The 72,089-nt window shown below is 34.3% G+C and overlaps 4 protein-coding genes across 15 annotated transcripts; 2 read left to right on the top strand and 2 right to left on the bottom strand.

Moving 5' to 3' along the window:
- The first annotated feature begins 16,037 nt into the window (after window positions 1-16,037).
- On the top strand, window positions 16,038-19,556 carry LOC105791026 (probable galactinol--sucrose galactosyltransferase 6). Of its 3 annotated transcripts, none has more exons than XM_012618884.2 (5): window positions 16,038-16,354; window positions 16,464-17,830; window positions 17,936-18,145; window positions 18,263-18,397; window positions 18,685-19,556. In XM_012618884.2, the coding sequence occupies exons 1-5, from the start codon at window positions 16,145-16,147 to the stop codon at window positions 19,370-19,372; spliced, it is 2,610 nt and encodes an 869-aa protein (XP_012474338.1). In that variant the 5' UTR covers window positions 16,038-16,144; the 3' UTR covers window positions 19,373-19,556. The 3 variants fall into 3 exon arrangements, with proteins under 3 accessions (XP_012474338.1, XP_012474339.1, XP_052490471.1); XM_012618885.2 differs by having other exon boundaries at window positions 16,206-16,354; window positions 16,457-17,830; XM_052634511.1 differs by having other exon boundaries at window positions 16,211-16,354; window positions 16,424-17,830.
- An 889-nt stretch (window positions 19,557-20,445) lies between these two features.
- On the bottom strand, window positions 20,446-24,299 carry LOC105791027 (zinc finger BED domain-containing protein DAYSLEEPER). 8 transcript variants are annotated; one of them, XM_012618888.2, is made up of 3 exons: window positions 24,057-24,254; window positions 22,714-23,066; window positions 20,446-22,618 (listed from the first exon to the last, which is right to left on the bottom strand). In XM_012618888.2, exons 2-3 carry the CDS (start codon window positions 22,726-22,728, stop codon window positions 20,591-20,593), a joined length of 2,043 nt encoding a protein of 680 aa, XP_012474342.1. In that variant the 5' UTR covers window positions 22,729-23,066; window positions 24,057-24,254; the 3' UTR covers window positions 20,446-20,590. The 8 variants fall into 8 exon arrangements, with proteins under 8 accessions (XP_012474342.1, XP_012474341.1, XP_012474346.1 ...); XM_012618887.2 differs by having other exon boundaries at window positions 22,714-23,063; XM_012618892.2 differs by lacking the exon at window positions 22,714-23,066 and having other exon boundaries at window positions 20,446-22,614; window positions 24,057-24,299.
- An 848-nt stretch (window positions 24,300-25,147) lies between these two features.
- On the top strand, window positions 25,148-29,350 carry LOC105791024 (pentatricopeptide repeat-containing protein At4g30825, chloroplastic). 3 transcript variants are annotated; one of them, XM_012618883.2, is made up of 3 exons: window positions 25,148-28,163; window positions 28,729-28,819; window positions 28,892-29,350. In XM_012618883.2, the coding sequence occupies exon 1, from the start codon at window positions 25,346-25,348 to the stop codon at window positions 28,100-28,102; it is 2,757 nt and encodes a 918-aa protein (XP_012474337.1). In that variant the 5' UTR covers window positions 25,148-25,345; the 3' UTR covers window positions 28,103-28,163; window positions 28,729-28,819; window positions 28,892-29,350. The 3 variants fall into 3 exon arrangements, with proteins under 3 accessions (XP_012474337.1, XP_012474336.1, XP_012474332.1); XM_012618882.2 differs by having other exon boundaries at window positions 25,148-28,179; XM_012618878.2 differs by having other exon boundaries at window positions 25,148-28,179; window positions 28,729-29,350.
- A 10,797-nt stretch (window positions 29,351-40,147) lies between these two features.
- Window positions 40,148-40,744, bottom strand: LOC105793194 (uncharacterized). The gene has a single exon (XM_012622120.1). The coding sequence runs from the start codon at window positions 40,742-40,744 to the stop codon at window positions 40,148-40,150; it is 597 nt and encodes a 198-aa protein (XP_012477574.1).
- Between the last annotated feature and the right edge of the window lie 31,345 nt (window positions 40,745-72,089).

Raw genomic sequence — 72,089 nt, 5'->3', positions numbered from 1 at the left:
AAGACTCTATTTGAAAACTACTTTTATGGTAAACCCTATCTTAGGGATGCACAGTGAAACACAAATACAATGCTTACTCATGGGTTACATAGACAAAATTAATTTTTAAAAGTTTACTTGGAGGATGAGATTATAATTGTTTATCATGGTGTTGTTACGTTAATTTAAATATACAATTGATGGAGATAATAAAATGTACATAATAAAAATTGAATGGTAAATTATAGGTTTTACTAATTTAATTAATATCCCACCATATTTTTATTTTTATTGACTTTTTAAAATTTAAGATTTTATCAATTTAATTGGTACAAATTTAAATCGAATATTTTTATTGATTTTTTTGTTAAAATTAAAAAAAAAATCTATTGTTAAAATATTTGGTAAGTTCCCCCAGAAAAGTAGATCCATAAGTTTTGAGCAATTGACCTCGTGCAATGGAAAATGGGAAAAAAGTAATATAAATTTTAATAAAAAGTGTGAGGTGGAATGAAAGTTGAGGTTTTTCTTTTATAAGAGATGAATGATTTGAGTGCAATAATTGATATGGATTTTGTTTTCCTATATAAAACCAAACATACATGTTGAAGGATAAGCTTGTTTTTTCAGTGGGGCGGCCCACTTGCCCTATTTGCTGGCTCTTTTCCCACCCAAGTCCCTATACAAGAGAAATTTCATTTTTATTTTTTCAAAAACATGGGTCCATCCAATGAACTTCTGACCTGGATTCATCATACTCTTTGTTTTTAATTCCCATATACTAAAATTTAGGAAAGTAGAATTATAATTTTTTTATCAATTTAACCATTATTTTTAAGTTAAATTTGATCTTTAACTTCTCTTTTTAAGAATTATTATTTTTAATAAAATGATAACTAAAATATTAATTTTAATATTATTGGCGTGATAACTCGCATGGCGATCATTTACACATCATGCTAACATAACATTATTTATTTTATATGTCGCGTTAATAAACAATTCAAAAATTATAAAAATTTAAAATTAAAAAACCAAAACTAAAATTAAAAATATAAAAATCATAAAAATTCTAATAAAATTACTATAAAGTACACGTAGATTATCATACAGGATCCCGTATTTAAAATTTTAACATTTTAAGTAGTATTTTCATTAATAAAACATCATTTTAGCTTTTTTTAAAAGGTTAATGCTCAAATTTAATTAAAAACTCGTCAAATTAAGAAAAATATAAACATTAAGAGATAAATTTGACATTATATCTCCTTATGATTTAATGTCACCAAATTTAATAATGCTAATGATTTCTAATTTCAAAAATTAATTAATAAATTATTATGAAATTTATGGGGAATTTACCAGAAAAAGCCATTTTTTTCAAAATTTACCGAAATGGGTCGATTTTTTGATTATTTACCGGAATGGTCCATTTTTCGGGAAATCGTGCCCACGTCAGCGCGATGTCCACGTCAGAGCGACCTGTTGACGTGGAAGGGCGCGATCTCCTTCCACGTCAGCAGGTCGCGCTGACGTGGACGCGATGTCCTCCGTGCGTGAACAGTACCCCAACAGTAAAAAATTTGACCGTTGCCCCCCCAACGGTCAAAATATATATATATATAAATACCCCCACCCCTTTATTTTTTTTTCACAAACAAATCCTATCTAATTTGTCCTCTCTAATCCTCTCAATTTCCTTCCAAAATTCTCTCAATTTCCTTCCAAAATTCTCTCAAACCCATATTTAATTTTAATTTCCTCTCAATTTCCTTCCAAAATTCTCTCAAATCTATTTTTTAAAATAATTATAAATTTTTTTATATTTTTTTAAAATAATTTTAAATTTTTTATATTTTCATCAATGGCCGGATCATTGATTCGTCTTGATAGCAATCACATATCGGTGGAGCAAATGAAAATGGTAAGTATTAAATTTAATTTGTAATTATTATTTAAGATTTTTTATTTAAGTATTTTTAGATAATTATTAATTTATTATTTGTTTTAAAAGTCTAAAGATCGGGTATTGGAATGCAATATCCGGAATATGCATGCTCCTCCATCACCGTTAGTAGAGAACTACCTGCGGGAAGCGGGTTTTTGGCACGTGGCGACGGTAGGCCGGGGATTCAAGTTGGAGCCGAAACTGATCAGTGCGTTGATCGAGAGGTGGAGACCCGAGACACACACATTTCATCTTCCATGTGGAGAGTGCACTATCACTCTAGAAGATGTCCATCTGCAATTGGGATTGCCGGTGGACGGGCACCCTAACCTAAATTAACTAAAAACCCTAACTCTAACCTAAATTAATTAAAAACCCTAACCCTAACCTAAATTACCTAAAAACTCTAACCCTAACCGTAACCATTAACACAATTTTTGGACTTAATAATTTTAGTTTATTTCATAAATTTTACTAACCATTAATACAATTTTTGGCTTAATAATTTTACATATTTTGATAATTTTACTAACCATTAACACAATTTCTGGACTTAATAATTTTAGTTTATTTGATAAATTTTACTAACCATTAACACAATATTTTTGGCTTAATAATTTTACATAATTTTACATAATGTTAGATTTGGTAAAATGTTTTGACTGGTACTAAAAATTTGACAAGAAATTAAACTAATTTGATAATTTTACTAACAATTAATACAATTATCAATTAATAATTGAAGAAAATATAATTTTTTTTGTAAAATTACATTCAGCTATTGCAATTAGGGCATGATCGACTTGTATGGCCTGGGTTCCTACACCATCCACACAACTTCTGTTGACTGGATGTTTCTCGGATATCCATATTGTTCCATATTCTAGTGGAGCAAGGTCGACCCTTTGGTTTGCGACGCAATTCTCTATCCGTAATGACTTAAAAGGAGCAAGAGATACTGGCGCCACTTACGTTCATCTGGGACCGTGGGAAAACGTGTCTCCATATGTTGTACATGTTTTCTAGTTTGTAGACTTCGTCCACATAACTCATCGGATCGAGACGGAGTTTCGACAAGTCGCAATAACATGAGCACATGGATAACGAAGTGCATCAAACTTCCACACCACAAGTCCTGCTTCGCAAGTGTACACGATCTCGCCCGCCAACAACACCTTGGTGCGGTTCATCAAACTCCGTCACGCGAAACCATAAATTATCTCGATCGTGACACACTGTGTGCATGATGTTTGCCCTCGCCGCCTTGTTAATTTCTTGAACTACCTTATCGCACCATACATGTCCACCCCGATCTGCCAAAGATAAGTTGCTACTCGCTTTGGAAATAGCGCCGCCAAACGAAAATATGTCTCTCGACAACCGATGTTATCGGTAGATGGCGCGTTCCTTTAAGAATGAATTTATGCATTCACCAGTTCGACGTCATATGGCTATATCGTGAGGCCTCGTCAGATGCTTGTGTCCACTGTTCGAAACGTATGTTACAAAGGTAGTCTGCCCCTTCTCCATTTTGGGATCGTAAAATTGCCAACATCTCCTGAAAATGATCTTTATTTATTTCATACCCTGCCAATATAAGATAATTGCGAATATTTTATATCACTTCTACCAATAAAACTAATTCAAATTGACAAACGAAATAATACAGTTATAAACTAAATACCCATGTTGGTCACTTGTCGTCGTTCGCTCTTGGACGGATATTACCTGTAGTAGTTCGAAGCAACGTGTCTTAGGCAATATCTATAGTGTGTGCGCTGCCACAAGCTTCCTTCTCGATCAAATGCAGCTAGTATACCGGTGCCCCGATCTGAAATAACACAGATATCAGGTTGGGGGCAGACATGCCTCCTTAACCTAGAGAGAAAGAAATCCCAGTCATCAGATGACTCCCCCGGTGTTATTGTAAATGCAATTGGAAGAATTCTCCCACCGCCGTCTTGTGCCACTGCAACCAATAGCCGATGAGTATACCTACCGACATGAAGGTACCGTCAATTTGTACCAACGGCTTGCAGTATGGAAATGCGTCTCGGCATTGCTTAAAGGTCCAAAATAGGCGTTTGAACACTTGGCATCCACATAGCAATTGGCCGTTGTAGTACGCATGTTCCGTTTCAAGGTCTATGATGGCACCTGAGACGTATCTCTCTAGCACCTGACACCACTGCCATATTTTATTATATGAGGCGTCCCACCCATTATGCATCTTCTCCAACGCCTTTTGCTTAGCTATCCAAGCCTTGCGGTAAGAGGGCGTGTACCCCATTTGGCTACGGATATTGGCAATTATCACAAGCATTAAAGTCCTGGGATCTGCTTTTGTCGTGGGCATTATCAAGCTGGCTAACATAGCTGAATCCATTTTGGGATGATCTTGTGAAACACCTACAGAGGGAGTACATTAAATAATGCAACATTGCAAAATAAAATTATTATTCAGATACATTCAATCCTGTACCTGCAGCACATGAATGTGGACCTTTGTACTTTTTTATCTCCCACAACCCTGTCCTTTTCCTTAACGAGGCGACGATTTTCCATGAACATGTGCCGTCTTACACCGCACACTTCGCCTTAAACTTATCAGATTTTAATTTAACGACGTGGTAATTAACGCCGTTTTTGATGCTATGCTGTTTCAAAGTACCAATAAAACTATCCTTGTTGGTAAATTGATTACCAACTTCAAGTTCACCGAAATCTACCCCCGAACTTGTACGATCGTGCAACTGGTGTGGTAGATTTAGAAACTCTAACGCATCATCTGCTGACAGATCGACATTATGCATGTGGGCTGGAAGTGAGTATGCTCTGAATCGTGGATTTTCTTCATCATCTGAACTCCTTTCAGCATCTTCACCTTCCGTTGGAATAGGCTTCGGTTCAGAAAATAATCTCACTTCTGCACCATCCGACCCGGACTCTCGAGGTGGATCCACATCGGAGTCATCTTCTAACCCACAATCATCTACAGCGTACGACGTCCCCTCACCGGTTGACGTCGTAGGTAGTACGTCATCCCTTCTTCTGGGCATTTGATAACGTCCCCAATTGGATGTAGATTGCCATCCACTAGAACTTGACGCAGTTCCCCAGTACGTATTTCCCATCGAAAGTTAATCGAAGATAAAGAAGATAGATTGTAGAAAAAAAAATCAATATTGGGAATATTTAAATATTTTTAATATTATTAGTATTTATATGCTTTACTCAAAAATCTGATTGAAAAGTAGGATGATTCGAGTAAAAATATAGGTCTAAAAAATGGATTTGGACAAAAAAAAGGTCCGTTTTGTCTCGGGTAAGGTTCTTTGGGCCCAGGCTAAGCCCAACTTTGCAAAAAAGGGTTGTTTTTCACTATTTTACTACTATTTTCCCATTGTTTTGCTGTCATTTCATTATTATATTGCTACTATTTTATTGTTATTATTTGGATAGTGTATAACTCTTATTTTATTGTTAATTTTGCTACAATATAAAGATTTTTTTTAGAATTTATTTTTGTTATAAAATAAAGAAAGATGGAAAGAATAAATAACAAATAAAATATGAAAGCAATAGAGAATGTACTTTATTAATCAAATGAATGATTACAATGCTTCATTAAAATATTTATTTATGGGCATAAGGAGTATAAAAGAAGTAGAGATCTAATTCTAATAACTATTAGAGCTTAAAGTATATCAATCAAAACTTTATCTTGATCATGATGGACATTTACTTAATAAGATTTTCATAACACTCCCCTTTGGATGTCCATTAGTAGATAATGTGCCTCATTAAAATCTTATTAGGAAAAACCCTGTGGGATAAAAAACCTAATGAAGGAAAAAGAGTACACAATCTTCTATTACAAGCTGCCTTGTTAAAAACCATTAGCAGGAAAACCCAATGAGACAAAACCTTGATTAAAGGAAAAGAGTACAACTTGTTTTTAGATTCTCCCTGACGGCAACATTACATTACATCTTTGAGTCGACGCATTTCAATCTTGTGTAGTAGTATTTCAAGTGTTGAAATTAGCAATGCCTTAGTAAAAAGATCTGCTAAATTCTCACTAGAACGAATTTGTTGAACATTTATATCACTTCTTTTCTCAAGATCATGGGTGAAGAATAATTTTGGTGAAATATGTTTCGTTCTATCACCTTTGATATAGCCACCCCTCAATTGAGCTATACATGCTGCATTATCTTCATATAAGATAGTTGGCATCTTTTCCTATAAAGGCAAATTACCTACCTTCTGGATATGTTGGGTCAATAACCTTAGCCACACACACTCCCGACTTGCCTCATGCATTGTAATTATTTTTGCATGATTTGAAGAAGTAGCAGCTAATGTTTGCTTTGTTGAACACCATGATATGGTAGTATCCCCACATGTAAATAAATATCTTGTTTGAAATCGACCTTTATATAGATATGATAAGTATCCAGCATCAACATAGCCGACTAATAGGGATTTTGAATCATTTGAATAAAATAACCCCATATCAATAGTCCCTCTGAGATATTTAAATACATTTTTAATTCTATTCCAATGTCTACGTGTTGGGGAATAAACTGAATCTTGCTAACAAGTTTATAGCGAAAGCTATATCAGATCTCGTGTTGTTTGCAAGATACATCAATGCCCCTATGGCACTTAAATATTGATACGCCCCGGCCTCGTTGATTATTCGGAGTCGTATAGTTGCCCAATCTTTAAAACAAAGAAGAATCGTTAGAGTTTGAATTGAAGTCGGATATGGGCTAAATAGGGTTTATGGGTGTCAAAGGATAGGTTTATGAAAGAAGGCTAATTATTTGTATGAGGTTCGGCTATGAAAGAAAAGGAAACTCGGTGTTTGAATTTAGAATGATAACTTGAGAACAAGAGTGAACCAATACTTCGTTTGAAGATTGATCCAAAACTTATAGGTTCTTAAGTTGATAGGAGATGGATTGGAAAACCTCGACCTACTATCTATAATAGATAGGAACCTTGGTATATTTTAGAGTGAATGCCACACGATATCGTGATGAGTTCGGTTGAACAAAAACGGGTTGACGCCACTAACTAATTAGATCAGTCAACGAAGTTTTTGGACGAAATTTAAGAGAAGAGTTCTCTCAGCAATTTGACAGCAATTCGATAATGTTCAAAAGTTTTTTTACAAAATAAAATCAACACAATTTATAGGCAAATGACTAGGCTAGCCGAATAGCCACCTAAATTCTTAAAAACTAAGTAAATGAATCTATTTAATTAGTGAATAAGATTCAGCCGAATGGGAGGTTGAATGGGCAGCTTCTAGAGTAAACATTGGACTTGGAAACTTGGAGATGTGCATGGCAGCAGCTTGATTCATTTAACATGCTTAATGAGCTCATTTATAATGCAACTATTACTGAAAAGTGACCAGCAATTAAGGAGCTATTGATCAGCCTTTTGTAATGTGAAAACCTTGAAACGAACAGCCTCCATGTGTGAACATTTGGTCTTGAAGAGTCCCTAATATGTGAACACTTAGAACCGAATAGCTTCAACATGTGAAAGGAATTTAACTAGCTGAAAAGTCAGCTTGGGAAAAGAAATCAAGCAACACAATTGCCGAATAGTCATCTTGAAAAATTGGCAAACTTTAGTGAATGGTCACTTTGGAGTCTTCAAAAGTCAAGACATCTTCTTTAAGTTTTTCATGCACCTAGGACGTCCAAATTAGTGTACTGCAGCAAATTCATTTAACAAATTAAATGCAATTTAGACACATTAATATGGTAGCAATTAACACTAAAATCCATGCATTAAATTCACAATTTAGGACAAATTAAAAACATGTTCAAGAATTGGACAACTTAATTATTTAATCATTAATTTGGCTGGACTTAGGACACCATTAATTCATGTAATAAACTTGGACATATTAAGAACATGCATTAAAAATAAAACACATCAATATTTAATATGTCCGATTTTTAATTAACCTTAAACTAATTAATTATTTAACTAATCAACAACTAAATTTATTTATTCCAACAAATCAACAAACTAAAAGTGAGCTCCTCGAGCTAAATTTAAGCTAGTTGAACTTGAAGTATATTGCATGGTTTGCTCGGTTCATTGATCTCAAGTTGTCCAACCACGATATTGCACCAAATTCCATTGATGAATGCCGAAATTCCTTCCTTAAATCTTTTAGCTCGAGCACGAGTTATAGGACCCGTTGGAAGCATCAAGGGCTCGTTGGCATCCTTAGTTGACCTCTTAGCCACGGCCGTATCAAATATGGTACTTCAGGACCAAGAAACTCTTCACCATCCTCGCAAGGACGAAATTGATCTTTATTCACATCTAACGATCATACAATCATCAGAGTACTTAATGGGTGTGCTTTATCCATGTAAAATTTCTTTAATATCTTTTCCGTATAAGTTGATTGATGAACATGAATTCCATCTTTTAAATGCTTGATTTGTAAGCCAAGACAAAACTTTATTTTTCCAAGATCTTTCATATCAAATTATTTCTTTAAACAATTTACTGTATTTTGGAGCTCTTCAAGAGTTCCAATAATATTTAGATCATCAACATAAACAACAATTATCACAAAATTTGATCCAAACCTTTTTATAAAGACACATGGAGAAATTGGATCGTTTTTGTAACCTTCTTGTAATAAGTATTCACTAAGACGATTGTACCACATACGTCCAGATTGTTTTAATTCATATAAACTTTTCTTTAATCTGATCGAACAATTTTCCCAAGAAACTCTATATCCTTCAGGGATTTTAAATCATTCAGGGATTTTCATATAAATTTCACTATCAAGTGTGCCATACAAATAGGCTGTAACAACATCCATTAGATGCATGTCAAGTTTTTCACGTACTACCAGACTAATAAGATATCTAAACGTAATTGCATCCACCACAAGAGAATATGTCTCTTCACAATCAATGTCGGGCCTTTGCGAAAATCCTTGTGCTACAAGTTGTGCTTTATATCTTACGACTTCATTTTTTCTCATTTCGTTTTTGCACACCCATTTATATCCTACTGACTTTACACCTTTAGGTGTTTGGACTACAGGTCTAAAAACCTCACATTTAGAAAGTTAATTCAATTCTTCTTGAATTTCATCTTTCCATTTTGGTCAATCTTTTCTATTTCTACATTTATCAATAGATCTAGGCTCAGGATCATCATTTTCTTTTTCTACTTCAATAGCAACATTATATGCAAAATTGTTGTCGACAACTATATTTTTTTTGTTCCATCTTTTCCCCGAAATAACATAACTAATCGAGATCTCTTCATTATCATCATTTTCAGGTACCTGAATCCCTTCTGGGGTTTTATGATTATAATTAGTTATATCTTTGGCCTCTTCTTGGGAACTTGTCTCCATAATATAATCACCTTGAGTATTTGCTTATTTCATTTTACGAGGATTTTTATCTTTGGAACCAACCGGTCTTCCACGCTTCAAGCATGGATTACTTTCTTTTACACTAACTATTTTCCCTATTGGGATATCAATTCGTATTGGAGTATTTTCAGCTGGTATGTGAGATTTTGTAATTCTTTTTAGGCCAGTAAATGAATCTAGCAGTTGATTGGCGATGTTTTACAAATGTATGATCCTTTGAACTTCTTGTTCACATTGACTTGTACGAGGATCTAATTAAGATAATGATGATCCATTCCATGTAATTTCTTTTATCAGTTGTATTTTCTCTCCCCCTAATGTTGGGAATATTATTTCATTAAAGTGACAATCAATAAATCGTGCAGTAAATAAATCTCCAGTTAATGGTTCAATATACTCAATTATAGAAGGAGATTCATAACCAACATATATTCCCAACCTCCTCTAAGGACCCATTTTTGTTCGTTGTGGTGGAGCAATTGGAACATATACTGCACATCCAAAAATTCTAAGATGGGAAATATTTGGCTCTTGACCAAAAACCAATTGTAATAGAGAGTATTTATTATAACTTGTTGGCATGATGAGCATAACTGTTGCTGCATGCAAAATAGCATATCCCCAAGCTGTAATAGGGAGCTTTGTTTTCATAAGTAATGACCTAGCTATTAGCTAGAGGCGTTTGATAAACAATTCAGCTAAACCGTTTTATGTGTGAACATGAGCTACAGGATGTTCAACTTTTATCCCAATTGACATGCAATAATCATTAAAAGCTTGAGATGTAAACTCACCAGCATTGTCAAGATGAATAGTTTTTATTGCATAATCTGGAAATTGTGCTCTTAATCGAAAATTTGAGCAAGTAGTCTCGCAAATGGCAGATTGCAAGTCGATACTAAACATACATGTGACCATCTACTAGATGCATCTATCAATACCATAAAATATCTAAATGGTCCACATGGTGGATAAATAGGCCCACATATATCGCATTGAATACATTCCAGAAATACAGGAGATTCAATCCGAACTTTACCTGGTGACGGTCTAATAATCAGTTTACCTTGAAAACAAGCATCACAAGAGAAATCTTTGAATTCAAGAATCTTTTGGTTCTTTAATGGGTGCTCAATTGAATTCTCAATTATTTTTCGCATCATAATAGATCTGGGATAACCTAACCAGTCATGCCAAATAGTAAAAGTATGTGGTTCTACAAATTTCTGGTTTGTAGTAATGTGTGCCTCAGTTGCACTAATATGTGTATAATATAAACCAGATGAAAAAGTAGGTAGTCTTTTCAAAACACATTTCTTTCCACATTCAACATTTGTAATATATAGATATTCAATATTTTTCTCATTCATAGTCTCAATATGATACCCATTAATACGAATATATTTAAAACTCAATAAATTTGTTTGAGACTTAGTGGAAAATAAAGCATCATCAATGACAAATTTTGTACCTTTAGGTAATAATAAAATTGTCTTCCGGGGTTTTCAATAAGTTTTGAACTACCCGAGATTATATTAATATGAGCATCACTTATTGTTAAATGAGAAAATTATTTTTTCTCTTTGAGTATCGTATGTGTTGTAGCACTATCAGCAAGACATATGTCTCCATTGATTTTGGATCCAACAAAATTTTGTTGATCATTCATATTCTTCAAAAAAAAATATAACATTAGAAGCGTTGCAAATATTTATTGAATATGTATAACTTGCAAAATAAGTAAATAAATAAACTTTTTTTAATCAAGAAAATGAACATATTTAAAATAACATAATAACACCAACTTATTCCTTATGCAAGAAAACGAAACATATTTAAAAACAATATAAAATGCTAAAATAACACCAACTCTTCTAATGATTCTCAAAGAAACCTGTCACATCAGTGTGAGTTATATCATTAAGGCCATGAATTACATCGCCCTCATTTTTTGCCTCTATTTCATCATTTTTGAATATAAAATTTGTCTCAATATTAATTTTCTTCCCTTTAATAGATGCTTGATAAAGTTTCACTAAATGTTCAAGCGTACGACAGGTACGTGCCCAATGCCCCCTCATACCACATCAGTAACATAAATTTTCAATAACCTTTGAAGGATTATTTTGACCACCTCTTTCTTGTCCTTCATTGATATTTTTTTTCTGGTGGTTAGAAATACCATTATTATGAACACCATGATAACGGTTACTAGTACGTCCTCGATCACGACCACGACCACGACCACGATCGCGACCTTTATATTTTTTATTTCCATATTTATTGTGTACTGCAACATTCATTTTAGGGCGGCCTTTAGATCTCTACTTATTTTATACTTCATGTTGAGAACTAATTTTGAAAAGTTTTGAATTGTATTCACTTACAGTCTTAAAATCTTGCAACTGTAAGTGCATCCAATTATAACGAGCTTTAAGAAGGATCACTATTTTCTGATGGTCAAATCTTTCTTTCAAAATTTTCCATAACTCAAGAGGGTCTTTCACAGTGAGATATTCCACATTTAATCCTTCATGTAGATGATGACGGATGAAAATCATTGCTTTTGCCTTGTCTTGGTTAGATGCTTCTTTATTTTCTACTATAGTATTCCCTAGACCTTTATCATCTAGGTGAATATCAGCATCTAACACCCATGACAAATAAATTTTGTCTGAGATGTCTAGGGCGGTAAATTCAAGTTTGGCAAGATTTGACATTATAATCACTAAAAGAAACTAAAAAAAATATTAGTAAAATAATAGTAATCATATTATTTGTCAAATGTAATTATAATAAAGTATTTAAGAAAAAAAAGAAAAAAACATAAAATAATTTGTGATATAAAATTTAGGATTACCTTAAGTCGATAGAGAAATTAAATTCGATTCCTCCCGAGAACTTTAAGCAAATCGCTGCACAAGTTTGAACCCCTCTTTTTTTGTCAAGTTTTGGGTAGCCAAGCAACTAATTTGAATGCTAGGTTAGAAAAATAATATGAAAGTAATTCAACGGGGGATTAGAAAAGGATAGAAAGCAATTGATGTATGGGTTTCAAAAAAAAAAAAATTGGGTTATCAAATGAAAAATAAGAACGAGGTGGGTTTAGAAAAAAAATTGAGAATCGTGTTGATAACGTGTTATAAAATAAAGAGAGATGGAGAGAATAAAGAACAAAGAAAATGTGAAAGCAATAGAGAATGTACTTTATTAATCAAATGGATGATTATAATGCTTCATTAAAATCTATATTTATAGGGATAAGAAGTATAAAAGAAGTAGAGATCTAATTCTAATAACTATTAGAATTTAAAGTACATCAAAACTTTATCTTGATCATGATGGACATCCACGTAATAAGATATTCAAAACAATTTTTAATTTGTTGGAAAACATTTATTTTAATATTTTTAGTGTTTTTGTTGTATTATATTGTTTATATAAAAAATAAAATAAAATAAAATATTTTAATATGATTGAATTGGACTGAAATTTTAACATTTTTATCCGAACTAGTCTACATCATTATTAAATGTAAACAAATATCAATTGTGATCAATGTCATTCATGGAACCTAAACAACATCCAACATAAGTTCAATCGTCACCAACTAGCAATTGTCAATCGGAAATGTCGAGATCCATTGTAGTGGCACAAAATGTCGTCGAACAAAGTAGTTGGTACGAATTGAAAATCCCAGGAACAATTTCTTCGGGCAAATTGTTCCCGAATCAAAATATGTGGTACTAATCGCTCTCGTCATATGCCACTCAGCAATCTGAATTTAATTATGGCATGTCGAGATTTGAGATGATAGAGTCGTTCTTCAAACCTAGCGCCAATAATGGGACGAGCAGCATGCCCTAGACGGCTAACTTCGAAGTTTTAGCATCATTTGTTCGAGTGCATAGTTATAATGACATGAAAATCTTTATGGTGCCTTTCTCAATAATGATAATTATGTAACACCATTGAGTACAACAACACAAGGGGATGAGATCAACACATTTCGCTTAATTGATGTACACAGTTTAGCCGTTGATGAAGACCGTCCTAACTGTTCATATTTTGATGTACGACTCCTTCGAATCACATATTTTGATTGTTGTAGATGGTTTAGTGATGTTAAATTTTATATTTTTGTAATATTTTTAGTGATGTAAATTAATTACTTTTCAATTTACTATCTCCAAAGTAGTATTAATTAACATATTGAAATAATTATTTTATCTCAATTAAGAGATCACATTATTGGATCTAACGCCTTGAGTGTAGTATATTCGTTTTGTATATTTGTATTTTTCGAACAAATTGGTTTAATAAAATATTCATTGTTTACATTAATATTCTTTGTATATTGTCCTCAAAGATTTTTGCACACAAAATAACATGGAAGCAAATATTGGCTTACTGGTTATCTAGTATTTAACTAATCCTAAGCAGTATTATTTGGTCGAATCATAATACAGAAAGGTAACTTGTATTAGTATATAATCTAAACGTGTTTTTAGTCTAATCGAAAATGAACAAATAGATTGAAAAACTAATATGTCGTATATCAAGTCCAAATGGGGAAATATTTTATTTTGAGCATCGAAGTGGCTGGTTTCTAAAATATAGAGATATAAATGTAACTGACTAGACTGACAGTTAAAATTGTTATACTACTATGTAAAGTTCATTGTAGTCTCTCTACTAAAAATTTCTCCAAATTAATTCTTATACATTAAAAGTTTATTCAAATTATGACATCGTTAAAATTTGTTGTTAAGTTGCTAATACTTAGAACAAAATATATTATACTCAATTAATTTACCCATGACCTTACCTAACCCATAAAAGCTCAACCATACCCAAAAAAGAAATCCATGAATCTTTAAACTATCGTGGGGCTAAAAAAATAAACAACCCCAACTATCGTGACTCTCCCATGCCAATCCCATGAACAACACCTTCGAAAAGTTCATCAATTTCCTACTTGTCATTGTCCCACGAAAGAAGTGTCTACAATCTCAGCTCAAACCATGCACTCTACCTTGATTACTGCAATCCAAGTATATCACATCTTGTCATACTCTTCTCAGCTTAATGTTTTTTCAAACACATGATAGTTTAAAGATACATGGATCGAGTTTTTTATGCGTTGAATCATGGGTAAATCAATTGGGTATGATATATTTAGTCCAAATTATTAGCATCTTAACAACATATTTAACAATGTTATGATTTGAATATATATTTTATGTAAAATGACTAATTTGGACAAATTTTTAATAGAGTAACTAAAATGAACTTTATACAGTAGTATAAATACCTTTAATAGGCTTTAGTCCTCTACTTTACCATTTTAGCTAAAGTTATACTTGGTTTTTATATTAATTTTTTTATAAATTGGATCATAAACATTTTTACCTAAACCATGATGTGACAAAATCCAATATAATTTAATTAATGGTCTTAAAATAGTAAGTTAGAAAGCTTAAAAATTTTCTTTTTTTTTTCTACCAGTTAATTTTTTTCTCCTTTGTTTTGCTCGCCCGTCTTTTTCTTCATCATACCAACCCTCTTTTTCTTTTTTCTCATCAGTCATCCCATGTGTGATCTCTCTGTTCAATTTGTAGATCTATCATATATGTATTTTTATTGTCTTCACTGGTTGTAATGAATAGATGATAATGCCTGTCGTTGCTGAACTCCACCAGCCACCAACAGTTTCTCTTAAAAAGTGGGTGACCCTTCATCGGCTTCTTAATTTGTTTCTGTTTTGAGAGTATTTTAAAATAATAAATGATTTTATGAGTAAGTTTGGACCCATGTTTTCTTAAGTTTTGCATTTTTTTTGTTTGCTTTCCATTGTTTAATAGGTATTCACTTTAGAAGTTTTTGTTTGTCTTTGTAGCATGTTTTTCAGTCTTACTTTTGCAAATGATTTTAGGAATGCTTTTGTTATTGTCCTATCCAGTTTGGTGAATGCTCGATTTTTTTTACCAATTTTTCCACCACTTAGGACTATCCGGGTCTAATTTTCTTATCGTGATAGTTGCTTACAATCATTCTAGATATGTAGTGCTTGAGTTGTGAAAAAGTTGGTTGTCAAAGTGCCGTAATGTTCTATTTGATGTTGAGATTAGAACTTTTGTTATGTTGATGGAGCTTGCCCTTCATTGCCGATGATTGTTTATTTTTTATTTTTATTTTAAAGTGAATTATATATTTTAAAATATAAATGAATGATTAAGAGATATTTTACTGGACGCCAAAGCAAAGATATTTTATTTTGGGGTGAAATTTTAGTCAAAGGACAAATATTAAAAAATTGTCCCTTGCTTGTAAAAATTTATAAAGAAAGAAATTTCTAAAAGAGGACAGCCGTTGATGAGGTTGACACGTGACAATTTGAAAACGAGAAGCTACGCGTTTGGTTTACATTTGAGGCGCGTGAGAAACATGAAATAGTGCGTACGTGGACACTAATAATCCCGCATTAAAAAAATATATTTATCCTAAACAAGACGAAAAGTCGAAAAAAGTATCTTGAATTTGAAGGTGAGGGTTTAAATAAACAGAGAATTCGGATCGATACCACGAAGATCTAACGTGGCAATCTAATCAACCCTACTTTTAACGGCTTAACTGGAGAAAAGGAATTTCTCGCCGTTTGATTGGTTTTGCGAAAGGAACATTATTAAGCCAAACAAGAAACTGGGGACTAATAGAATCGAAGAAGAAACTTTTTATGTATATAAAAAAGGGCACTGATTGAGAAGGGAAACAAAATGGTGTCAAATACTTGTTACTGTTCCCGATTCTTAGCTATAAATAGGAGTCTTCCTTCCATTTATCTTCATTCAAAATCTAATCAACGTCGAATTTCACTCTTCTTTAGAAGCAAGCAAAATTTTCAGAAACGTGTAAGTTCTGGTATTTCAGGCGTTGGGGTTTCCGGAGTTTCTATCAATCCAGCGCTATCGGTATTATCTTTTAAGGTAATTTTATGAGCTTGCATTTCTGAATTTTTCTTCCCTTTGTAAGTGTTTGATGTTTTGATTTTACAGTTTCTGAAAATGGCTCTTTTGTTGTTGTTGGAGTTCTCAGAGAGGTGATTTAAAGCCACCTTTGAAGAAAGAAGGAGTAGAAGGAATGACGATAAAACCGGCGGTTAGGATCTCCGAGAGGAAATTAGTGGTAAAGGAGCGGACAATCCTGACCGGAGTTCCCGAAAATGTGATCGCAACTTCCGGTACGGCAGCCGGTTCGGTGGAGGGGGTTTTCCTTGGTGCGGTTTTTGATGAAGAGAACAGCAGGCATGTGGTGCCCATCGGGACTTTACGCGATGTCCGGTTCATGTCCTGCTTTAGGTTCAAGTTATGGTGGATGGCCCAGAAAATGGGAGATCAAGGCAAAGACGTTCCTCTCGAGACTCAATTCCTTTTGGTGGAAACCAAAGATGGGTCCCACCTGGACTCAACCGAAGAAAATCAGATTGTTTATACCGTATTCCTCCCTTTGATTGAAGGCCCCTTTCGAGCCGTCCTACAAGGCAACCAAAACGACCAGCTCGAGCTGTGTTTAGAGAGCGGCGACGCCGACACCAAAGCGTCGTCGTTTACGCATTCCGTTTATATCCACGCAGGCACCGACCCTTTCACTACAATCACCGAAGCAATCAGGGCCGTCAAATTACATCTCAAAACGTTCCGGCAACGTCACGAGAAAAAATTACCTGGGATTGTTGACTATTTCGGGTGGTGCACCTGGGACGCTTTTTACCAGGACGTTACTCAAGAAGGGGTCGAAGCTGGGATCGAGTCTTTAGCTGCCGGCGGGACCCCACCGAAGTTCGTGATCATCGACGACGGATGGCAATCTGTCGGCGGCGACGCCCGCGAAGAAGACAAAGCGTCCTCATCGGCCGATCAGGCTGAAACGAAACAACAGCCATTGCTTCGCTTGACGGGGATAAAAGAAAACGAGAAATTCCAGAAGAAGGATGATCCAACTGTGGGGATCAAAAACATCGTCAACATTGCGAAAGAAAAACACGGGTTAAAGTATGTGTACGTTTGGCATGCAATTACGGGGTACTGGGGTGGAGTCCGCCCTGGAGTTGAGGAAATGGAAGGATACGGGTCTAGAATCCGGTACCCAATGGTTTCTAAGGGAGTGGTGGATAATGAACCGGGTTGGAAAACCGATGCGATAGCTGTTCAAGGGTTGGGTTTAGTGAACCCGAAAAATGTGTACAAATTTTACAACGAATTGCACAGTTATCTGGCGGATGCGGGCATAGATGGAGTTAAGGTGGACGTGCAGTGCATTTTAGAAACTCTTGGAGCTGAACTCGGTGGAAGGGTGGAGTTGACGAGGCAATATCATCAGGCCCTTGACGCATCGGTGGGGAGGAATTTTCCTGACAATGGGATCATCGCTTGCATGAGCCATAACACTGATGCACTCTACTGGTAATCACCCCGCCCTTTGGTTCAGTCATTTCATTTAATTTTAATAGAATCTTGCATTTTCTTTTTTGGGGGTTTTATAGTGATGTTAGAATTTTGTTGAAACAGTTCGAAACAGACGGCGGTGGTGAGAGCATCAGATGATTTCTACCCGCGCGACCCGGTCTCGCACACCATCCATATTGCAGCGGTGGCCTACAATAGTGTTTTCCTTGGGGAATTTATGCAACCCGATTGGGATATGTTCCACTCACTTCATCCGGCTGCTGAGTACCATGCCTCAGCCCGAGCTATTAGCGGTGGCCCCGTCTATGTCAGGTAAGGACTAAGGAGGGCTCGCCCAGCCGGCCCCTTTTTTTTGCTTTATTTCTTTTCAGGAGTAAAAATTTATTTGGTTTTTCAGTGGCTAAATATTTGAGCTTTTGTTTGTAACAGTGATGCGCCTGGGAGACACAACTTTGAGCTTCTGAAGAAACTGGTGTTGCCTGATGGGTCCATTCTTCGTGCTCGTTTGCCTGGACGCCCCACACGCGACTGCTTGTTTACAGATCCAGCTCGTGATGGCGTTAGGTAAGATCAGCTCTTTTAATCTCTGTTCAGTTGGAATGGAATTTGATAGAGATACAAGTCTTTGAAAATTAACCATCTAAATGTAACATAAGCTGCCGTCTGCTTGTTTATTAGAACAATTTGTATTTAAGAACTTTGATGTTGGTTTCTATTGATATGAAACATCTACTAGCTTTGGCAGTTAAAATGGTCTAAGGCTACAAATTAAAGGATCTGATTCTGAAGGTTGGTTGAGCTGTTGATTGAATTGTTGGCATTTCCTTATTTCTCTTTTTATTTGATTGCAGCTTGTTGAAGATATGGAACATGAATAAGTACACCGGAGTTCTAGTTGTTTACAACTGCCAAGGTGCAGCATGGAACAGCGCGGCAAGGAAGAATACTTTCCACCAAACCAAGACAGACTCCTTATCAGGCCACGTAAAAGGTCATGATGTCCATCTCATTTCAGAGGCCTCATTGGACCCTGAATGGGCCGGTGACTCTGCAGTTTACTGTCACCAGACTGGTGAACTTATCACCCTTCCATACAATGCTGCCATGCCAGTGTCCCTCAAGGTCCTTGAGCATGAAATCTTCACAATAACACCTATCAAGCATTTGGCTCCTGGATTCAGTTTTGCACCCTTGGGACTCATCAACATGTACAACTCTGGTGGTGCCATTGTGGATTTAAAGTATGAAGTTAAAGATGGTGCCAAACTATCTGAGCTTGATATTGAATATGGAGGTGAAAGCAGTGGTCTTCGTGTGAGGGCGGAGAATTCTAGCAATGAACTGGTGGGAAAAGTTTGCATGGAAATAAAAGGTTGTGGCAACTTTGGTGCTTATTCATCAGCCAAGCCAAGACAGTGCAGCGTTGGGTCCAGTGAAGTTCAGTTCGACTATGATTCGTTGTCGGGATTGGTAAAGATCAGCTTGGAAAAATTGCCCGAGGAAGGGCCGAAAGTCCATGTTGTTGAAGTTGAATTATGAGTTAGCTGCAGCAAAGTAGTGTATCAGATTTTTACCATGACGGGATCATGTCGGAGAGTAGATTTTGCTCTGGTTGGGGATTTTCTCAATAAAGTCCCTCCTATTTTTTACCCATTCATTAGCTTTATGTATTGATTTATGTATTAAGATGAAGAATTGGAATAATAGTTTCTACTTGCTATTAGAGCTGATATCTTAAGTTACTTTATCCAATGAATCTCGATACATTCATTATCCGCTATCCTGAGATAATTCAAGCCTAAAATAATCTGAATCTGAAGACAGCCTGATCTAAACCTGTCGTTAGGAAACAAGCGGCTTGCTTTGCTTGCCAGCCTAAGTGCCCATTAGACCGGATAACACTTATAACTCCGGCAAGCAAAGTGGATTAGCCCATTACAACTGGACGAGACATTGCTTTCACCTTGCCGTAGCCTAACTGATGGAGAACCGAAAAATAGTACATTTTCATATTCCCATTTCTCCGTATCCAGATGCTTGTTTCAACTTTCAATACTCGTAGAATGGTTTTCAAGTTTCCATGCACTTAGCATGATTACAAAAATGATACCATAATAGAAAAGAAAATAACGACATTCATCCTCAGAGTAGTTGAAAGAATCCTTCAGCAACAGTTTTCCTGCTCATTTTCCTACAGTTGTAATCTCCGCACTTGTTCCTCTAAAGAGGCCGCTGGTCTAATCTTTGATGAAACACTCATCCTTGGTCTCTTCTATCTTCACTGTTTCACTACGAATTTCCTTTGCCTATGTGCTTTAATTCTCTGGACACCCACCACCTCACTGGCCACTTCAGTGAAATAAAAGAATCAACGACAGATTAAACCAGGCAAACAGGAAAACTAGAGACACAACACAAGCCAACAATGTAAACCGGTTTCGGAGAAATTAAGAAAGTAGGGAGCGAGATGATTTGCTTGGCATGAATCGGTGGCAATAAAGCATTTCTTCTTTTCAGTTTCATACATATGAATGAGAAAAGTGAATCAGGTGAGGCAAGTCAGAGGCAACTGAATCAGGAGAAACAAGTGTAAAACCTTAAAACAAGGCATGTAATAGGAACAACTACTCTAGCAATTAAAGGTTTTCATGTCCATGCATCCATACAAATACAATTGTTTTTTAATTGTACAAATTAAATCCCTAATAGTCAAATAACGTCCAATACAGCATCCTACCATAAGTAAAACAGCTACATCTAAAATTCCATTTTAACAAGTGCATTGGATTCTTCAGATCCATAATGAAGCCAGTCCTTGGCACAGATTAGGGCTTCCACGGTCTCCGGTCGTAAGGAGCTTCGGTACTCATCCAGTTGCTTTATTATGATGTCAAAGACCGAGTCCGGAGCAGCAGCTGATACTGGAATTGACAAAATGTCACGAGCCATCTTCGAAAGAGTTGGATACTTCATCTTATTGAGCTTCCACCAGCCTAATACATCAAACTCTTGGACTCGAGGCAACAAGGACTCTTCTAAGTATTGATCCAGCTCAGATTTCATTTGCTGGCTACTAGTCTCCATAATGTACACATCGAAATCTGTAAGTCCCTGGTCTGAAAGAAGATTTCCTTGTTGAGATTCATCGGTCTTTCCATTGTTTCCCGCATTGCCTTCTTCTGTGTAAGTTGGTGTCAAAGGCAGTGGAAGTGCTACATACTCCAGAAAGAGCTCATGAATTCCATCATCAACAATTTTGATATACGTGGGAGCGTCTTCACCAAATATTTTTGTGAAACTGAACTCAACAAGCTTCATTTTGAAGCGAGGATCCATAACTACAGCAATTGCCAAAATCAAGCTACAATCCTTCCAGTACTTGTCAATTTTTTCTAGCATTGACTTAGCAATATTGCTGATGAAGGGATCCTCATTAGTGATCGAACGACCCAAATCTGCATGTATTTTCCATGCTTCATGAAAGAATGTAATTGCAGTAGGGTTAGTTGTAGTCGTAAGGATGCTGGCTGCATCAAAGAGAGGTTTCAAGAAAGTGCATAAAGTCTCGGCCACCTTCCAGTCTTCTATTGATGGAGCTAGCTTATAATCTGGATCAGAAGTATCCAAACAATTAAAAACTTCCTTGAGTTCAGTACCAGCTGCAAGCATTTGGTATGTCGTGTTCCATTGAGTTTGATTATCAAGAATCAGGCTCTTTTCACTTGGCACTTGAAGCTGGTTTTTAACTTGAACAAACTTTTCATCATGGGATTCTGAAGTCTTCACATACTTTACACTATCACGGATTTTCTTGACAATCTCATGCCCTGCACCAAGCACATCCTTTGCCATGCTGCTCAGGGTACGAGCTATGCAATTTCCAAGTAACAACTGACCGTTAAGAATAAGGGGATTCTTAGTACAGAGTAGAGGTCTAAGATTTTCCAGCCCAGCTTCACTTGTTGGATGATTGAAGGTGAGGGAAAATAACTTGCCTTCCAAACTCCAGTCTGACAGGCAGGCAGCAACAGCATGACTTAGAGCAGAATCGGAATCGGGATATGGTTCCATTATGACATTGAGAACCCGACTTTGCAACTTCCATTCAAAATCAATGAAGTGTCCAGTTATAAACACATAACCGAGTGTTTGATTTGAAGTCCACATGTCTAGTGTAAGACAAACTCGCCCCGGAATACCCTCAATAAGCTTCATGAGGCTTTGCTTTTCCCTCAGGTAAGTTGCAACGCAATCCCCTTGAACAGTGTTGAAACTGACTTTGTCGAACCGAGGCTGAAGATTCTGAACAAAAGCTATGAATCCAGGATGCTCAACCATGTGAAGAGGATACTCATGCATTATGATCATTCTTGCAATTTCATGGCGGCAACGGTCCTGATCGAATGGTATGAAAGGTGAACTGGGAGATCTGTAGCGCCGCTTTCGTGGTTCACTTCCTCCGGTCTTCGGGTTATATGGGGTCAATTGATTGTTATATTGGTCACGTAGGAGTGCCGGACAGGTACCCTTAGCAATGTGACGTTTGAGGTGGCTGGTCCCTGCTACCTTGGAACCAGTACTATAAGCGAAACTTTGTTTGCAACGGTTACAGCATGCTCTTCTACATCCAGCACTCACAGTTTCAATGGTGAAGTACTCCCAGACCATGGACTTCTTTTTCCTTCGCTTAGGCTGTGTTTCAGGAGTGATGAGAGCCAGCTCATTGTTATTCTCCACCGGGGTTGTTTCCATATTTGTAGCTTCCGTAATTTCTGCCATTCCTGTCTATACATAAAACCCGCAGCTGAGAGCAAAACAAAATTTTAAAAAGGACTTCAAACTATGCACGTATAAAAAAACAAAAGAGTAGTCCCAATTACCATTAAGGTTAACATAACTCGGAAGGTAAGAATAAAGGAAACAATGAGGTTCAGTCAAAGCAATCAACGGTTTCACACATCATAAAGTTTATTAAAACAGAATCTTCTCAGCTTTGAGACGCATGGTTACATAGTGGCCTAAGACTTAATGCATTGCAACATTAAGCTGCAAAAACAGTCCGGATTTGTGTCAAGGCTGACGGATGTGGCCTCTTTGTCCAAAGGAAAGTAAGTTGAACTGCGTACTGTATGGTATAGTTGATGAAAAAACAGTACACACATTGGACTATAAAGTTTTCACCACTAAATGAAACACCCAGGAGCTGGCAATCCAGGATCATAATTAAGAGCTGCTTTGATTGGAAAGAAAAAGAATGAAAGAATCCAACAATGAGTTTACATCAGCAACATTAATTTTAACAAATGTGTCTTCAAAAATAAGAAGAACTTTAAAATTTGAATATGGGTATATCCAACGTATACAAGTATAGCCCAAATATAAGATAAACATTAGGCTAATGGGTCAAGGAATCATTGAAACTGTGCCACGTGTTGAAGTGGTCCACAATAAGACCAAGTCGTAGTATAACAATTTAACAATACAGGACAAAGGACTTGGATAAGATCCATGTTAAATGGGCCCACTTTACGCACCAGGGCTAAAATAGACATTTACATTTAAATGGGCTGAAAAGGTTTACATTTTACAATGCACCCCACCCCCCCCCCCCCAAAAAAAAAAAACGTAGATCTAGGGTTTGAAAATAATAAAAAGAACAACAAAAAAAGCATAAACAAAGACGGGAAAGCCCAGATCAGTCGAACTGAAACCCAATTCCATTTCAAAGATCAAACTCAGCTTCAAAGGCATCTATTAATATGCCCAGATTAAGAGCAAAAGAGAAAAACACGAAAAGAGAAGGAAAAATAAAACGTCAAAAGAACAAAAACCCATGTCTGCAGTCTGCCCAGATCAACAACAACCAAAGAAGAAAGACCCATTAACTGTACAGATGAAAACCAGGAAATGAAGAACAAACAAAACCCCATATCAATGCATGAAACGAGAATAGCCATATTTAAATAACATAAGCAAAAAGGAAAGGGAATCTATGGTTTCAATTCAAAACAAAAAGTCCAACGACTTCCGTAACTTTTAATAAGGACAATAAGCCAGCAATCATCGTAATTCTCTCACAAAATTGAAACACGAAGCGTTTAAAATCAAAATCCTCAACTCAAAACAACGAATCAAGCATTAAAGAAAGAAAAAATCAAAGAGAAAAAGGAACAGCCAAAATTTCAGTAAACGGAGAAATTAGGTAAGGTGATGAGATTTTTACCAGTCAGCCCAAACGAGAAGCGATCTGGGAGCGAGAAGAAGGCCGGAAAACGACGTTGAAGGGGTGAAAGATCTAGGGTTTTGCAGGAGAGGAGAAAGACGGAGAGAGAGTCGGGGGGGCGGAGATTTGGGCTTAGAACAACAGACCCCAAAAGAAGGCTAATTGGACCTGAAAGGTGGAGAGTAGTTGTTGGGATGGGTGGGGATAAGGTGAAAATTGTGGGGTTTAATAAATTAAAATTTTCGGAAAAAAGAAACTACGTAAGATATCCCACTTTATTTAATTTTGGACTTTTGGGTAGGGGGAACCAATTGACTTTGATCTCATCTACCCAAGGCAGAGACAGCCCAATGGCTTGCCATCTCTCAATTTGTTCAATTCAATGCCCTTTCTTTAACCACCTTCACTCTTTTTCTAGCTGACTTGGGTTCTTGGGTGGCTTCTCATGCGAACAACATTTCAACCCAGTTGCTGTATAGCCAGGCCACTGTCGTTTATCCTACTAAAATATTAGAGATTTGCCAACTTCATCCATCATATGAATGGTCTTGCTTCGTTTACTTAGACTGTAACCATTTCTGTTATCAAAATCAAAATACAAAATTATCCCACCTTTTTTTTATTTGAAAAATTAGTATATGCTTGATAATACAAGGTAAAGTGACATAAACTCCTATATAAACATAAATTTAGTGGGTTACTTGATTGTAGGAATGTTGATAAATGACGAAGATGTTAGACTTTTGAGGTTAAATTAATAAAAGGGATTTAGTTTCCGGTTTACAAATAGTTTATAATTAAAATTACCTCGGAGCTGTATTTATTTATGGGCTAAATTTTACTATTGTAGATTTAATCCTTAAATTTTAAGAATTTTAAATTACCAACCAAATAATAACTAATAAATTTATTATTTTTGCTACAAATACATTATTACATATATAATGCAATGCTATCTTACTATTTTCACATGTTATTTAAAAAATTAAAATTTATTGCTTACTTAAAATTAAACCATTTAAAAAGTAAATTAACTTTTATTTATTTATTCTGTTTGTTACTGTTGCAATGTAAACCGATTGTTTGTCATGGCTGTAAAGTAGAAAAGGAAATTAAAAAAAAGGAGAAAAAAAGCAAGAAAATCCAGAAACGGTTATTTTGCTCCACTGCTTCAACCTCCTTTATCCCATCATCAAGGTACTCTACTGCTTTCTTCTTTAATTCCATTCATCCACAAAAGTGATGCATAATTTTTTCTTCAAAATCCTATAACAGTAATTATAACAACTATGGCTTCTTTGAAATTGTCCCTTTCTTGGGACTCTGTCGATTCAAAGAAACTCAGCTTCTACGTTAACCCATCTCATTTACCTGATCAATGTTCCAGTTTTTCATTCACCAGTTGTTTTCATGTCGCAAGAGCTGCTTCCATGCTCACTTCTTTGACTAGGCTCAAACATATTAGAGTCGAACCCGCCAACGTTCCTGACCCTAACCCAGTCGATAGAGATAGCCCTTTTTCTTCCAAAAATGAATTAGTGAATGAAAACCCAAAACTTGTTGAGGGCCGAAAAGGTCAAAACCGCAAGAAAGGGATAACAAGAAATGTGGATTTCAGGTTTGGTTCCAGAAGGAGTGGTAACGAAGTAGAAAAAGGAGATCTTTTTGTGTGTAGAAATAGCGGGTTGGATGTTGATTATACTGCTATAAAGCCTGACTTGAATTTGGAGCATTGTAATTCTATATTGAAAAGACTTGAGAAGTCTAATGATGGTAATGCTTTGAGATTTTTTGAGTGGATGAGGAGCAATGGGAAATTAGATGGAAATGTGACGGCTTATAGATTGGTTCTTCGAGTTTTGGGCAGGAGACAAGATTGGGACGCTGCTGAAATATTGGTTAGGCAAGCAAAATGCGATTCCGGCTGTGAGCTTGATTTTCAGGTTTTCAATACAATCATATACGCCTGTTCTAAAAGGGGGATTGTTGAAATGGGTGCTAAGTGGTTTAGAATGATGCTGGAACATGGGGTTCAGCCAAATGTTGCCACTTATGGGATGCTTATGGGACTTTACCAAAAGGGTTGGAATGTTAGGGACGCAGAGTTTGCACTTTCACAAATGAGGAGTTCTGGCATTGTATGTCAGTCTGCATACTCTGCAATGATCACAATTTATACACGGTTGAGTTTGTATGACAAAGCGGAAGAGGTTATCAGCTTTATGAGAGAAGATAAAGTCGCATTGAATCTTGAGAATTGGTTGGTGATGCTTAATGCTTATAGTCAAAGTGGCAAGTTAGACGAGGCTGAGCAGGTATTGGTTTCAATGCAAGAAGCAGGCTTTTCTCCAAATATTGTTGCATACAATACACTGATCACAGGGTATGGAAGAGCATCAAATATGGATGCAGCTCAACTAGTATTCCTGAGCATCCGGCAAGTTGGATTAGAACCTGATGGTACAACTTACCGTTCCATGATTGAGGGCTGGGGGCGAACTGGCAATTATAAAGAGGCAGGATGGTATTACAGGGCTATGAAACAGCTCGGATTCAAGCCTAACTCATCTAACTTGTACACGCTGCTAACTTTGCAAGCAAAGCATGGGGATGAAGAGGGTGCCATTAGAACACTTGATGATATGCTCAAGATGAGGTGCCAACATTCTTCAATCCTAGGTACTGTTTTGCAAGCATATGAGAAGACTGGGAGGATCTATAAAGTCCCTCTTGTTATAACTGGGTCTTTCTATCAACATGTTTTAGAAGACCCAACTTCTTGTTCCATTCTAGTCATGGCTTATGTGAAAAGTGGATTAGTGAATGATGCAATTAAAGTGTTGGGGAGCAAAAGGTGGAAGGATCCAGTTTTTGAAGATAACCTGTATCATTTATTAATTTGCTCTTGCAAGGAGTTGGATGATCTTGATAACGCGGTTAAGATATTTTCTCAAATACCTAACTCTGAAAATAAGCCAAATTTGCATATAATGTGTACAATGATTGACATTTACAGTGTCATGGGTCACTTCAATGAAGCAGAAAAACTCTATTTGAAGTTAAAATCTTCAGGGGTTGCCTTGGACATGATTGGCTTTAGCATTGTTGTAAGAATGTATGTTAAAGCTGGATCTTTAAAAGATGCCTGCAGCGCTCTACAAATGATGGAGAAGCAGAAAGACATTGTCCCAGACATTTATCTGTTTCGTGACATGCTTCGGATATATCAAAAGTGCAACATGCAGGAAAAATTAACGACTCTTTACTATAGAATTTTGAAGAGCGGTATTACCTGGGATCAGGAAATGTATAACTGTGTCATTAACTGTTGTGCACGTGCTTTGCCAGTCGATGAGCTTTCCAAGATTTTTAATCGAATGCTTCACCATGGTTTTGCTCCTAATACTATAACCTTCAATGTCATGCTTGATGTTTATGGTAAAGCCAAACTTTTCAGGAAGGTCAAGAAACTATTCTGGATGGCAAAAACTGGAGGTTTGGTAGATGTAATCTCTTACAATACTATTATATCTGCTTATGGTCAAAATAAGGACTTCAAGAATATGTCATCAACCATTCGAGAAATGCAATTCAATGGTTTTTCAGTTTCCCTTGAAGCCTATAATTGCATGTTGGATGCATATGGGAAAGAAGGCGAAATGGAGAAATTTCGAAGTGTATTGCAGAGGATGAAGGAATCAAATTGTGCTTCCGACCACTATACATACAACATTATGATCAATATTTATGGGGAACGAAGATGGATTGATGAAGTTGCTGCTGTGCTGACAGAACTGAAAGAATGTGGAGTAGGACCTGATTTGTGCAGTTATAACACATTGATTAAGGCGTATGGAATCGCTGGAATGGTCGAGGATGCTGTAGGTTTGATCAAGGAAATGCGAGGAAATGGGATAGAGCCTGATAGGATAACTTACAGCAATCTGATCACTGCATTAAGAAAGAATGATAAGTTCTTAGAGGCTGTTAAGTGGTCATTGTGGATGAAGCAGATGGAAATGGAAAATGCAAGTGGTCCTACATAATCTGTTTTCCACATCATTTCGCATTAAAGCTCCTACAACATTCTACCTAAACATTTCACAGGTGATTGCTTCTTAAGGTAATCTATTTTGTATCCTGCATCAAATTCCCCTGCTTATGCATAAGATTCTGTTGACTATATTCATCTATGGACTTCTGAAGGTATTTCATAGCTTTTAATATTAGAAATTGACTTTGTCTTCGCTGCTTAAGAAACTTCTTTGAGTTTTTTAAATGTAAATGCTTATGACAGAAACTCAAGAAGGGGCAGATTCTCGTTTTCTTTTTGAACAGTTGCTGCTTTATTCTCTACTACTTTATCATTTGTTTTATTTTCTAAAAAATTTAACTGCTTTAAATCGTTGAACGTGAAAAGCCTCTACAGCCATAAACTTTCTTTTAGATCTTCTTTACCTATTGGTTTCTTCTTCAGTCTTCAACACATCCCCGTCATTCAAAGAGTTATATTTGTGCCTCATTTGAGCATTCCTGTTAAACACTTACAGTCAATGGAGTTTTTATTGGTCAAAATGCAAGCTGAAATCTGATGTTGTTTATCCTTCTATCTCTGCCTGTTTTCTGCATCCACCATTTGCTCAGCAGACACACTTTTTTGGTCTTCTTTCAGATCTAAGGACGAGCCAAGCAGATTGTATTTGGGAAACTGATAAGTAGATGCTACTGGAAGCATGGAGGATCCTTGCAATGCCACAACCCTGGTAAAAATATATTTATATGTAAAAATTTCTGTGATGCTAATTTATGGAAGTGAAAGTACTAAATTTACTCAGATGAAGGAGCAATGTCAAACTGAAGCGCATTGAACGTGAGGTTTTCTTCCTCGGTTATACTTGGCTTGGGGCACAATAGTTTGTCTTCATTGACAAGGCATGCTACTGTACTCCATGAATGAAACAAACTGAGATATCATCATCAAGGGTGGATTTGTTCTCTCCAAAATATTGATTTCTCCATTATTTTGTGCAGCCTAGCATCTGGTGTATGAAATAATATTACTGCTATTAGAAACAGGAAAGCATACCGTATTCATTCTTATCTCTCTTTTTTGCATGTAATATATATATATATATTTCCTATAAGCTGGACATTATGTATGATATATCTTACATTTCTCTGGTGTGTTTATTATTATTATTATTATTATTATTCTCATTTTCATTGGTTTTGCATATTTACTTTCATGTAAGCAGGAATGTCATAATAGTTTTAAAAATTCTCCCTTATGTATAGTGTATAAAGTTTGTTTTTTCATAAGTTACCCAGATAAGTAACGAAGGCTTGGCTTTGAGCACATTAAAGGACTCTGCTAAAGAGCAAATCAGTTATGTTCGTACAAGACTACTTTCTTACCCATGCATCTCACGGTTATTTGTGTATAATCCTTTTATATGTATTAAATCAAAGTTTAACGTGTTAGTGAATCTTATGAATTTTATTATTTTGATTTGAAATGGTGATATTAATTTTGTATAAATGTTCTGTGATCATCATGTACAATAATAAATCACTATAAGCAGATGCGGTATGCGTTAATTAATTTATTTTATCAATTTTTGCTTTTTAAAATCAATATTTGGAGAGAATTATTTTTCTTAAAACTTATGCAATCTCTACTAGATTTAGATTATAAAATTACTATCTAATAGATTAAGATATAGTAATTCACCTTTGGGTATAATATTATTAAAGGAATATGCTTTTTGACATTATAGTTTTATTTTATCATATGTTTTTGAGATATTACCAACAATGTCTTTTTATTATGAATTACTTATGACGTGAATGTTTTATTTTCGCAGCATAATATGCTTGCGTTTATATATATTCTTTTTTTTTATATAATATTTATAGCCTTCCTCAATCCATAAATAAGAGGATAATGCACTTCAAATATTTGAACCCTTAACAACAATACCTATACCAATTAAGTTAAGACTCAATAAACATATGCATCTATAGTTTAGATAGATTAATTAAATCGATTAATCCGACTTACTCATTATATAAGATAATCTTTTACCTTTTACTTTTAAATTTTCGTTTTCCTTTTCCTTTTCCTTTTCCTTTTATTTCAATGGATTAAAAATTTTGGTTTAACACTCTTGAAACTTCTAATGCATATGCATATGAATATGGATATTGATTTTGTTTTCTTAATAATACATCTTTAAATCGTAAAAGAATATTGGCGTTGTTTTTATAACGGTGATCATTATAATGTTAGTATGCTAATTTTTCAGATTTCTACCATCTATATTTACGAATTGGTTGCTATAATTTATTATTATTGTTAATTCTATAATTTGATTTTGATATTTGTATGTAATTTTATAGTCATATCCTCTAGAATTGTATATATTTGTTTAGGACAACTTTTTTTTTTGGAATTGCATACTTTTATTAATTGTGACACTAATCACTTGATTGTTGAATATTTACTAGTAATAATTACATTAGTGAAGATTTATAAGTTAAATTCAATATTGCAGTTTAGATTAATAGTTACATCCTATGTTTTGGCTTCTAATCGTACATTTATGCTTATATCATTTACTTAATTTTGTACATATATCTATGTAAAAAAAAATTTGTTTGTGTGCATTTTGTCAATTGATAAATTTTATTTGCAAGAAATTCATGTGTTTTTTTTTTTTTTACTTTGATTTTATTGTAGGGAGGCTAATATTCTATATTTGGTTGCTTCAAGATGGCATTCAAGAGTTTTTTTGATCAACATTTATAATTACATTCGAATTTATTATTTTGGTGTTTTCTTTGATATAATGATACGAGTCGCAAGGCCCAAAATCAGACTCATGAACGTGATGGGCTCAAATTTCCTCAAGGCCAATAACGAGGTCGAAAACTAAGCAAATCCAAGCAAGATTGAACATGACCATCCAAGACTTCGTTATCAAGGCTCCAGCTGCGCACGAGACCAAAAAGAAAATCATGATCACTTTCTTGTTTTCAAGAAAATCAAGAAACCGAATCTTGGTCCAATTTTGCTGTTTCAGACAATTTCAAGAATCAAGAAAATCAAGATTTCAAATCTTGGAAATCTTGGTCCAAGAAACCGAACCTTGCAGCCAAGGCACATTGGATTTCATGTACAAGCTTGAACGAGCTAATTTCGAGAGCAAACGTATCGCAATACCAAGTTCTTGAAAAAATGGCCCATTAAGCCTATCCTGAACTTTGAAAAGTAATTTAATTGAATATCAGGCCAAATTATTAAAGTGGCCCAAATTGTAAAATATTTAAACTATAGGTCCAATTTTATTTTAATAAGTGGACCATCATGTAAGAATTCAACTCAAAGAGCCCATTCAATTCCTTTGGCTGAATTCCCATTAAAAGTCCACACTTAAAAATTATTATTATTTATTTGATGAGTTGCCATGTTAGTTATTCCATTAGGGTTAGGAAAATTTATTTTAGGGGCCTATAAGTAGCATGAACATTCACCCTTATACATATACAATTAATTTATGTTTTTCTAAGTTAATAATAATTCTTTTTGAGTTTTTCTTTAAGAATTGCTCTTGAGTTTCTTTTAAAAGCTATTTTAACAATATTTCAGGTTGTGGGAATCATCTTCAAGCTTTTTCTTGTCAAGATATTTTTCTTGGAGGGGGAATTAGAGTCATTGAAAAGAGTTGTGGATTCTTAATGTTTCCAGGGCTTCTTAGGACGTCATCTTCTCTGTTCTATCATTAATTTATCGTTTCTTGCTTATTTAAGTTAGTTCTTGCTGATTTAGCTTGCTGATTTTATTGATTTTCGTTCTAGGTTAAAGTTGCTTCAAGAAAGACATTCTCCCATCTTGTTGCATCAAGAAACACATCAAAAATCTGGTTAGGGCATTTTCTTGAGGTCTAAGAACAATTTCTTTCCATCCAAGAAACCCTAATTCGTTTTCTTTTGGACTCTTTACCAACATGTTCATCTTTCTTTTGTTTTATTTTCGTTTGACTCTCCTTTGTGACAGCTAATCTATTTTCGTTGTTTCTCGTTTCAATTTACATCCGTCTAGAGATCTAGGATACATCTGCAACTTGAACAAACTTTACGATTCGCTTCTACATTCATCCGTATCATCTTTTATCATATAATGTTAGTATATTTGTTTGCATTGTACTATTTTTTTGTTACATTTTATTTAGAGCTATCTATTTGTTATGGAGTACATAAGTTATGCTATCGAAACTGATCTTAATTTAGAAGTTTTAATCTCATGAAGATTTAGTTGTGAAAAAGTTTCAAACCACCCTTTCCTAAAGCATGGAACCAAGATTTGAGTCTAAAAAAAATGAGAAGATTATTTTCTATTTGTTACATCTATTATATGAGTGGATTTTCTTTTGAAAAATTACCTACTTTTCTCTAGTTTATACTCTCTGTAGTAGTATGATTAAATCACATGTACAAGTAAGCTAGAAGTTTACTAATCCAAAAATATTAATTACTTGGCATGATTAGTTAGACCGTATCGATCAATAATGATGTAAAATGAGCATTTACATGGATATTTATTAAAGAACATAAAGATTCTTCATTCTAAAAAAATTCTAATCTGCTGCTTGTTCTGAAAAGAGAATTATTTATTTGGAATCTTACTAACAAAAGTTGAGATTGAATCTATTGGATTTTTTAAATGAATATTGACTCGTTTATCTAACAAGTGGATGTTTTGATATAATTTGGTAGATGCATCTACAAGATAATCACATGTGAGTTACCAACTCGTAACTTGTAGTTTGCGAGATTACTTTTTAAATGATTAACTTAAGAGCAAAACTTTCAGATTATGCAGTTGAGACAATTCATGCTATGTTGGTTAGATTATATCTCAAACATTTAATGCTTATTACATTGCCATTCGAATAATTATCGCAAAGTCTGTTGTTTATATGTATAAAATGGCTTTAGTATAAATAAATTACTAAATGCCTCTAGTTAACAACTAAACCATTACTTTTAAGAACAAAATTTATTTTGTATACGTATAAAGATATGATATTTTACATGCATCAACACTTGTATACATAATGCCAATAAGTTATGATAAATACTCCTATTACAATTGCTTTTGATCAAAGTCAAATATTTCTAATTTTAAAATTTTTGAATGTGTAGTATATGTTCAAGTTGTTTCACCATATTGCAAAAAAATGGGTATTCAAAGGAAGTTGGGAGTATATATTGGTTATATAAGTATTCTTTTTTTTTTTTGAGTAAAAACCATTGATGCCATAAATACTTGGAGAATAAAGCAGTTACAATCAGCCACGCGTGTAACCCAACCATTGGATCCCTAAACAACGTCTGAGGGGTTTCAAAACAATTAGACCACACTAACCGACACCAGAAACAAGACAAGTAAAAAACAAAACATTAAACACAAAAGGAAGCCAACACAAACCATTAGAAAAACATGAAAAACAACAAAAACAAAAACAAATAAAACCTCTCAGATCTAAGACATCCTCTCTAGAACCTTCACAACCCTTCCTAGGACCAGTAGATCGTTAAGATAATCTAGAGAAAAATAGCATATTCTGATACCAACAAACTAGAAAACCCTTCAACTAGCTTTGAGTTCATCGAACACCCTTCACCTTCAAATTTGGACTTAGCCTTCAAAAATGGTCTCTTCCTCCAATCCCCCTCTTCCTTGTAGAATCGATCCTTTCCACATCCCTCGGGACCTCCTCAATCCAATAGACAGGACGATTGTGTTTCCGGCCCTCCATTGCCATTGCATGAGCCACCGCGTTTGGTTCTTAAGGTACGAACCTAAAATAGAGAACCCTGGACTTAGTGCTTTTCCCTTTCATTTCTGAAATAAGGTTACTGATGCTAGATCTGTCCTCTTCACTAGATTTCAATTTTTGGATGATGGTCAGAGCATCCCCCTTGACACACATATCCCAAAACCCCAACTCTTCCGCAAAGGAGACTACCTTCAAGCTTCCTCTCGCCTCTGCCGTTTTCGGATCCATAATGTTCTCCCATGGGTAAGTACACAATGCCATAACCAGTGTAACACCTTACGCCCGGCCTGGTCGCCAAGCCCGAATATCAGGATGACACATCACCGTCTCATGTCATACTCACAGTAAATTGTTACATTATTAAGAAATCATCCACTTTATTAGTGATCTTATAAATTTTTATTCAGACATATATCAACCATCATTAAAACATGCCAAACATACTTTAAATAAACTTGTGTTAATAATTAAACATGTATTAGACCACTTAGCAAAATTTCCAAGACAATTCACGTAGGTATCGATAATTCTCTCAAGTGGTATCGATATCACTTAGAAAATCGGTACCAAAACTGCTTACTATTTTTCACTTAAAAATCCAAACCTTGAAAATTATCAATACCTCTGCCAAAGTATTGATATTTCTACCCCGAGTATCGATACTCGTGATAGGGTATTGACACCAAATTATGATTCTGACTTCTTGCACATTTCAAATCAAAGATGTATCATTTTTGTAACACGAATATCGATACCTCTACTTAAAACCAAAAAAATACAACATACATAAGCATATAAGTCATTCCAACATGTACCAAATCATCATGCTATCATATCAAAATCAAATAAGCGTCAAAATGGCCGTAGTAATAGTTTCAAACATCGAAAGTAAGTCCAAGCAATAACCAACGTAATACGAAATGAATCTCATAAACTTAGGAACAAATAATCTATGGAAGCATTTAAAACATCATGGTAAATACCAATAAAAGTTTACCATATTGCCTTATTCCCAAAACATAAACAAATAACAATAACACCTACAAAATCATAGAAATTGACTTGCTTGGATCACCCCTCAGAACCACACCACTCACACCGACACTCAAAAACTCTACAAGGGTTTTAAGAAAGGAGTGGGTGAGCTTAACAAGCTCAGTGAATGTCTAGAACAACTACTATGCAAACAATTCATCAAGCATTAATGATACAACCATATAACACAACCTCAGCAGTTCCAACTCTAGTGTCATAATATACTTACTTGTACATTATTACTTGTTCATTTACATGGTAATCATATTCACTTTTCAGCATATCTCACATTGCACATATTATCACATAACATTTAAGCATGTATCATAGTATTCATACAATCACATAACATTCAAGCATATATCACAATACTTAAAAAAATATGTTTATAGATAATTTGCATAATGGTTACATATCATATACACACATATCACAATACACACATATTCATAATTTGAGATAATTTGACACTTGAGCTATGAAACATAAAAGTGAGCCCTATCATCACTCATTGGATGCACGGATCTCCAACACACCACATAGACTCATAGAGTCGAACATGTCCCAAAAGTGAAACATAAAGCTAACACTCTCCTTATTTCCCCTCACATGTCCCGTTGAATGAGCTTAGCTCACATTCCCTTATCCCTTTAACATGTCCCAAGGCCTCAACGCCCAAAATCACTGTACATATAGGTGAGTACTCATAATCCTATGGCATGCCAACTATATCCAACAGTTTCAAAATCACAAGGCCAAAATATCTAAAATCAAACACATATCACTTACCGATTATCTGTGCACTATCACTGCATATTTGCATCTTTAGCACAACACTGTTACTAACATTTAACATATACATAACATGTACACATTTGCACTTTCACAATGGTTATCATAACCACATATCACATGTTATAGCATCTCATCTAAATTCACATATTCACAGACACACAAGCACATTGTTCACAAGATAGCATATGTATAAGAAAACTTACACTCGAAATTTAGATTAAGGGTTTAGGCTACTACTAAATTCCTAAATAACGCATTGAATCATGTCCACAAGCAATTATTCTAAACACTCACCAATTACGTTTTCATCAAAAAGCCAAAAGCTCCAACTAGCTTTTTCCTTGGCTTTATCTTTACTCGTAGAAGGTCCTATCGAATCCGAAACTTCAACACAACAATGCATTCAGTAATCAACTAAGAACTCACCACAAGCAATAAAAAACATAAGCTCTCATGTAACCAAAATCTTTAATATAGCCAACTTAAAACTCAAATATCTCTGTCTATACTAAATATTTTTGCCTAAAACCAATTCAGTTCATCTTATAATTTACCTATGACTAATTCCCAACCTTTAAATTACAATAAAATACTTAATTCACAGTATCGACTTTTTCGACATGTTTTACGGCTATTTTCCAAAAATTCATTGAAACTCAAGAAATCTTTAACGAAACTTCAAAGTAAGTTTGGAAACCTCTTAATTATATAAAAATAATTGAAAAACACTTTGAAACCATGTTTTTACTCGAAATCTCAAAGTCCACCGCTAACGAGCCAATTTTTGGCTTTTATTCAAAACATGCGTTTTAATTATAACATCCTTAACCCGAATCCGTCGCTAGAATAGGGTTATGAAGTATTACCGAAGTTTACAATTTAAACGGACAGAAAATTCAAACATTTCATAACATATAGCATTCATGTCAGAAACTAATCATAATCATGCATATTGTTCCTAATGCGAGCCCTCGAGGCGCAAAATACACCTTAGAAACAAATTGCGACTAAACCGTAAATTTAGAGAATTATTCAGAAACTTATAAAATTTTCAAAACTGCAGGGGTTACACGGTTGTGTGGCCAGGCTGTGTGATTCACACGGCCAAGAGGCAAACCCGTATCTTAGACCGTGTAGGCATTCGAAATAGAGACACATGGCCGTGTCCCAGCCCGTGTCCGTGCCTGTGTAACTCACTGACTTGGGTCACACGGACAAGCCACACGCCTACGTGCTAGGTCGTGTAAGCATACTGACTTGCATTCTTTAAAAGATACAGGGGACACACAGCCATGTGTTAGACACATGCCCATGTCTCTGCTCATGTTGATGAAAATAGGCTATTTTCCAAGCCACATTTCTCACCCAAAAATGACATCATCCTACTCCAAAAAATGCACATATATGCTAGCTATAATCAAGCATCCAAAACAAGCAAAAACAAGCTTTAAACATGTATTAAAATCACATACAACCAATATGCCCTTAGGCACATCAAATGACAACTTAAAAACATGTCAACTATGTATCCAAACTTACCTAAATGACCAAATACATATATGCATAATTGTACCCAAAACCTATCATGTAGGTCACTTATCAAGCTCAACTATTTGGTACCTAAAATACCAATTCACAAGGTAAATCATTTTGCATCATTTCATGTCACTTAACTTACTTACCAAAACATATCAATATTTCTAAATGGTACCAAATATACCATTCTAACTAACATCACTATACCTATAAATTTTCCATAACAAAGCACTAAATCACACCAAGGTATATAACATATCTTATATGCATATTCAAACCACATTTTACTTTCCATCACTTTACCATATCAAACACACATAAAATATGATAAGGCCACATATATATATACATCAAAATGTACCAAACACAAGCCAAATAATTGACCAATATCAACAAAACACTTATATGCAATCATTGGCCAAATTAACCTATACATGCCATTATAACTGAAATTAAACAATCGAATGTACCAAAAGAGCCGATGAATAGTATGATATAGCTCCGGCAAGCTTCCAAACTGAACGAGCTTCTGAATCACTATAAAACATGGAAAATAATACAGAGTAAGCATTTAAGCTTAGTAAGTTTATATAATAGAGAATTTAACTTACCATTTTAATCACATTTAAGGTAAGTAAACCAAAGCATATCTCAACTCAATTTTGCCAAAAGCCTAGCACATATTCATCAACCATGTTAGCCATGTAATTCATATAATGACCGAGAATCATGTATGAGTTCAACAACTATTCAAATTCCATATACATGTATCATTTATACCATGTATCCATATATCATTTACAAATCATTTCCATGTATTTCATGTAAATACCTGTACTAGTTCGTATCGAACTCATATAAACTCATAACAGAACTTTGCCCGTTGAACCATTTAGAATATCGTTGGATATGCGGGTAGTACACACGAGGTGTACTAAACTGTAGTCCATCAATTCATGCACATGTATGCTCATAGGAGCTGTAAACGGTGAGCTCCTCCAAGCTGAATAATGGTAAGCTCATAAGAGCTGAGTATTGGTAAGCTCATAAGAGCTGAAATCGTTAGCCCTAATGGCATGTCATTTGTATCCTACAAATTCCTAAGGTTCAAACGGGGCTCAGTAATCGTCGTACGTCATCAGATATGCGATCGATAATCATATATGATGATAATGCAAATAACATACATCTAATTCAAATAAAACATATAATTATACAATTTAATTACACGAACTTACCTCGACGAGTGTACGTAGATACGAAGACAACTAATTCAATATTTTTCCTTTGCCCCGATCTAACTCCGTACGAGGTTTAACCGGATCTATACAAATGAATTTAACACAATTCAATATAATTCATATTCAATTTAGTCCGACACACATTTTTGACAAAATTACCATTTTCCCATATATTTTTAATTATTTATAATTTAGTCCCTAGGCTCGAAAAATGAAATTAATTCAATTTTATCCTTACCCAAGCCTAGCCGAATTATAAACATATTTATAGCAACCCATATATTTCAAAAATTCATAATTTTACCACACAATTTATCATATTTTTCAATTTAATCCTTAATTGATAATTTCATCAAAAATTCCTTTACAGAAGTTGTTAATCTAACAACAACCATTCATTTTCTACCATTAAACTTCAAAACCCTAACATGTTCATCAATGGAAAAACTCAAATACTTTAACAGTTTCACAAATTAGTCCCCAGGCTAGTTAGATTAAGCTACAACGATCCCGAAAACATATAAATTATAAAAAACAAGACAAAACACATACCTAATTGATGGAAACAAGCTTGCCAAAGTCTAAAGAGCAAAAATAGCTTCTTTTTCTTGGCTATTCGGTTAAAGAAAGATAACAATGGAAGATGATATTATTTTGTTTTATTTGTTTTATTATTTATTACTTATTTACAAAATTAACCTTAATTAACTTTAAAAATTACACTAATGCCAAGCCATGTACATCCACTATCACATTTACTGGTCTAATTACCATATAAGGACCTCCACTTTAAAGTTCTATAGCTATTAGACACCTTTAGCTATTAGAACACAACTTTTGCAATTTACGCAATTTAGTCTTTTTCTCAAATTGGGCATGTAAATGGTAAAATTTCTTAACGAAATTTTATACGATAATACTATCATGCTGTAGACCATATAATAATAATAAAATAAATTTTTTAAGTTCAGATTTGTGGTCCCAAAACCACTGTTCCGATTTCACTGAAAACAGGTTGTTACATTAATGGCTAAAAACTTAGTTTTAAAGACTAAATAACATTTAAAACTATTTAGGAGTTGAATCATTACCTTAGACGACGAAAAATCAAGCGTTTGATTGAAAACCCGAAAAACTTACAAGCTTGACAATGGAGAAATCAATGATGATTTTGGGTGTTTTTCTTAACTTCTATGGAGATTTATAACTTAAAAGATGATAGAAATAAAAAGGAACTGGGATTTGGAATTCAAAATCGATTGGGAGAGTTAAGGGAACTATGGACGGCGCAAGTATGAGAGGAGAGTGAGACTAACGTGAAAACAAAACTATAAATGGGGGTTTTTAGGTTGAATTTTAAAACCTGGTAAAACTGCAACATAAATGCTCACAATTTTGACTCTATTTCAAATCAGTTTTTTTTTTCTAAAATAAAGGTTTCCAAAACACTTTTACAAAAATTGATTTGATTTTTTAAAAAACCATAATCGAAAATATTATCGACAAACCATGTCGTAAAAATTTCGAACACTCTAAGGCTAAAATTCCTAAAATACCCTTAAAACTCCTGGGCCTTATTTTGGGATGTTACAGCAAGACCCTCCCTATTTCGTACTACTGTACCCGAATGTGATGACCGTGACTACTGGTTAAAAGAAGCATCAAAGTTGAACTTAATAATGTCCCCTTCTGGTGGCTCCCAAATAATATGCTTTGGTATATGCCCAGATCTAGATAACCCACTTAATTGCTCAATTTCAAGCATGTAAGCGTTTATAAATCCTATTACCTCATGAACCTGCTCCCTAATCTCCTCATGATATATTTTGTTACGATTATACCATAGAGCCCAATAAGAAATAGCGAGTAATCTAAAACCTGTTATGCTATTATTCAATACCTCTTCTACTAACCGTTGCTTCCAATTTTGATCTATGTTGCTTGTTGAGGACACCACCCCTATTCCCTCTAGCACTTGCTTCAAAAAGTCACAATCACGGAACAAGTGAGCCACTGACTCCTGCTCTACTTGACAAACTGGACAAAGTGTATTGACAACAAGCTTTTGTGATTTTAGCACCCACAATGTTGGCATAGACTCATTGATTATTTTCCAGAAGTGTATACGTATTTTATTAGGAATATTTAGGCCCCACAACCGTGTGTAAGTATTAGATAGCTCCTGTGGTTGTTCTATATTATTTCCCTCTGTATATTCCTTCCCTTTGTACAAAGCCATTTGTAACCACTGCGCGCAAAATATACCCTTGTACTATCCCCTTTCATATTACTCCATCCCTTCTCCACTATTTACTAGAGGGATCAATTGAATTTTCTGCACCTGGTCATCTCTAAATAAATCCCTAATCACATCCTGCTTTCAGGTAAATGGGTCCTTTTGAATTAACTATGAAACAATAGTATACTTAATGTCAATACTTTAGAACTAAAGTCTACCATTTCCAGGACTTGGCATCCACATGTCATTCCAGAGGTTCACATCCTATCAATTCCCGATCCGCCATCCTAATCCTTCCGCGAGCAGCCCATGGGCTCCCAACATACTCCCTCAGGTATACAAAGGGAAAGCTCCCAAACGCGCACTCATAAAATCCCTTCGGGGGAAATACTTAGCTTTCATAACACGTGTAAACAAACTATTAGGCTGCGTTATTAGTTTCCACCCTTGCTTCGCAAGGACAGCCAAATTAAATTTAACAAGATCTCTAAAACCCAGCCCTCCCTGTGCCTTTGGAGCACATAAAACACTCAATCTGCACCAATGTATACCCTTAGCAGATTTTGAATTTCGCCACCAAAACTTACACATCATATTCTCTAGCTCGCTACACGAAGAAATAGGAAACAAAAAACATTGCAATGCATAAATAGGGATGGTTTGCAAAATGAACTTAATAAAAACTTCTTTTCTCCTCATTGATAACCATCACACACTCCAACTCTTCATTTTCCTAATAAATTTCTTTTTTAAATCCACACAAGCATGCTTCTTTCTTCTTCCCACCACCGTCGGCAAACCAAGGTACCTCTCTGGATTATTTTACATTCTCACCCCCAAAATTCTTCCTACATGCTCTTTCACACCATCACTCATATTACCACTAAAGTATATAAGAGATTTATCAAAATTAGCTTACTGACATGAAATCTCTTCATATTAAAAAATTATCGACTTCATGGTGTGTGCTCCTTCTACCGTGGCCTTCCCGAAAAATATACTATCATCAAGAAAGAAAAGGTGACTAACTTCTAGCCTACCTCGACCTATCCTTGCCCTATTATGTATTCCTTCCTCTTTAGCTATATGTAGTAACATCGAGAAACCTTCAGCATCAATTAAAAATAGATAAGGGTTAAGGGGGTCCCCTTGTCTCAAGCCCATAGATGTTCAAAATTGCTCCTCTTTCTCCCTATTTAAATTTATAGAATACGACACACTAGAGACGCATCGTATGACGAGCGAAATCCATGCTTCACAGAAACCTAGAGATCCCATCACTCTTTCCAAAAAACCCTAATCCGCCCTGCCATAAGCTTTGCTAAAATCAAGTTTCAAAGTGAAAGATCCAACTGACCTCCTTTATTTTTGTTCAAGGAATGTAGAATCATATGCTACAAACATGTTGTCCGCAATTTTTCGTCAAGACACAAAAACTCCTTTAGATTCATCAATACAATTATCTACAAAATCTCTTAACAATCACCTTCGAAATTACCTTATAAATGACATTACAAAGGATGACGGGTCTGAAATGGCTCATATTCTTCGGTGAACCCACTTTTGGAATAAGCACAATGTTCGTGCAATTGATCTCTTCAAAATCTCGTATCCCGTTAAACATCTCCAAACAAAACTTCTCTACCTTTCTTCCAACCACATGCTAGTACATCTGAAAGAAAAGTGCTGGGAAACCATCACTACCAGATGCTTTTAAAGGGGCCATAGCCTTAATTGCCTCTAGCACCTACTCCCTTTTAAATTCAACCATCAACTCCTCATTTTGATTCTCTTTAATGCACACTGGAATTCCCAGAAGCAGCTGATCACAGTTTCTTACTGGTTTTGAGGAAAAAATCTTTAAATAATTCGTTGCCACTTGTATCATCCCATTTTGTTCGCTTATCCAACCATTATTTCCATCTTCTAACCCTTTAACAATGTTTATTCTCTTTCTAACAAGAGCAAAACTATGGAAAAATGATGTATTACGATCGCCCAAACGTAACCAATTAGCCCTAGCCCATTGCTCCCAAAATAATTCCTCCATATCGGCTTCCAAATTTAGGGCTAACTTAACAACAGTGATTTCTACCAAGACCTCATCGCTAAGATATTCATCAATTAGCTCATTTAGTCTAGCAGTTAGACCCCCTCTCCTACAATTTTGACGTAGTCGAACCTTTTTAGCCTAACTACTTAGCTCCACCCCTAAATCCCCAAGCTTCACTGGAATCTCTTTATGGTTCATTGCCCACCAACTCTTTAGATGATCCTCGAACCTATCCTTCAGAATCCAATTGGCATCAAAATGAAAGTAATGTCCATTCAGCATTGGTCGGGCCCTCCTATCATTTCCCGTATCAACAAGCATCGGGCAATGATCTGAAAAACTATGCTGTAAATGGTTCAATGAATATTCTGAAAAGACATCCCACCATCTTGGGTTAGCTACTTCTATTTAATCGTTCATTTATATTATTTTTTGGCAACCAACCTCTTTCCTACGTGAACCATTGGCCAACAAAGCCTAAATCACCCAAATCACAATCATCCAACACTTCCCTAAAAGCATTCACTTGCCGTTCCTCCTTTAGACGCCCTCCCCTTTTTTTCAAAGGAATAATAAATCTTATTGAAATCATCCAGAACTAACCATGGCATATTACTTTCCCGGTTCAATTGCCTCAATAAATTCCGCGAATCCTTCCTAGCTTGCTCTACTAGGGAACCATAGAAACCTGTGAAACGCGAAACCATCCTCCCGTCATCCTCCTCCACTTCCACGCTAATATGAGACCTCGAGAAACTTCTTAAAGATACTGCTAACCCTTTCCTCCATCCTAAGAATAGCCCCCTCACAAACCAATAGCATCCACAACGATACCATGCATGAACCCACATTTCCTTCATATACGCTCCATACTCTTAGCACTAAATTTTTTTCAATCAGAAACAAAATTTAGGGCTAAATTCGGCTCAACTTATTCTTGAGACGTCTAATAATTTGCAGCTATCCCAAGCCACAAACATTCAAACTTAAAAGTTTATTATGCCCGATCGACTTGCCTCCTAGCAGCTATTGATAAAAAATGGGTTTTCCCCATCGGTCTTTCCTCCCTTAGCACTAATGAGTTCTCTTTTCCAGTCGGATTGCAATCCTTGATCTCCTTATGATGTCTTTTCTTACCCTATCCATTTTCAATAGGCATTTCCTCCCATCATGTTCCATCATAAATTTCTCATAAGAATGCTCCCCTCACCCGCTAACCCCTAAGCTATTACTGCCACCTCCTTCCAAGTTGACACCCAGTATAAGATCCATCTTATCACTAACCTCATTCGATCATCAACTCCAAAACCAACCCCTAGATCTCGTTGCCTACTCATACTACCAAAATCCCGTTCGTCACTATTCTCCACTAGCCAAACACTACTCATTGCAGTTGCCCTTCTAGACTAAGCTGTAAGAGACAAGTCCCAACCAATTCAACAGCCTCCTTTTTTCTCGACATCCTCTTTTGACAGAAAGAATCTCTATGTCCCAACCGTCCACAATATAAGTAGAACAGTGTTAGCTTCTCGTATTTAAAACTGACATAAGTACTATTCCTGGATACAAACACATTCTTTTTTTTTCTTTTTATAGGTTTTTCCACATCCAACAAAACCCTGATCCTAAGGAAAGCCTGTACCCCCTTACTTAAACTCTTCAAATCGTAATCTATAAACTTCCCTATAAAATCCCTTAACTGTCATGCAAACGGTTTCGAGAATAGACTCATAGGTAACTCATGAACCTAGACCTAGAAAGTAACGAACTTGAATGAAACCTTCATTGGATCTTCCCCCTTCTCCAACCAATGAAACACGAAAAAGTGATTATTAAAAGTCCAAGCTGTTCTACTTATAACCCTCTCCAGATCCATCTTATGGAAAGTTCAAATAAGAATCTTTTTTCCCGATAACTGAGATCTAAACTCCTCTAACTGGGTGCCAAACAATTACCATGGTGCTCTTAATTACCGAAAAGTGCACTATACTCACCGTTAAAAAATACCTTACTAAACTGAAATCAATCACCCTTGGTGGTGCCCCTCCAATGACAGATTTGCCTTATCATTCTCCATATTCAACTCCTACCCCAAGTCTACTCGATCTATAAGTGTGAAGAATCCCAACCGCTGTTGCAAAAACCACGTTAAAACTTAAAAGAAAAAGAAAAAGCCCTAAGCGTGCTAGAGAAGCAAAAAGAGTTGTGCTAGTAAAGAAGATAAAATTGATTTATATATAAGTATTCTTTTATTATTAGATAGTTTTAACAATTTGGAGATTCAATTATGACATGATTTGGTGATTACAATTTTGATTTGATAGCTTTCTCAACATTAGAAGAAAAATAACAACTGAATGAGTAATCTACTTGGAATAAATTATCATCCTCATAAAAAAGTAATTTAAACCAGAAATTGAAAATATAATTCACTTTATGGCAAGTTAACTACAAGAAGCATTTTTGGATCTAATGAGAAAAACCAAGCGTCATATACCAACTCATGTTTTGAAATCCCAATAGGATAACATGTTGAATAAATGAAATTAATGTATGCCTGAAGTACGGTAGATCGATCAGTTCCAAAGATAAAAATTCGCACAAAAGATAATAATGAATCTAGATGATCATATAATCAGGATGACTACTCCAAAAGAGACCCAAAACATAAATAACCATTAAAACTCTAGAAGAGATTGAAGTACCTGAAGATGAAAATAAAGAAAATAAAGAGATTTCAAAAAATTATGTCACTACAAGAAAATATAGAACCGTAATAAAAAGTATTAACAAAGATTTTGCATGCAATATCATTATTGAAATAATAAAAGGAAATAATAAAAGGAAATGATAATCTTAAATAAATTTGTCGATAATAATAGATATAAAATAGATTTTCCAAAATAGAAATGCACAATTCAATTAGAATTAAATTTACTTTCAAATTGGGAAGTTTCTAGATTAGTAGTCTAAACATCTAAAGGAATAAAGTTAGTGGGGTTACAACTTGATAGTCTTGCAAAAACAAGATAAGAAAATGAAGGTTTTCTCTAAAATTTTGAAATTGATTATGAAAAGATATAATATTATTTTGTGGTGGATGCAATAACCATTAAATATCTTATTAGTCTAACAATTCATGCATCTAATGGTTGTTGTTACAACCTTTATATAAGTCATTAAGTGAAGTTTATATTAAAATCCTTGAAGGATTTAAAATGCTAGATTACATATAGAATTTTCTTGGAAATTGTTCAAGAAATTTGAGTAAATATTTATATTAATTGAAATGGTTTGAACATTTTTATTTTTAGGAAATGATCATAATCAATGTTCACTATGGTTATTGTTAGAACTCCTGAAGAGATTAATACTTCCTCAAAATTCTTCCTTGCTTGTGACTTTTAGAAGAAGATTATTTAAACGTTTAACAAATCTGTTTAAATGATCATTTGAAAAGTTAGTATTCAAGATTGAAATACATAGAATCGAATATATCATGCGATGTTATCGTGAAAGGGAGTAAATACATGTTGTACTCTTTTTCCCTTAACCGAGGTTTTGTCCCATTAGGTTTTCTTTGTAAGGTTTTTAATAAGGTAGCATATTATGTGAATTATAGATGTGTGTGCTCTTTTTTCTTCACTAAGAATTTTTTCCCATAGAGTTTTTATCTTAGTAAGGTTTTAACGAGGCATATTACCTATTGATATACATCTAAGAGAGAATGTTATAAATATTTTATTTTTATAAAATAGATGTCCATTAGGATAAGAAATTTTTTGTAATGTAGGACTTTAAGGTTTATTAGGAGTGAAATTTTATAGGGTTAAATATAAAATTGGTACTCAAATTTGTCCACTTCTTCTAGATTGGTACTTATGGTTTTTTTTTGTCCCAGATTGGTACCTGAACTTTTTTTCCGTCCACTATATTGGTACCTGAGCTTAACGACATTAAGTTTTTGCTGACATTGTAGCGTTGGCCGCTCACGCGCTCCTACATGTCACCCTATTAGGTTGCAAATCAGACCCCTTTAATTATTTTCCCCCTCATTTTCTTTGAAAAATTATTTTTTAATTATTTTTCCTTTAAAAATGATTATATTTTTTTGTTTTTTTCCTTTCACCCTCTGTTTCTTTTTTCTACTTGACCTCTTCGTCTTCTACCTCACTTCTATTTCTTTCGTTTTTTCTTTTTTTTTTCCTTTCACCATCTGTTTCATTTTCTATCTGTTCATAACACATCTTTTAAAGGAAGAAAAGTAAGTGCTCAAAAAAGTTTTATACGTAGAATCTTCAAAACAAAGAACCCATCATCTTCAAAAAACAAATAACAAACAACGAACCTAGCACATTCAAAAACAAATAACAAACAATAAAGAACCCAAAATCTTCAGAAAAAAAACCCAATTAGTAACAAAAAAAGAACCTAACATTTTCAATCATATATTATTTCAACTAGAAAAAAAATTAACAACCTAAAATGGTTGCAAGAACCCAAAATAAGAGCAAGAACCTAAAAAGTTACAAGAAACTAAAATTATTTGAAAATAAAAAATTTACAGTCTAGAAGGAGAGTAAGAACTCAGAAAAAATAAAATACAAGAATTTAGAAAACCTTAAAAATCTTATGGATCTAATGAACAACAGGGGGAATTCCTCCCTTGAATTTGTTGAACCTTTACTCCATGACCTGAAGAACTTGTACTAGGCTCCAAGAAAACTGATTCTCTATTGTTGCCTTGGTAGCGGCGCTGCTATTGCTTCCATTGGCTCCTCAACTCACTCTAAGCCTCATCAGAAGCCTCTTTAGCCTTTCATCAGTAGGCGGAGAGTATAATTTCAAAAGGTTAAAAATCAAGCTTTGATTTTTTTTGGCTTTAAAGGGATTTTCTTGGAAATACAAGGTAAGATTTGAGAAAACAAGAAAGAGAGAAGGGTTTGATGGCCGGATCGACCGGAGAAGGCCATGGATGGCGACAACAACTAGGGTTAGAAAAATAGGAATAGGGAGAAGAAGAATAAGAGGGGAATATAGAAAGCAGAAGAAACGAAAAAAAAGGAATGGAATCGTGATTTGTTTTGGATGAAAGAGAAAAAGGTTTTATTATTTTTTAAAGGAAAAATAATGAAGGGGTCTGGGTTGCAACCAAAGATGGTGACACATGGTTGTGCGCGAATGGGCAATGCTGTCATGTCAGAAAAAATTAATCCGTTAGGCTCAGATACCAATATAGTGGACGAGAAAGAAGTTCGGATACCAATCGGGGACAAAAATAACACATAAGTACCAATTTGAGAGAATTCGAAAAGTTCGAATACCAATTTTATATCATATATACTTCTTATATAGGATTTGGAGAAGTATTGTAAATACCTATGACGAATAAAATTCATACTCTTCTTTTTGCTCTTCTATCTTTTGTTCCTTTTACTTTCTTTGTTTTTTTATAACAAATTTGTATATATTTTATTTTTGAAAGTATATTTTATTGATTTTATTAATTGTTAATTAAGTTCAGTTTTACATTGCAAAATTTGTAAAACTATTATATTAATTGAAGTCAGAATGAGGAAAATATCATGAACAATGTAACAATATAGACAATTCAAGTAACAATTTCAACATTTGGGGTAAAATATCATGAAAAGGAATTCACAATTTGAATAAAAGTTCAATATATTTCCTCATCCTTGACCATCTTTATTTTGAGACCTACAATTATTTTAAGTTAATAATATTAATTCCATAAAATAATAGTAATTAAATATAAAATAATTTATGTCACTCTCAAATGCATATTTTTTTAAAATACATTTCAAAAATTAATTCTTTCAAATTGATTGTAGGGATGGATTCATGCAATTTATGTATTTACTATTGACACATTCTATATAATCGTAAGAATATGACTACATGTTAAGAATTATTGTACAATGTTACCTTTTAGTGATAATATTGAGAAATTTAGGAGAACCTAACCCGTTTTTATGATTTGTACAAACGTGATATATAAAATTAGATCAAAATGTAGGAGAAACAATATATCTATAGTATTAGATGAAAAGAAAAATAGAAATAAAAGTTGGAACCAAAAAAATTTAAGAAATAGTATGATAAAGCTATCAACAAGGAATAGAGAAGCAAGATACCTTCAGTTTGTTAAAAATTGTCTACTTTGTTGTGAATTTAAAATACATAATTGATAAAACTTTAGTTATGAAATTTATTTTTCCATATATGTGGACTTTGTCCATTTACCTTGTAACCAAATAAGCATTAAATTGGTTTAAGTAAAGTTTTATTTTATTTTACAAAAGTAGCAATGCATTTCATTAAGAATATGAAATTGTTCTATAATAAAAAAAAATTACAAAGTAATGAAGGTAAGATGAATTCATAGCCTACTCCATGTTGTTTAAAGGAATTGCTAGTTAAAACACAATTTTTTGAAAATAGTTTCTTAACAACCATTCCTTCCACTTCATAAGTGCTTGTGGATATTCTAAAACTACAATTTGAACATGACTTCTCAGAGATATGATGTCGCAACACAATGCCCTCATTGACCATAAAATGAAATTTCTCCCAATTTAAAACAAGGTTGGTTTCTTCACATCATTCCAACACCCACTCTAAATTAGTAGGGTATTCGACAATTTAATCTCCGTAGACAAAAAAAATTATACATAAACACATCCATACCTTTCTCAACCATATCTGTAAATATCAAGGTCATGCAACACATAAAAGTAGCAAGGGCATTACATGAACCAAAAGGCATCCGATGGAACGCGTACGTATCAAACGAAGAAGTAAAAGTCATCTTTTCTTAGTCGTCTGCGTGAATAGGAATCTAATGACATCCGAAATAACCATCCAAGAAACTGTAGAATTCTTCCTAGCCAACTTATCCAACATTTGGTTAATGAAGGGTAATAGAAAATGGTCTTTCCAAGTTGCATCATTCAACTTTCTATAGTCAACGCACACTCTTCATCCTTCACAATTCTTGTAGGAATCAACTCATTCTTCTTTTTTGTGACAACCAACATGTCTTCTTTCTTTGGTACACATTGACACCTATTCACTATCAAATATGACATAAACAATTACGGTATCCAACCATTTTGTTAGCTCTTTTTTCACAACTTCCTTCATAGTTGGATTGAGACGACATTGGGCATCCACTACAAGTTTCTTCCATTCTTCAAGTAATATCTTATGTTAACAAATGGAAGAATCGATACCTTTAATATCCCCAATTATCCACCAAACGACTTTTTTGTGTTTCTTTAGCACTACTAACAATGCCTCTTCCTTTTCGAGGACCAAAGCTATCGCTATGATCACTTGTAACGTATTATTACCACCAAAATATGTATATTTGAGATTTTTTGATAAATGTTTTAGTTCCAACATGGGTTATTTGACAATAAAAAAAATCATTTTCTCTAAAGCCTTTTCTAAAAGTCCTAATGGGTCCTTGCAATGCCTCCACCAATCTAATTGATTAACATGTGCCATCTCGCAGTCTGTCTCATACTCAAAATTTGGTTCACCCTCGACATCCTCTTCATCATTTATTTCCATATTTTGGTTATTCACTAAATCCAAATACCTAATTAAAAAAACTTTCATCATTCAAGCGAAATTCTTTAGTCTCATGTTTAGAGGATAAATCACTTCCATGGTCGGATGGACATTCCAACTCGAACTCCTATTGCTCTCCTTTCTCGACACTCTCCATTTTTACTGGTAAAAAATTAATACAAAACTCTCCATTCTCCTCAGCTTGTCCAAAACAATGGGAAGGTTCAAAATGTAGCCTAGATATTTCCTCCCTATATGAGGAATGCATTCCATTTTTAGATATATGAACATGGCCCAAAGTTGAGTCATTGCTACTTATATTTTCCAATATCATAATTATCTCATGTGGGTTTTGGCACCAAATACTACCTCTTGTCGTTAAATATAGTTGTGATTTACTTAGAATGTCCAACCCTTCATAAAAGTATTGTAACTACACCTCAAATTCCATAATATTTCTAACTAAACCTCAAATAATTATCTTAAATTGATCCAAAGCTTGGCCGAAAGTTTCTTTTTTAGAATGTTGAAACTCAAATAAACTATCATATGTAGTTAAAATCTCAGTCATCGGGATACGCCTTCACAAAAATAATTACAAAAACTCATCCCAAGTCTAAATAGTATCTGGTGGGAACATGTCCAACCACTCTCTAGTGGCCTCAGCTTTTAACACCCTAAAATAAGGCTTAGGAGTTTTAGGGGTATTTTAGGAATTTTGGCCTAGACGAGCTTGAAATTTCATAAGGTTGGTACTCGACAATGTTTTCGACTATGGCATCTTAACTGTTAAATTAATTTTTGAAAAAGTGTTCTAGAAACTCTTAATTTTGAGAAAGGAATAATTTGTAAAAAAGTTAAAATAGTAGGCATTTATGTTACAGTTTTAACATTTTATAAAATTGAACCTATTTCTCCCCCATCAACATGTTTTTCACATATATTTTTTTCCCTTCATTGTGCTTGCTGCCCCTTGCCATTCCCTTTTTATTTTTTTTTTGATTTTCGATTCTCAAACCAAAATATCTTGAATTCCTATCAATACTATGTCATTTACCATAAAAAATCCCCAAGAAAAACACCCAAAACTCTAGAGATTTTACCATTTTCTTCAAACGTGGGTTTTTCAAATTTACGTCAAAACTCATTCATTCTTTCAACAAAGGTAATCATTTATGAATACATTAGTTTTTAATGTTATTTAGACTCTAAAACTGAATTATTAGCCATCAAATTGCATGTTTTACATAAAAGCCAAAAAATGAGGCATTAATGGTGGATTTTGGTGTTTTGCACAAAAATATGGTTTCAAAAATTTTTTCAACTCGTTTTAGTATGATTTGAAGGTTTTTAAACTTATCTTGAAGTTTTGTTAATTATTTCTCATGTTTTAATGCATTATGTGAAAATTGCCTAAAAGATGTCGAAAAATGTTGATAACATGAACTGAGTTGATTTGCCTAGTTTGAAGGTTGCAAATTAGGCGTAGATGAATAATTTGATGAACGAAACTGATTTTAGGCAAAAAGATTAAGCATAAACTGAGATATTAGAATTTAAAGTTGTTATGCTAATAGTTTAAGTTACATGGAAACTTAGCTTAAAGCTTGTGTTTTAGTTGGTTTGAGTGAATTCTTGGTTGTTATTTGATTGTGATTATTGCATGATATTTTTGTGTGCAAAATTGTGGATTCGCTATAGCTTGCTACGAGGTAGAGAAGCATTAGTTGAGCTTTCAACAAAAGCATAAAGTGGTGAGTGTATGAAATTACTACTCGTAAACACGAGTCATATGTTATTTGCGAATTTAGATGTAGCCTAAACCCCTACTCTATGTTCTGAGTGTAAGTTTCCTTGAAACCCATAGTTATCTTGTGATTTTGTGGTTATATGATGTGCATGAAAAGTGGTAAGTGAATATAGTGACTATTGTGTAAAGTGCAAAAATGTACATGAATTTCATGTGATTGTATATGCTATATATCTATGTTATTATTTTGCAAAAGATGCTAATGTAGAGAGCTAGTGCATGGATAATCGGTAAGTAATATGTGTCATTTTGGATACTTTGGCCTTGTGATCTGGAAATCATTGGATATAGTTGGCATGCCATAAGATTGTGAGTACTCACCTATATGTTTAGTGGTTTTGGACGTTAAGGCCTTGGGACATGTTTGGAGGGATAAGAGAATGAGAGCTAAACTCCATACAATGGGACATGTGAGGGGAAATAAAGAGAGTGTTAGTTAAACACTTTACTTTGGGATAGTGGACTCTATGAGTCTATGTGGTGTAAATGAGATCCGTGTATCCGATGTGTGATAATAGAGCTCACTATATGTTTCATAACACAAGTGCCATCTTATCCCATTTTATCATATTTTTTGTAACTATGTGGATTCTATTCTATGCTTGAGTGAATATGTATGTGTTATGAGAATGACCTTTTAGACGATGCATGATTAAATACTATATAATGCTAGACTTAAGAATGAGATACTTGTGAAAAACTGGTTGGTTGTGTTGCATGATAACATGTTTGCGTTGTGAAAATTCTTGCATTCATTGAGCTTGTTAAAGCTCACCCACTCATTTTAACCTATGCATAGTAGAGACGTCACGGTGTGGGCGGTGTGGTTTCCAAGGGAGTGATCCAAGAAAGTCTGGTCTTTTATCGTAGGTGCTTTATTACTTATATTCACATTAGGGAAATTAGGCAATATGGTAGAACTATTTTTGGGTTATTGATCTTTAAACATTTTGATTTGCCTATAAGAATTTCGTGTTATTTTTATGTTAGGAATTTTAAATATTGATGTTTGCATGACGAATCTTGTCTGGATAATTTGACATTTTAGACTGTTAAATTTAGTCATTGAATGATGAAATACTTAAAGTACTTGATGGATGTTACTTAAAAGTTACTCGAGATGAATTATTTTCTTTTCTATGCTGTATTTTTAACTTCAGTAGTAGAGGTATTGAGATTGGGCTTTGAAAATCAATACCTTTGTGAAATAAGACGTATAAGAAATAGAATAGAGATTTGGTATCTATACCTTTTCTTGAGTATCGATACTCGGGGAAGGAATATCGATACTTTGTTTTGTGGTACTGATATTTTTCGATAGTTGGGTTTTTAATCGAGAGACATTATGTTCATTTGGTATTGTTTTTCCAAGTGGTATCAATACCACTCAAGGGAAATATCGATACCTGATTATCAGTATCGATACCTACAAACATTTTCACGAAATTTTGCTAATTAGTCCTTATGCATGATTCTTGCTGAATGTATGACCGATTAACGAATGAATTGCATGTAACAATGTTAATTAAACTACTTGAACGAATTAAAACTTATATGAGTTAACGAAAGATGACTGTTTGCTTGAAACGAGCTTCTTATTCGATGAACATGGGTTGAGACGGTGGTGTGGGATCTCGTATCTGGGCTTGGCAACCAAGTTGGGTATAGAGTGTTACAAAGCTAATGCAAAAGTAATAAAAAAACAATTTAATCAAATCACTTGGTAACTCTACATGTACGATTGTATTGAACACTTCCTCAAACCGTTTTAAGAAAAAAATTGGATCCCTAAATGTATTCCCACAGAATTGCACCTTGTTTGAAATCCATCCAAACATACCCAAATTTGTTTCAGATTGCTCTGCTCTTATAATTGGTAATGTAGTACTAGATCGCAATCACCCACGATCAAAGAACATTTTATCTAATAACAAAAACATCCGGTAAAACAATGGATATAATACAAAAAGATAATTTGCTACTTTACATAACAATAAAAAACAAGATCAACTCAAGAACCCTAGACATCCACAACTATCACAGCAAAAGAAATGAAAAATTAAGTAATTCTAACAAAAATAAATAACAACATGCACAAATACTTCAACTAACTCTTACTTCACTCGAATGATATCTTCCTGTAACACCCTTACCTGGGTTAATCTGATAACCCAAGCAAATGATGCTACATTTGGGATCAAAGTCAATTTAACTCACATTCCATTTATACACTTGATTCTTATCATTCTAAACTCTTTTGAGGTATCTCGAGTTATTTTTAAGCATCTCCTGCGGTTTGGATGTAACCAGAGGTTGTTTGGGCCACTTTCGGTCAAATTGAGCAAAAATAGGGTAAAATAGGGCACTTGTATCGATACTTACCATTCAAAGTATCAATACATCTTCCATGTAACTATTCATTTTTCTCTCTCTAGATTATTTGTATTGATACAAGTTCAACAAGTATTGATACTTCAATGTAAAAGACCTTAAAACATGCCCAAAACACTTTCATTTCATGCTAATTTCAGTACCAAACATTCCTAAACATATTTCAATCATTTTAAACCATCAAACACCTAAAAATATCATATAATTCATCATATGATCATTGCATAATTTAACGATTTTGCTAGGCCATCAAAACATTTAAGCTTCTCTAAGTACTTTCACTCGCATTACTAGACATAAATACTTGAATTAGGCCTATGTACATGCCATAATCTATACCATGAGTTAAATTTCATACTCTTTCTCCCAATCCTTGATGGTGTGATGAGATGTGTTGATGACAATCATCTTTCAAAGGCTTCAGTTTAATCTTTCACCTACGCATTAAACAACAACGCGTTAAACTATAATATAGCTTAGTAAGTACCCATGAATTCAAAATTTTCCTTTAATTTATTTAATATGAACAATATTACTATTAAAATATCAGGAATATATCATATTAATCAAGAGGTTATTCAATATTTACAAAATTGACTAATACTTTGATTCACTATTTTATCATTTCACGATCTAACAAGAATTATTACCAGAAAATCACTTACCACGGCTTTTTAGCCAATACTAGACACGTTGAAAAAGATGGATACATGGAACATAACATGATATACTGAGTACATAAGTGTTGGAAACATGGGTACCAAAGTGCATCAACAGAACAAAATGACATTAGAGTGCAATATCACGAATATCACAATTAACACGGGAGTGTTGGGATTCTTATGACTTGCCAGCTATGTCCAAAAATTTCAATAATAGTCCATGTGTGCACTCGAATATCAATAGATTTACATTATCTATACATGAATGTGATATTTCAAAATTTTCAAAATTTAACTACACTTTTGCACTCTTCATAGTCCTTATTTTTACGATTTAAAGAATAATTGTAATTTTAATTACAATAATCACGAGATTTTATTCACTAAATCCTTGGTGCATAATACATAATATATTTCATGCTCTCTACATCACTTTCACTTATCAAATAATAACACATAAAACTTTCATGTACTTTTCAATTTTATCTTTTTACCACGAAATTCAATATTCATTACTTAATCAGTTTAATCAATTCTCTTCCATGTAACACTTCACTTGAATGATTCATTTAAACATTTTTAATACCTATAGTCATTTCTAAATATATTACAATTTAGTTCTTAACATTATGAAAATTCAATAATTATTATAACATCATTGTAATTTCACCTTTCATTCAAGTTCACTATCACATAAAACTTTAATTAAAGAAAGCATAATAATATCTTATTTCACATGTCTTTTTATAGGCACTTCACTTCTCTTATTACAGTTATAAATTTCACAAAGTTCACAATTTAGTCCTTGATAACAAGAGAATTCAAGGGTACTTACCTATCACCAACCTCAAATCACTTGTTTTTCCTTTCTCCTTATCACTTGATTCACTTTCTCAATTTCTTTCTTCAATAACATGCTAAAAACATAAAACTTTACATGTGAAATCTTTACTTTAACTTAATTTCTATACCTTTCTAGCAAGATTAAAATTGAAAATATGATAAAACCTTGATATTCATACCTTGTTCTCTTGATTTTAAGCCTTAGTTTGATTTTTCTCTCTCCTCCGACATGAAAATACAATCTTCTATCCTGTAATAAAAGTTCACTAGATCAATTGAGGCTTGATTCTACTAAAAATTTTGATGTAATTTTAAGGATTTCTCTCAATTTCAAGAAATTGATTAAATTTAAAAAAAATAATACTTGTTTTCTTTCATGGATAGTGGAGTGAGATGATGGAAAGAATGAAAGTGATCTCTTTATTATCTTTTCTAATCACTTAACCATTAATTAATTAATAAAAATATCTAATAATAAAATATCATAAATTATTCCAACCAATCATCTTTTAACACCAAAGAACCCTTAATTATTGCACCTTAATAATTGATAATTATCCAAATTAAGAAATGAACATTTTGCTCTTCATAATTCTCTCAGTTTCATTCTTGAATCACTATTGACTTTTGATAAAATTATGAGTTATTCCTTAATATTTCTTCAACTATTCAATTTGGTCCTTATTTACAAATTTTGTGTTACAAGGAGTTTTGGGTTATTTACAATTTTTGTCTTTCAAGTTTTCTAAATTTACACTTTAAAGTCAACACTTTTCACTTATCTTACGATTTAGTCTATACCTTTGATTTATTTTTCTTAACACATGGGTCTTTTCAATTCCTCTAATATTCATCTACCTTCTCTACTAACACTTTTAATTATTATTTTATTTACTTTGAAAATTCTAACTCATATTATTCCTAAATTAACCATGTTCACGATTTAGGGGGTTTTAGGGATGTTATTTTTCTACCATAACATTAAACATAAAGCATGAAAATAAAAATTTGTTAATCTCCCCAAAAATGGCACCAAAATTTTGACGAGGCTTTACCATGCTTCACAAAAGCATGCAAATAACAATAAATTTTAAACAATAAACATGCACAGGGTTTGTAGCGCAAGCATGATGGATCAAGTTACAGTATAATTTTATTTTATAATGAAATACCAACAAGTATTCCAAGGATTGTACCCAAGGGAGGATGAATGTTGGCAAAGACACTAAAGGATTTCTGTACTATGTGAAAGTTTATCAATATAGTAGAAGTCTGAGTTATTGAAGTGATCCGTATTCAAAGATGTGTTTTAACTATTTAGATTACTAAAACTATGATTCACTCTAATTAATGATTTCTCTCGATATTATAGTAGTGATCGGTTGTTCTTCTTATTGTCAATAGCTTCACAACCAATTAATATTAATGATATGTCTTCCTCTTAAATGATACCACCTATTGTTATCAATCGGCTAAAATAAAAGCGCTTAAGATATCCTCTCGGTTTCACTTAAGTAAGATTGCACCTCTCGAGTTTAGACACTTGGCTCAATTAATCTAATTTTCCATAATAGAATCTCTTTTCGGTCTTATCAATCTTAGTTTTTACCTAAGTTTGTCAAGTCTTGGTTATTAAGATCATCAAATTAATTGGATAAAGCATCACCACTGATTTCATGCAATAATCACATGAATAACATTCACAAACATGATCTCCATAACGACCCGAAATTCAATGGTGGCAAAAAATACGGTTTTGGAACCCCATTTTTGTAAAATGAGTTCTTAAATATTAAATAAAAATATTTATGGAGTTATTATAACAATATATTAAAATTTGGTTAAGTAATTTAGCCGAAAAAGTGGTTAATTAAGGCTAAAGGACTAAATTGTAAAATTCTAATCGATATAAATTTTTAATTAAAAAGAGGCTTGGGGATTTAGATAGCAATTATCCAAGGGGCTAAATGGTTAATAAACCAATAATATGCATTAGTTAGTGGAATTTGATGATGATTATCATTAAAGAATGAGTTATTATTAAATCAAGATTAATTAATATTAAATCAATATTAATTAAAGTATAAAACAAGTTCAACTTAATTAAAAAAGGTTAATTAGTAATTAGTTGTATGATATAAATCATGTAAGTGGAACTTGAAGCAAAAACCAAGGAAAACTCCATTTTTGGAGCTTAAAGCTTTCGATCAAAATTTGGTCAAGGTAACCAAGCCATTTTCTTGTAAATTTTATAGATTTTAGGTTATGGGAGCTTGATTTAGTTAGCCATGTACCAATTTGTGAAAATTTTAGAAAGTTTCCATTGTTGATTTCTTGCAAAATTATGTAAGACCCCACCCGACGAAGCCTTAGTGTCTGGATGTTGTTTAGGGAAATAAGACAGATGAGATAAGTTTCAAATATGTATAGTATTACAACTAGACTAAGTATAGGAACCTTTGGGGCAAGCTTGTGATGCCTTGATGCTGGCGAGCACTAGGTTAGTGCATAATGATCAAGAGGTGTGTCTGGTTAGGAAAGATTCACCTAAAAGCTTTGGTGACACATAGAGTGGGCAGACTCTATTATGGATAAGGGGAACAATCTTTATGATGCGAGTTTACATCAATAGTGTAGGGTATCCTATAATATTTGTTTTGAGCCAGTCAAGATGGAAGGAACAATAGTTAGGATCCAACCAAACGAGAAGCGAGATAGTTAATAACCAAAGGTAGGTACTCAATTAGTTTTCTTGGAAATTGTAGATTTGGATAAGAGCACCATATGACTGATGTGGCGTTTAACTAGTTTCAAGAAAGACTTGGGTTGAGTTAATTGTCTAAGATATGTTAAGAAGAGAATATCTTCTCTATTCTTTTTCTGGAGATAATAGGAATAGTAGAAGGGTGAGGTACTCCTCTAAGCTAAGAGACAACGATGTTTGAACAAGATTGACTTAAAAGTAGGGTAAGCTCAGTATTTGGGTGAGCTTTAAGCTTAATGATTAGACTAAGTGTTATTTCAAATGGTAAAGTGTTAAGTGGGTGCGTAAACAATATTGGACTAAGACAAGAAATTGCCTTAGAAAAGAATAAATCATTAGGACGACGAAGTCTAGTAAGGTATTAAGGAAACTCGAATAATAGGGTCGTCGCTAAGAAGGCATGACACGCCAAGTGTGATTAGTTAAGATACCAGCTACACTCTAATGTAATAAATAAGGACAAATGATGGATTAATGCCTAATTGTATGTTATGTAAACATATGTTTTCCCGTAGACATCTCCTTACAGATGTCAAGCATTTATTTGGTGGTTTGTAAGGGTTGGGACGCCTGTCAAATATCCATAGGGATAAAGGTAAAATATCAGGGTAACCCAGGTAAGAAATGGGAGACCTTTCTCCTTTTTCTTCAAGAAGTAATCTCTATTTATAAAGGAGGAGAAATAGAAAGAGTTCCTCTCATCCTTCAAGTTGAGTTGAAGATATGGATCTAGGCTCTGAGATTCCCCTTGTTAAGGTAAGATCTATAACCTTGCATGCTAAGTTGTTAAGGAGCAGTTCAGTCTAGCTGGGTAAAACCTTATGTAGAGATTTCTAATGTTGAAGTAAAAGAAAATGAGTTAAGTGTACAGATATTGATGAGTCCCCATGTTCTATTAATTAGGGGCTACCGATCTACTCGATAGAAACCCGAATCTGGTATTTAGAGCTGTTAAAGTTGCAAGGCAGATGAGTCTCTAAGCTAACTCTTACAAATGTATTATGTATGCAAGAAATTCGATAAAAATAAGCTAAATTGCATGATGTGATGATTCTGTGTGAAATGTATGTTGATGAACTTGCATGAACAATTCATATAGAAATATGGATATGATCTCTAAGGTTAATATGTCTGGATATGTAAAGTGTGTGTATATGTATGTTTTGATGACATGAACAAGTCTGTTGTGAAAGAGTCTGTTATGAGTAAGTCTATGCATGAAGTTTAAGGGAATGTGTTACATGTTTGTAAGCATGAATGCGTCTGTAATGAAGAAGTCTGAAAGAAATAAGTCTATCAAGAATGGGTCTGTATAAAGTGTCCGAGTCTGTCTCCGGTGTCGTCTAAAGGGGTTCGTCGGGACTAAAAACACGAATCTCTAAAAGGAAAAGACCATGGCACTCTGAAGACCATATAGTGTAAGACCTTGGCTGGGCAACGACATCATATGGAATATGTAAAGGATGGTTGGGTAAGTACCAGCGATGAAGGGCAAACCTCACGATGGTGAGTATAGGCGAATCCCTATTGTTAAAAACACCAATATCTGTGAAAGGACACCTTTGTGGCTGTCTTAGTTAAATTTAGTCTTTATGGTTATCTGTGTTAAAGATAGCCTTTGTGCCAGATCTCTAATAAGGAATACCTTAATGGTAATCTGTAAGGAGATGCCCTTATGGTGCAACCTAAAGAAACGCCTTTGTGGCAGTTTCTGTAAGAAAGCTTTGTGTTGATTTCTGTTATAAGGATGCCTTTGTGGCGATCTCTGTTATAAGGATGCCTTTGTGGTTATCTAATCTTCCATAAATCATATTATTATTTACATCCCTTTTTACATATAATTTTAGCTTGTTTAATAGTAAATAAAAGCATTTTAGTATATACTTAGGTTGTCATACTTAAAGTAGTAATTTATTCTTTCTAGTAATTTTTATTACATTTTATATATCTAAATAAGGTTACATGATCCTGTAGGTCAATTTGGGAGCTAAAGATGCTTATTTGGGCCAAAACTGACGCCTATGTCGCGACACTAAGATACTGATGTCTCAAGGTTGAAGATAGAAGCTAAAAAAAAGTTCTACAGCAAAATTTCCCTCGATGTTATGACACAGCCCTTCGATGTCATGACATTAAACTCTGATGTTACAACACTACAGGCCTGTGTTGCAACCAACCCCCTGTATAGCTCAAAAACTCCTACATGTTTGAATTACGTTTTAGATGGAAATTTGGTGTATTTGTCCCAATCAAACTCTAAGGACTTCAAGGATAATTTAGGCACTTTAATATTTCGAGTTTAGCCTTTTTAAAGGCATTGTCATCAATTTAAATAGACAATTTTATGGTTTTGATTCTTAGGTTTTGGTTTCATTCTTATTTTTTACTTAGGTTATTTTATGTTCTTGTAATTGGAAGATCATATTCTGGTCTGAGACTTCGGCGAGGGGAGATTGTTCTGAAACCACACTTTCATTGATAAATCCATGAGCATCTCTTTTACTTATTCTCTTCTTTTTATTTCTTTCTTTAACATTTTTAGATGATTGTTTGTGTAAATATTAGAATCAATTTATGCTTTCTACATATTTTTCATGTTTCAATTGCTTTAACTTAATTAATTGCTTGAATGATAGAATTTCTTCGCAGATTAGCTGTTTGGGAAACGAAGAATGTGAAACAAACCCTAGGCTTGACAACCTTAGGAAGTCATTTAGGTGGGAATTAACCCAAAATTGGTATGACTTATCTGTGAACACCTTAACCCCAAACTGGTTTGGATTGTAAGGTCGAAAGATAAGTAGTTCTTGTTGACTCGTTATTCTAGTGGAAGATTGGAAGATCCTACTAGGGTATCGACTAGTTGATTGATTAGAACTGTACTTCAATAATTAATTAGGTAAAACAATTGGATCTAGGCTAAAAGGAACTCACATAGTTAAAATAAGGAATGGGAAAAGCCGATACAAGAACCTAGGAGTAGATTTAGGTTTAGTTAAATTTATTTAGTTTCTTATTATTATCATCATCTTTAATCTTGATTAACACTACTAATCCGTGACTCGAGTAGATTAGTAATTATTTCCTATAATTGGGTTGATAGCAAATTTCCCTAAACTGGAATCCTTTGGGTACGATCCTCAGAATACTTACCAAGTGTTTCGTTGTAAAAAAACTATATTACAGCCTGAATCGTATACTTGCAGACATTGCCTTGAATCTATATCTTTACCTGCAGTATTCACACTCTAGACATTGGTACGTCCGGAGGTAGTCACTATCTCTTTTAAATGAATGCTTGATGGAAAACTCTGCTAAAAAGGAACGCCTTCATGGCAAAATCTGAAGAATGATTTTCATGATGACTGTCTGAAGACAACGCTTTTGGGTGGATACCGAATTAACGACGAATCCTTATATAGTTACAAGAATAAATAGAAAGGCTAGTGTGCGCCAAAGTATGTGGCAAGGCAAAGATATGAGTTTAGAGTAAAAATAGAAAATGTTCTAAAGTAAAGAAGATATTTGCAAATTCTGAGCTAAGTATTGGGCGTTGTCTACCCCGCCCGAAGATAATGATAAGACTAGTGAGTAGGAAATAAGTTATTAAGTTTGGTAATAAGGTAAACGAAGAGGTTAAGTATTATGTAAGGGTAAGAGTTAAGAAAGGAAGCAGAAGGTAAAGAGATGTTAAGTATAGTACGCACAAGAGAAGGAAAGATGGTTTTGAGGAAATAAAGTTGGTAGCATCAGTATTGTACCCACCAAAGAAGGAAGAATGGTCAAGAAATACCCAAGGATGTGCAATATACCATGTGCAATGTAGAATGAATGAAAAAGGGGGTATTATAAGGTTTGCTCACTAAGTTCTTATGAATTTACTAAAGTTGTTTCTATTTTCAGGTATATAAAGGAATAAGTGTTGAGAGACGATGCCAAGCCTACTCCAAGGAAGCGACGCTTTGAGTTATTATGCATACAGAGGAAAACAAGTGATGTGTCAAAGTCTACTTATAAGTTCATTAAGTAGTGTCCCAACGTATGTCCAGTAGACTAAGAGATAAAGTAGGGAAGTCTGAAATCTTATTGAGTCAAAACGATAACCATACATTGTATTTTTTTACAAGGAAAATCTGTAGTAGCCATAGATAGTCAATTGTATGTAGGCGCAATGTAATTGTAACCATAAAATATACGCTAATAAGAGATTCTGTTACATATAAATAGAAAGACGTTTACATGAATAAAAGAAAGAGGAAATTTTTAGTTACATATGTAAGAAGGATGTAACACACGAGATTCGAATCCAATAGATCGGGTCAGGTCGAGGGCGTTACAAATTAGGCTTGTAATTGATAAAATTTAAGCTTAGATTAGGAAAATGACTAGATTGTAAAGTTAATTTATCATCTTTGTTACATAGGGGACTAAATTCAATAAATTAAAAAAAATTCATGAAATTTTTATTAAAAAAATATAGGGTCCCCAATGAAAGAATATGAAATTAGATTTTAATCTAAAGCTAGGAATCAAAAGATACGTTTGTCCCGAGTTTAGGGACTAAATTGAATAAAATGTAAAATATGTGTGGTTTTGTATTTGGATGTGAATTGAATGAATTTTGATATTGTCTTATTTATTGAATTATTGACCGTAGCTATAAACTTCCTCAGGTCGTCGAGAGGGAAAGGAAAAGCGAGAGGCTTTGACGAGTGACACAAGATATCGGTTTGTAATTTTATGATTTGGGATAGATATAATTGCTTGCATATAAATGTTAATTGTTTGATTGATTATTGAGGTGAACATATTTTTTTTGTAACACCCCTAACCTGTATTCTTCGCCGAAATAGGGTTACGGAGTATTACCAGAGTTCTCATTTCAAAAGAAACAAAAATTTTAAACATTTTAATTCATATCACTAAACATAGCAAAACCAATCCATATTATGCATATTGTCATTTATACGAGCCTTCGAGGCCCAAAAAACACATTAAAAACAAGTCGGGACTAAATTAGAAACTTAAAGAATTTTTCAGAAAATAATGAAAATTTTCAAAACTGCAGGGGTCACACGGCCAAGAGACACGCCCGTGTCTCAGGCTGTGTGGACATTCGAAGTAGGGACACACAGCCATGTCCCAGCCCGTGTCCATGCCCATATAAGTCACTGACTTGGGTCACACGGCCAGGCCACACGCTTGTGTGCTAGGCCGTGTACCCTTTGAGATAGCCTCACACGCCTGTGTGCCAGGTCGTGTTCTAGGCCATGTAACTGCCTGACTTGCAACCCTTTGAAAGCTACAGGGGACACACGATCGTGTAGCCAGGCCGTGTGTCACACACGGCTGAGACACAGGCCTGTGTCTCTGCTCGTGTGGACCAAAAATAGGCTATTTCCAAGCCATTTTTCTCACCCATTCATGCATATACCTACAATCACTTCTGCACAAATGAACAAGCCATCAAAATGCACCAAGACCATGAATAATCAAGCTATTCAAATATGGTACATTTGCGTACAACTAATATGCCCAAAGGGCACCTCAATCTCAACACCTAAAACATGTATAATCATATACTCAAATTGGTCAAAATGTTCACTAACTTCTAACTAACTTTATGTCAAAACATACCATTTGATTTATCTATCAAATACACACCATACGATACCAAATGTGCCATTCAACAACTAGCACCTATAGGCATATATGTCATTTATACCAAATCACCACATTCAAACATATCACAAGACATATATAACAGGCATTTTAGCTACCATTCCATCTTATATAATTCAAGCATCATGAGCCAAGCTATTAACCACTTTAAGGCCAAATATTTACATACCAAAAATAATTCCATATCATCACCTAAAAAGCCATAAACACAAGCCATTCCATATCATCGCCCAAAAAGCCACAAACAAAAGACAAAACAAATGACTACTTCAACAACCAAAATACCTATACATGCCATTATAACCAAACTTAGAAACATCCAAAAATACCGATACAGCCGATGGAAAGGAATTTTCAATCGTGGTACTTCTGGTGGAATGACTCAATGGTTAATTAAATTGTAAATTATCGGAACGATGCTTCTGGACATAAGTTCAATTACTCAAGTCTAATTGTATATGTTTGATTGGTCCCTCCTCTAACTTAACAAAAGCTCCATCGGACTGCACTTGAATCAGAAGAAAATTCTACGACTTTAGAAATAATTTAATTGAGTCGATTTTTTTGATGTGGAATTAAATTAGGCAGTCGTGAGAATTGTTTAACTAGAGAATTTGATTAAAGAATTTTATTAAAAAATTAATTTGGAAAATATAAGTGATTTTCGGGAAAAATTAATTTTGATCAAATTAATTAAAATTAATATGATATTTTTAAAAATTAATTTTCAAGTTAGACAATTGACCTAATGGGTAATTGACCTTGAAAATTGGACCTAAGATTGAAAATTGGGCTCAAGAAACCAAAACCAAGATCGAGACCTAAAACCTGGTCAAATCGGGCTTAGTATGTGAAATCGGACTGACGGTCCAATCAGTGATAGGATTGGACTGGTCAAGCCATCACTGGCCCAAACCGAACCAACAACAACTGTACCGACTCGAGGTGTCGTGACTGTGTCAGACCTGCGATGGCACAACTGGACACGATGGTGCCAGTGACGGTGACGGTTACATTCCGATGGCCGGTGAGTGGTCCTTTGATGGTTGAGCGGTAGAGGAATCACACTCTTACTAGGACTCTACCGGATAATTTGATTTCAGATTAACTATTTCAAAAATAATATTATTTTAATGTATTTAATATTAAATTTATTTTAATACTTATCTTAATGGTATTCTATTAATTTAATATTAAAATGACTATTTTAATATTAAATTAAATTTAATATTTATCTTGTAGATAAATATTCTATTAATTTAATAGATTTAATATTAAGTTTCATCTAATATTTATCTTGATAAGTATTATATTAATTTAATATTAAAATGATTAAGTTTAATCATAGTTGAACTCTCTAAACTCTACATATATAAAGAGTGTCATGGTTCGTTATTTAACACACTTGAATTCGAGAGAAAGTTGAAGAGAGAAAATTATTTGCAGAAATTATTTCAGAAGATTTGTAGAGATATTTTTCTTATTTACAACTTGATTCAAAAGTTTAGAGAAATTGTGAAATTGCCCTATTGGTAATTTGTTGGAAAATTTTTGATTCGAAGCGAGCCCATAGTCGGGAGACGTGAGCTTGAGGATAAAAGAGAAGACTACTCGGTCGAACCGTTCATCCTAGACGAATCGAAAAGGTATAATTTTGATTAAGTGTTTATTACTTTAGATATCAAAGCCAAGTTTTTGTTTTCAGAAAAATTTTTAAAACTCTGGTTTTTCTCTTAAAGTTATTTTTTGTTGCACTTTCCAAACCTGATTTCCAACACCTTACCGCCATTGTGGTGGCACTAGAAACACAAAAATATATAGACTTTTTTTAGCACCTTTTGAGCTCTAATTCATGCAGTTTCGTAGTAATATTTGTAAAAATTCATACTTTAATTATAAAATAATTAATTTGAACTTAAATGATTAAAATATTGAATTTTAATTATTTTTATAACAAATTTTCACAAATTTGGTTTATTTTTGACAGTTTTACACAAAAGGTGAAAGTTGACTCGACAATCACCTCGAAAGGCTTGAACCATTTGTGCAATTTTCTGCATCAAGTGAATCAGGAGCAAGGCTAATTATTTTTTCAGCAAAATATGGTCCAATAATGATTATTATATATATTTTATAATTAATTTTGATCCGAAATTAATTGGGTTAAAAATTAATTATAAGCATGAAGAAGAAAGTGACCCGATTGTGCTAGATCAAAGAGGACTGATCCAATAATAATAGGGCAACCCAAACCGTCCATATATCTGACCCAATCAGTTGATTTTAGCTTATTTTCACACTTGCAAAATAACCCTTGAAATTCTCCTAAATGTCATTCAACCCCTCCACTTTTCATGCATTTTACTTTTTTCCCTAAGCTAAAAATAACAAGTTTGAATCACTTAAACTTGTTCAATGCATGGTCGACCAATGGAGAGGGAGTGACTAATAATTCTTTGCTATTTTGAGCAGCCAATCCCACCTATAAATACCCCTCTTCTCTTCCTCATTTCACAAAACTCATTTCACTCAAATCTCTTCATTTCTCTATTCTATTTCCTTCAATTTTCCCATTTCCTTTGTCCTCTTCCCTTGCTGATTTTCACTCTTGAAAGTGAGCTTTCATCCCCCTTGGAGTAGCAACATTAAAGTGTTTTTAAGGCCTTTAATCAATATAATAATTAGAGAAGAGGACGAGCGCACTAGTCTGGCTTTGGAGAAACACCAGGATTTGTTTCCTAGTTCCATTCTCTTTAATTTTTCTCGTTTATGTTGTGATTATGAACATGAATATTTTTTGTATTGTTATTCTTGATTTAATTAAAATGGTTTAAATTTAATTCATGTTAGATTGATTGCATTTTATTCGCTTAAATTACTAAAATCATGTTTGTGTTGTTATTAGGCATTGGTAGATTGTTCAATTAAATAAAACCATGCTTAGGTTATACTTGCATTACAATTGTAAGGTAACAAATGAATTAGTTATTAATCGGATTGAAATTGTAATTAATTGACACAATATATAATTGATGCATATTTAACCTTCTACGGTAGCTGAGGGTTAAATTAGCGATGGTATTAAACGGTACAATAGTCTTGCATAACTTGCAAGATTGTTGTTATTGAATTGTTTCAATATAGGAATATGTTGTTACTTCACTTAATCTTATACTTATGAAAATTGATTAATTGTTTGAATTGACAACGTAATATGTTCAAGAGATTAATTGGTTTAGTAAGTATGTATGTGCATTAGTCAGCAAAATACCAAGTTGCCGTGTAATTATTCATAACAACATGAGTATGGGTTTAGTAATTCTAAGTTAAGGAATGTAATTGATCTAACATATTTATATCATATTGATTAAACTCGTCTTTAGAAATCGTGAATTGGAACATTTTTTTAATTTTTATTTTCTTAGTTAAATTATTTTTAGTTTTTGTAACACCTTTTCAAATCAACATATTTTCCATCACCAAATTGTTTAAAGTTTCATTTCATAAATATTTGTTTCACAATCCTTGTCGGTACGATAACTCGACATTTACTTGTCACTTTATTATTTGTTGTCATTGTGTACACTTGCACATTTTCGTCACTCCAGTCACCTCATAGAGCCTGCTGACCATTGTCACAGTGTTGCCTCGAAAGACCGGTCGATATAATTTCTTTCCATATTTTACCTTGATCCTTGAACACTGAAGTGTCCCCCCGTAAGGCCCGGAGCTTCGGACATCATGGTTTGCTCCTAGAATCCTTGATGGTGGAATATTAATAGAATTCCAATTTAATTATTCCTCCATCCATTTCTTCATTTTGCCATTCCTAACATTGATTCTCAAACACCGCAATGTCCACTCTATAATGCCAAGCTTCACACATCACGGTTGCACACAACAACATTGTATGGTGGTATCTAATAGAATCACCCTTTCCCAATCCTAACTTCATCTAACCCATCAATATTTCCCACCATTATAATCAAATGATATATATGTGCATTTCACTTACATACCAGCATAAAGTACTCTATCCCTTCAAACATGATACGTATATTGAACTACTTTGGCAGATACCCATACATCAAGTGAATTTCATATAGGCTTATCATTCACAATCAACATAATTCATTCATCATCACATCACTTATCATAGAGTTAAGCCAACTAATAAGAATTTCAGGAATGGAGTACAGAAACTCAGCTGATGCTTCTTCACCTTATCAGTTTAGCTTTTCCAAACGCCAGAGCTTCCATTCTCATGGCAGCTAAGCATGACAACCAAAATCATTAATTAGACTCAATGTTCTCAGATTAGAACTCAGGTTTTTAGATGTACTTCCAACCTTAGAACTTACCTTGGCATGGAGAAATTCATGGTGAGATTTAGGGTTTCAGACCCAGCTTAGGAGGATACTTTCATTCTCTCCCAGTTTCAGGTTTAAATTTCTAGGAGAAGAAAAGAAAAGAAGAGAACTCTCTCCTTATTTAGATTTGAAGGCCATAAAAATAACCTATTCCTTCATTGGGACTTGGTACAAGTCACATCACCATTGACTTGTCTTATCAAATATCTACAACTTCCAAGAAAACTAATCGAGTACTTATCTTCTCCTTGACTATTTTGATTCCCGTTTGGTTGGTTTCCAACCAACTTACCTTGTAACTTAACCTGTACGATACTAGTTGACCCATTGGCATACTTCTTTTAAAAAGTCGGGTTAGTCTGGCGCATAACTCTCTTCATTTTGAGGACACGACTTTTCACCATAGGGATGCTTAGGCGAACTCATTGCAATACTCAGAGACTCGGTAAAGTTTAGAGGATTTCCATACTTAATTACTTCCCAACACCATTCTTACTCGGGGCTTATTCTATATATCTTAACTCCTTGAGCATCGTTCGAGCATAAGGAGTGCGCCGAGCGGGATGTTACAACTCTCCCCCACTTAAGAGATTTTTTCCCCGATATTTCTCTTTTCATAGAGCCAATATTAACCCAACTCGTGCCTTTACCTTTTTCTTCTTTATTAGGGCACTCCTCTAGAAGTCAAAGGAAAAGAGTCCATTCGTCTGTTTCCCTGATCAAAATCAATTTTCTAACTGTTAATACTCGAGTACAAATATCCTACTCTTACCTCTTTTTTGACAGATGTTGAGTCCTTATTTGGAGAATTCAAACAACTCTTTGTAGTGTCTTCTCGAGCATGTTTACCTCCTTAAAACAAAACCGTGGGTTTCACTTTCAACACTTTTTATTAAAACTCTCTTTTTTACTCTTTCCTTTGATCGTCTTCTCGTCTTTCTTTTATGGCCTTTACCTGCACTATTTTTCTGGTTACTCCAAGGTAACTATTATTTCTTCTTACTTTTCTTTTTGTCACTTAGTCTTACTCATTATGTCCCAAATAAGTTTTTGTGGTCGTGATTGCAATCAAAGCATTCTCACTTCGTTTCTTGAAAATCCCATCGTTTTCGGCCCTTACGCTCCCAAATGTATTTTAGCAAACATATCCTCTCTAGAGTTCGATTGCATTACAAATCAGGAGGAAACAAATAGGTTTTTAGTAGCTCGAGGTTTTTGTTTTCCTAACTTTTCCTTTGATATTGAAAGGACTTTGAGGTCTCATTTGAGCGACAACTCTCGAGGTTTCATCCTTCCCCTAATTTTACTTGAGGCGGGTTTTCACTTGCCTCTGCATCCTTTCTTTTGCTCGGTGTTGCTAGAGTATGGTATTGCACTAGGGCAGCTGTCAACCTTCTCTTGGTGGACTCTCATTGCCTACTTCTTAGATTGCTGCAGGCGAAATGAACCTCCACTCTTGGGAATCTTCTAAAGGTTTTATCAACTAAAGGTTACTAAGCAAGGGGTTGGCATTAATTCTGCCCACTTCAATGTTTGTTCTAGCTTCCTCCCTATTATCCAGAATAGCCTTTCTAACTAGCACTAGAAGAAGGAGAAATTCTTATGAGTTACCTGTAAAATCGAGCGTGGGTTTGGTTTTCCCACATGTTGGTTTCTTTTAGCGGAGTCTGTTTTTTCTTTCATCCATCTTGTAGACTCGAAGACTTCCAACAAATAAATTAAACATCTAAGTAAGGGGCATACTCTCAAATTGGTAGATTTTGTTACCATGAGGAATATCTTTCATTTTGATTTTCTAACAAAAGCCCCCATAGTTGTAAGAAAACTGATCGCATCAGTTGGTTAGATAGCTACAAGGTTCCTTCGACTTCAGATGCTTGGCCATTTAGTGGCAACTCTGTCTTGGCTCGAGTTCTCAAAGGGCGTGAAGAGGAGCCCTTCTTTTTCTGTTATGAGTTTTGTGGATTATAACACCATAATTGGTTTATCACTCCGGGTATTCATTCCCCTTCTTCTTCTTCTTCAGGCGAAGCTAAGATTCACCTTGGTGATGCAAAGATTTTGTTTTGAATCTCGTACTTTCTCTAACCCAGTGTCAAGTATGGACATTAGGGCTCTTCTAAACTCATACTATGGCTAGAAGGGAGCTTCAACTGCATCACCTAAGGAACATATTTATGAGAATGATCATAAATAGTTGAGGGCTAGAGAAGATGCTCCAGTCGTTAGGGGAAAGTAGTACCTGCCAACCAAGTGGCATAGGCTTCCGAGTTCAGTTGTCACTTTATCATCTATTGTGCCAGCAGCCCTTATGAAATCTGCCCAGTAAACAAGTTCTACTAATCCAATCACGGGCCTCTCTAAACGGAAGTTCTAGCTAAGACCTCATCACAGGGTTCGTCAGTCCATCTGTTCCTCAATCCCAACCCTTTTCTTTTGCCTAGAAGGACGAGTCTTTTCCTTGGTGTGGCCTGTATTCTTTAGGGACATCCTCTGTTTCTTTAAATTTAATCTTCTAGAGCCAATACAGCTTACAAATGCATTAAAACTAATTTAATCATGCTTAAGCATTCCATGATTTACAAATGCATGTCGCACTCTTACAGTTGACAGGTTCTTACAAATAAATACATACACATATATAACTATTCGACCTCACTCTTTTCAAATTGTCAAGGCTAAGAAAATCATTACTTTTACATTGTTAATCCATTCTATACGTAAATGGGGGTTCGTACAATAACTTTAATAATTTAATTTCATAACTCCTATTGATCACACCCGTGCGGTTCCACTCTGTATGCATAAGTGCCCTACCTCGCCCTTTCCTCAGTGTAGCCCTAGCGTAATCACTCATGACATCCTTTATGCCTAAAACGTAAATAGATAGGGGTAAGTTCAACATAACTTAGTGAGACTATACCCTTTTTACCTGTATTCATGTCCCAACTTTCTTTCTTAGAGTCCATCTGATCGACATTGTCTTTGAAACGTTACCACAAACACCATTCTATAGATTATGCCATGAAGGTGTACTTCATTGACGATAAATCCATACAATCTTCCCTTTGACATAGATAGCCATAGAGATGTTTATAAACAATAAATAGCCAAGAAGGTGTCCTTACATAAGATAAACACAAAGGAGTCCAATAACATTAGATAGCCACAAAG

Source organism: Gossypium raimondii, chromosome 8 (assembly GCF_025698545.1).
Source record: "Gossypium raimondii isolate GPD5lz chromosome 8, ASM2569854v1, whole genome shotgun sequence".
Taxonomy (NCBI): Eukaryota; Viridiplantae; Streptophyta; class Magnoliopsida; order Malvales; family Malvaceae; genus Gossypium; species Gossypium raimondii.
Note: the sequence above shows the minus strand (reverse complement) of the source record. Positions and strands in the feature narration are given on the sequence as shown.

Excerpts from the sequence above, each read along its gene's own strand:
- LOC105791026 (XM_012618884.2), top strand. The coding sequence starts at position 16,145 with ATGGTGTCAAATACTTGTTACTGTTCCCGATTCTTAGCTATAAATAGG. Across the intron at positions 16,355-16,463 it reads TATCGGTATTATCTTTTAAG|AGAGGTGATTTAAAGCCACC; the intron begins GTAATTTTATGA and ends TGGAGTTCTCAG. Across the intron at positions 18,398-18,684 it reads CCAGCTCGTGATGGCGTTAG|CTTGTTGAAGATATGGAACA; the intron begins GTAAGATCAGCT and ends ATTTGATTGCAG.
- LOC105791024 (XM_012618883.2), top strand. The coding sequence starts at position 25,346 with ATGGCTTCTTTGAAATTGTCCCTTTCTTGGGACTCTGTCGATTCAAAG.
- LOC105793194 (XM_012622120.1), bottom strand. The coding sequence starts at position 40,744 with ATGGCTTTGTACAAAGGGAAGGAATATACAGAGGGAAATAATATAGAA.